General features: G+C 35.9%; 2 protein-coding genes across 5 annotated transcripts in view; both read right to left on the bottom strand.

Annotated features, from left to right (window-relative positions):
• Nucleotides 1-20,904: 20,904 nt before the first annotated feature.
• LOC113118204 (hepatocyte growth factor) lies at nt 20,905-47,119 on the bottom strand. 2 transcript variants are annotated; one of them, XM_026287193.1, is made up of 18 exons: nt 46,894-47,119; nt 44,255-44,411; nt 43,588-43,700; nt 41,959-42,073; nt 39,536-39,678; nt 38,176-38,296; nt 36,309-36,427; nt 34,188-34,353; nt 33,593-33,726; nt 31,287-31,380; nt 29,565-29,701; nt 28,135-28,167; nt 27,864-27,969; nt 26,677-26,751; nt 25,903-26,052; nt 25,691-25,797; nt 25,042-25,184; nt 20,905-24,726 (listed from the first exon to the last, which is right to left on the bottom strand). In XM_026287193.1, exons 1-18 carry the CDS (start codon nt 46,940-46,942, stop codon nt 24,544-24,546), a joined length of 2,145 nt encoding a protein of 714 aa, XP_026142978.1. In that variant the 5' UTR covers nt 46,943-47,119; the 3' UTR covers nt 20,905-24,543. The 2 variants fall into 2 exon arrangements, with proteins under 2 accessions (XP_026142978.1, XP_026142979.1); XM_026287194.1 differs by having other exon boundaries at nt 29,565-29,698.
• An 18,544-nt stretch (nt 47,120-65,663) lies between these two features.
• LOC113118203 (voltage-dependent calcium channel subunit alpha-2/delta-1) overlaps nt 65,664-72,089 on the bottom strand; it is a 90,525-nt gene continuing 84,099 nt past the window's right edge. For all 3 annotated transcript variants that reach the window (XM_026287190.1, XM_026287191.1, XM_026287192.1), the window contains 3 exons: nt 69,192-69,304; nt 68,243-68,325; nt 65,664-66,516 (listed from right to left, as the gene is read on the bottom strand). In XM_026287190.1, the coding sequence (XP_026142975.1) occupies nt 66,400-66,516; nt 68,243-68,325; nt 69,192-69,304 (313 nt within the window). In that variant the 3' untranslated portion in view covers nt 65,664-66,399. The remainder of the gene's footprint in view (nt 66,517-68,242; nt 68,326-69,191; nt 69,305-72,089) is intronic.

Raw genomic sequence — 72,089 nt, 5'->3', positions numbered from 1 at the left:
GGGACACTTCGAGATGAAAATTCAGAGGTAGGAAGGTAGTACAGGGTGGCCCAACATCCCACAGGCCCCGCTGATGCGCGTGGAATTCGACAGGGCCTGGAGTTTGCTTTTTTCTGTAGGGATAGGAAGAAAAAAGGAAGAGGAGGAAAAAATAATGGGGTGGGTACATCCCTCTGAGTGGTGCACATAAAATGGAGACAGATGCTGGAGGAGGAAGAATTCATATGCACAGCTTCAGACACGGGGCTCCACTGCAGGAGGGAGAAAAGAGAGGGAGGGAGGGGCTCCAAAAGCTCCAGATCCCATAGATAAATATTTACACAGTAAGAGACAAACCCCCCAGCCATGAAAGAAGTGAGAGAGAGAGAGAGAGAGAGAGAGAGAGAGAGAGGGAGAGGGAGAGAGATGCTCTAAAAAAAAGATAAAGGTGAAGAACATTTCCATTAAGATTACACAAAAGAAATAAAATACAAAGAGTAACATTTGAGAGTTTACAAAAGATCCTGGAAAATGGAATCTGTCAAGCCGCCTGGGAAAACATTCTGCTCTACTGCAGGGGTCAGGATGCTTAGTATGAAACATCTGTATTTTAAAGATATTATCAGTGCAGAAATAAAGGTAAGAGCAAAGGTGCCCATGAGCAACTTTTTGTGCCATCAGGCTCCGGTTGAATAAAACAAGTGGCAGTATTTCATTTGAATTCCTGCCTGCTTATATTCTATGTAAGAAAAACCTCTCCACTATAATTTCTACAAAAAAAAAAAAAAAAAAAAAAAAGTATTAATAATTTTATATGATGAAATATAATTACAGTATATATATAAAATAAAAAAGGGATATTTTTATTATTTAACATATTTAATTATTAATAATTTTTTTATTTTTATTTAAAAAAAATTTTATTATTTTTTTTGTGAGTGAGATTAATTAACGCATGTAAACATTTATTCTAGGACTAAAGTAACATCTTACTCCCGATTTCTCTCAACATAGGGACAGGACAGCTTTCAATCAATAAATGGAAGAAAAAAAAAGTAACTGGCATTACTTATTTGAAAAAGTAACTTCGATATTTTCTTGTCAATTAAAAAGTAATGTGTTACTTTACTAGTTACTAAAAAAGTAATCTTATTACGTAACTCACGTTACTTGTAATGAGTTACCCCCAACACTGCCCACAACCCTACAGAAGATAAGCAGAAAATACATTAAACACACATAAGCTACATACAAACACTTGTAAATATTTATCATAATCATTACTATTCTTATTAAAACACATACAATATCCATTTGGATTTACAAACTGTTTGGAAACAGACACTGTAGAGATTGGACCTCTTAGAGCTTTACTTGAATGCATCTGGTCGATACTGTCTCGTTTCATTAAGGCAAAAAGAACAAAACTATAACTAAAACAACAACAACAAATGTTTTATGGCTATGAGTTTCCAAGATAGGGAAGTTCGACAAGAAAAGGTCAGTAGATTGCTTCTCAAAGTACAGTATGAATGTTTGATAGTCTGAGGCATCGGAGCAGAAAGAGGACGGTGAGTTTTGACAGCGGATTAGAGACTAAAGAAGACGAGCGAGGTGATGATAGAGGGAGTGGTGCTCCAGTCTGACAGCGGGGAGAGCAGGACGACCATATGCGCCATCTCTCTGGGCCCTCAGGGAGACAGGAGACAAGGTGACGTACTGAACACGCACGTCCCTACGGGAGCACTGGAACCTGATCAACAGTCGCACGCAGTGAAACGGCAGGAAATGGGACAAGATGACGAACGCAGTCAAAAGTTACAGTGATGAAGTCAATGATCATGTAAGACCATTAGTCTTGGCTCATCGGTTTTTCCTTACAAGACGTCAATGTGCTTTATTTCACAAAGTCTACAGTGATGCTTTAATGAAGCCCCCTACAGATGAATGAATTCTCTCTCCATCTTCACAAGAACATGCTTTGCTTATTATGTTGGTATCATCAACTTTAGATAAATCTGTCCTTAAACAACACATAAAAACAAAAGAAATGTTGTTTGATTACGTTACATGCCCGTCAGAGCATGCATGTCATGTACAGTACAACCCTAATATTTCAGGAGCTGCAAAGATAAGGTGACTAGTCAACCTGTTGAATCTGTACTAAATAGTCATGGATGGTGATGTTTGTCTCTATTATTACTAACGTGATTTCTGTAGAGAAATATAGAAATATAAACCGGATGATATAAAAAGTTTGTGGAACTTCCGAAACTGCTGAGACCATTGATTCATTTCATACAAACAATGACTCACTGCCTAATCAAGTCATTTTCTGGGGAACTAGAACGTGTTAGTCATACATGCCCTAGAATATAATACAGAAAAACACTGTTCTCAAAGCATGAGGTGTTCTTTGTGAAACATCTCAAGAATCCATTAACTACTATACTTCATTAGACCATCTCTCCATGGTGCAACACATCCAGAACATGTCGTGCTTTGAGAATGCTGATCAAATCTTCATTGGCAGCATAGGCATTGCAGTCCCTCTAAAATCTGCAATAAGTCTGTCAGGCCCCCTAAAAATCGGTGCAAACTTTTTCTGTGCGAACGGCCCCTTATACTATCCTGCACTTGTCATTTTTAAACGACTGTACTTAAATGACTGTTCTGTAATTGTGAATGGCCCCATACTTGGCTCTGGAATACTTGATTCTAATCGTTGCGCCATTTCGACTTATCAGCTGTAGTGAAAATTACCTTACTATTGTAATAATGTTGTAGTGTTCGTCTGGTTGGTCTGGACTATTTTTAACAAATACCAGTTAAAATGAACTCAAATGAAATCAATATTTAATGTCTATGCGTTTATTTGTTGAGTAGCCATGTAATAAGTTCCATGTCGGTCTTGGTCGGTTCATCGTGCTGCATGACCATTAAATAGACTAACCGTTCCCTATCGCTGATTAACATTGAGGACACACTCATTATTAAAATCAAGTCTGGTCTGAGCGCTATTAATGGTGATAAAGTCCACTAGCTGTGTGTTTACTGTAACTGGAAGCGATATCAGGCCCTGTGCGGTGTCTAATCCCACACACTCTTCCCGTCTTTCCTCTGCATGAGGCTTAGATTAAATAATAAATGATCAATATCCACCCGGCAATCGCCACAGTGACTTAGTGCAGCCATCGATCTGGAGCCTGGAGGGACGTGATGAAAAAGAAGTACCGTGACAGGTCGCATCGTCAGGCTTCAGCTCCCCAGACTCGGGAAGATCTGCAGCTCTGGTAATCTAGAGCGTCATCTAAAGTCTGGGCACACCGCCGAGTGCAGGAGCCGCTGCGTTTGTCCTCGCTGTGTGTTTTTGGGTGAGGGAATGTGATTTGAGAAAGAGATGTGATTGAAAGAGTGATGGTTTGTAAGGGCTGTCAAGGTATTGGTGCATTACCGAGTGCATTTGGAGCTCGACAAAGGTCACAGGCAAGGGAAGATCATCTACACTTATTTTCCCTGTCTACCTGAGCCGTCTGATGTTGAATTCAGATTTATCAGCCCTAGCCAAAAAATCCCAAAAGAATGCAACAGAAACTGTAGAGTATTCCGATGTGAATATGTAGCATAATTATATATATATATATATATATACACACACACACACACACACACACACACACACAAACACACACATTTATATTTACTTAAAGAAATTAAGCCTATTCACATAGTCAATGAGAAACAAAAAATAAATTTAAAAGTCTAAACGCACAGATGTACTACAGTTGTGAAAATTTAGGGGTATGCTGTCTAACGACCAGAGGTGGGTAGTAACGAGTTACATTTACTTCGTTACATTTACTTGAGTAATTTTTCGGGGTAACTAATACTTTTCGGAGTATATTTAAAGATGGGTACTTTATACTCTTACTTGAGTACATTTTTTGGGAAAAATCTGTACTTTTACTTCGTTACTGTGGGCGACGCCCCTCTCGTTACTTTTTCTTAATGCAATAAATGCTTCAGTTTATTCCAAACGCGCCGTCTACTTTTCTCTGGACAATGAGCGATGCCCATTCGCGAATGATTCATTCTTTTGAGTCAACTCTGTTCAAAGGCTTGATCAAACCAATTGGCAAACGAGTGAATTGGTTCATGAATCAGTTTGATTGAGTCGTTCAGTTCCATGCTGCACGCGCTGAGCTCTGAAGCGGTTCACTCAGAGTTGTAACGTTTAACATCAGCAGCGTTGAAAACGGGGCTATGGAACTGCACTGAATTGAAAGCTAATCTGCAAAGGCTATTATTTGCTTGCGATGGAGATCCTTATTAGATGAACGCGTGTGCTGTCTACTGTTTAACAGGTAATAACTTGGGCTACATTCGATTACAGTACACGATACCACTGTGGCATTAGTTTGTTGTACGTGTGTGGCTTATAACAGGTTGAATGCAGCTTCCAAAAGACAAAGAATAGCCGATTAAGATTTTATTAATTTTAATACAATCACACCAGTGCGAGTACGTTCAGCAAGTCATATCATCAGCTGCTAAATTCAGATCTGTGATCACTTGCTGGCGCTGAGCCAGAGACAGACGCTTTTTTACAGCGCTGCGCATTAACCAATCACACACGGTTCTGTTCCGATGAGTCATCGCTGAAATGCCGTTGCTTCCTTCACTCGCTCACTTACTGAATACCTCTTTCTGCCGAATTCTCTCGTCAGAAACAACAAAGTGCAGATATGTGTACGAAACTATAATTAAGATATTGATTTCACAGTGTTAACAGTTTCAGTGATTTTAATGGTAGTTTCTGAGAGTGAATGAAATCTAGACTGTCAGTGAAAATTATGTTTAATAATGTAAATGTTATTTGCTCTCTTTCTGAACAATGAAAGATTAGTAGCAATATTTATATCACATTAACTTTCAATGTTAAATTCACATTTAAAATAAAGTCAGTCGTATTAAAAATAGTTTATGGCATGACACCTATATTTGTTACTTAAATAAACAGACAGGGTTTTATAATAAATTACATAAATTGGATTAAAGGCTGATGAAATATATACATTTATACACACACACATACATTACATAAAATTTTTGTCTATATATCTATATAAAAAAAGGCTCCGTATATATGACCCAAAGTAACTAGTAACTAACTACTTGAGTAGATTTTTTATCCGATACTCTTTTACTCTTACTCAAGTAACTATTCGAGACTAGTACTTTTACTTTTACTTGAGTAAATATTTCTAGAATTACTTTTACTTTTACTTGAGTAAAGTTTTTGGGTACTCTACCCACCTCTGCTAACGACATATACATGACTAAATTTAACAATTAAGAAAAAATATTTAATAATAATAGTAATAATAGTTCATTGAAAATAACTACTGGATAAAACAATAAATAATTTATAGATAAATAATATTATAATATAATAATACAAAGCCATTAATATAATAACATAAATCTAAAATATTATAATATTTTTTCATAATTATGTTGATCTTTTATTTAATTATTTTTAAATGTAACCTGAATATTTTGGACAGATTTTGTTAGATTTCACCTACAGTATATAATTCAAATAATAAAGAAATAAAATACAACACACAGTTCCAAAAAAACTGATGACTCCCAATCATTAGCATCAAGATACTATTATATATATATTATATATAGTATTTTTGTTTTGTGTTTGTCATTTTTTTAATAACAACTTACTAATTACCGTTTCCAAAAGGAAAGTGCCTCTTTAGAACAATATAAGCAACTAAAACTATATATTTTATGAAGCTCGAAACTGTCCCCTAGGAAGATGATATTCAAACAGTGTTCTGTTGAAGAATACACAATATCGATTACGATTTGAATCAAATAAGAATCCATTCGGACAATTCTTTAGGATTACGTGATTACAAAAACTTAACAAAGCCATGGCTACAATACTACAGCAAGATAGCAAGAAAGGTAACTTTAAAACTATGTTTCTTTCATTACAGATTACAAAATACATGCATTAACGATATTGCATGTTAGAAATATCAAAACAAGGAACTCATATAAACATAACTGACACTGTGACACTGTGAGAATATGGCACTGTGTGAGAAAATGTTCTCATGTGATGCATGCTATTATTCCCCAACCCTGACTACAGCACAAGCACACATATATCATGAGAAATGCACCAAAACGACAGTGAAACAGATAAGGTCCAATGAATCCAAACAACAGCATAATAATGGGATAAAACTGCTCGTTTGATGCTTTGATATTCTGGAAAAGGGTGATTCAAGACAGCCACTCACTGGAGGATTATCTCATCTGGTTTTTGAGGCCTTGATTAGTGTCTGATTTTAGTGATGTTGTTTTCGTGTGATTCAAGCTGAGAAGGATGCTGAGATACTTGACAGACTTGATTACACACATACACGCTTTGCATTCATTGGCTGAAAATGTGCTGCTCACGCTTCGCTGAGCAGAGGAACGGAAACCATCTTTAAGAGGCTGAAGATCAAAGAAAAATGCCTCATGTAAACATTCCTCTGTCAATCAAAGAGACTGGCACATAAACATCATTCATTTCGCTTCCATTTCTTCCATTAACATTCAAATTAAATTATTAGCAACCACATTTCTATTTACATCACATTTAAATCAACATCCATTATTTATGAGAAATGAAATAGAATGCACTGTGTATTATAAAGCATTAGGCAGAGTGTTAAGGGAGTTACACTGATATCTCATCAAACTATATACATTTAAATGTAGTTACAATACTGATTGTCTTATAAATGACCATTAACCACTGTGCTTTTTTAAAATAAATTAGGTTTGTTTGTTTTTTAATGGAGCTGATTTTAAAGAAATAGTTCACACCAAAATAAAAACTGATGTCATCTGAGATGCATATTAGTTTGTTTATTCATCAGGACCGGTTTGCAAAAACATAGCTTTAATTGCAATAATTGGGTGCCACCAGAATTAGAGTCCAAACAGCTGATAAAAAACATTACAATAATCTACAAATAATCCACACGAGTTCGTCAGTTAACATCTTAGATTTGACATCAAACATGTCAGTGGATTTTGATGTAAAGGGAGAACAGGGAATGGACTTTTTTCGCTGGAAGTTTTATGGATTATGGACTTCTTTGAAGTTAAAGTTAAAAGTTAAAACACCTTAATTGTGGAATTGTTTTTTACAAACACATGGATTTTCACTTCATATTAAACATTAATTGATAGATTGGAGTCATGTCGTGGATTATTGTGATGTTTTTACCAGCAGCTGTTTGGACTTTTAAATCTGACGGCACCCATTCACCGCAGATTCAATTGAATGCCAAATCTCCAAAATCTGTTCAGATGAAGGCAAACTCATCTACATCTTAGTTGGCCTGAGGGTGTGTACATTTCAGAAAATTGTTCCTTTAAGTTAGCAGGGTTCTTTGAGTTTCATCCCAATACTGATTATGCACTACTTTATAATGCATTATATATACTGCCTAACCATAAAGGTATATCAGATAATTTTGTGCATGTCCTCTTGTGGTATACAGTGACTGAAATGGACATCAGAAAAAGCATTCAAGAGTAAGAACACTGTTGTTTTAATATGATTTCAGTCCATACTTATCGCTGCTCTGCTCTTTTAAAAGCATTTTATCAGTTGCTCAGATATCTCTAAGAGCATTTCCAAGCAGCAGAGGTGTAGTTTTACTGCAGTAATACACTTGAGTGTTTGTGAGCACCCATTAGACTTATTCAATATCTTGTTCTCAAACTCAAAGAAGGTACAATGACCACAAAATGTCAAAACTAGCTTGAATGTCTCTCACACATCCGGCGATGAGTGAAGCTAGTGGCTCATTCACAGAACAAAGTACTGGGGAAAAGATGACAAATGTGATTAGCGTGAAAGGCAATATTATAAGTTGCTCCAGGTGTGCTTGAAACCTGACACAGTATTGGAAATGGCTGCGGTTGCTTTGGAGCTATTGTTTCTCAAATCACTAGGGGTGTATGACAGACGGGCAGAGGAATTAACAAAGGAGTAATTTAGGTTTGTTGGCTTCTCTCCTTCCTGGAGCTCTATAGAGACTTCATAAAACTCTAATTTCTGGCAGCTGTAGTTAAACCATCACAGCTCTGAGATACAGGAAACCTTCATGCTTTCTGAAACGGACTAAAGCTTATTTGGAGCCTATCGTTGAGATCCAGTGTGACCGTGAGGGAAAACATCACTATTATTATTGTTTAGATTTATTGAGGTATGCAGACATAACAATTAAACAGCAAGAAGCTGTATCCCTCACAGTCTAGTCAAAAAGTAAATATGGCACTACTGTAACTAACTAAATAAGCCTATCCAGTCATCCAAGAGCAGTTTCTGTCTGACTGAAATCTCCATATCTGTTCGTTAACATTATATAAAGATAAACATATTTCAAATCAGAAATAGAATCTGAAAACATTGGGATCACTAGTTATACCTGATATTTTCCAGGTTGTTCAAATTAATGCGCATGCGTGTTCAAGAGTAAACAGGTTACTGGCTGTTTTTTTGTTTGTTTGTTTTTTTGTTCTTATATTCTTTTACAGCCGTGGTGCACTCACTATTCTACAAAGCACTGTTTATATCAAAACTGTGATTGGTTACTTAAACTGTAAGGCAGTTATCTTATTCATAGCAAAAATGCTGTTGTTCAGTGCCACAGATAATTAAGCAAGCTGCTGGAAAAACAGCATGCGGCTGTGACACTAGTTCTATTAAAAGTGTTAAGTAACTTACATTGTCAAAATTACCAGTTGTGTTTCTCCACCAACGAAATTATCCAAACAAAGTCACAAAAGAACAGGCCGATGTGCATCTTCAACCGTTTCGTTCCTGATTGATTCAGTGTTCTGAACGAATCTGTTGAGTGAATGATTTGAATGGCTCACTCATTAGGCTTTGCTCTTATGAACCAACGTTTTTGAACAAATCGGTTGAATGAATCAAAGAAATGACATTTAAAAAGTCGTTTCTGTCACAGTGTCTGGGTTGTGTTCCCTGGATGTCCACTAGGTGTCCTCCGTTCCCACGGTGTCTGTCATCTTATCACTTCCTGTTCCCTTATTTGGTCACCTTCCTCCTTGTTTTAGTTAATTGATTGTTCCCCCACCTGTCTCCTGTTTCCCCATTATCCTTCTGTGTTTAAATACCCTGTCTGTCTGAGTCTCTGTCACATACGGTGATACAAGAAGCATGGGAGAGATCCAAAAACATAAAAACAAACGGGAAGAGCAGACTCTGGAAAGTATCATACATACGACAAGGACTCTGTGACAAAGACTCAGACAGACCGGGTATTTAAACACAGAAGGATAATGGGGAAACAGGAGACAGGTGGGGGAACAATCAATTAACTAAAACAAGGAGGAAGGTGACCAAATAAGGGAACAGGAAGTGATAAGATGACAGACACCGTGGGAACGGAGGACACCTAGTGGACACCCAGGGAACATAACCCAGACACTGTGACAGATACGTTTCTGTAAAAAAAAACAAAAAAAATAAAAGAAGAAAGAAAGAATTTGTTTAACGAATCAATCAAATGACTCACTCATGAACATAGTCACTTTTCACCCACTACTGACGTAACGATGTAACCTGCAGAGAGAGTCAATGAAAAGTGTCACCACTAATGCACAGGCCAGTAATGACAAACAACACATCTGCAATCACCTAAACAATAATCATAAAAACAGCATTACATTGTGTTAGCAAACTCTGAAAGGACCACTTTTTTAATGAAAAAAATGTAAATGTAAAATCCCAGTTGAAGTAAATCCGCTCCAAATTCAAATGAACTAATAATTTCTGCTCTTGAAGAATCAGTGCCATGTTTTGTATCCTTGAAGTATTGTAACAGCCTGGAATTACTTGCTAATATATAATGCAACAACCGCCACATAAAGAGCATCCCCATGCATCCAATTTCCGCTTAGACATGTGATTATACATGTTAAACGCACCATCACGTATGTTGCCATGCTGAAATCAAAGATGTTGTGGAAGAGGTGGGCTAATCTGGCTTTCCCTCCCTATAAGCGCATTACACATCTCTGAGCCAACTTCATCTGGAAAGCGAACGCCTCGTCCAGTGATTACAGGCGCTGCTGATGTCAGCTCCAGCAGTGATACAGCTACAGCAGATGTATGCTGGGTGATGCAACTGTCATTCAGACGAAACAGGTTGTGAGAGAGATAGTCATAATGGGCTATATGCTACAGCTCATGACTCAGCTCTTCATTTGAAAATGATAAATGCATGTGTTTGTAAACTTTGTTTGAAAAAAAAAAATCTACTTCATTAGTTGGATGTAATCAGATGATTTTACATAAAGTGCTCTTGAATGCAATGACTTTTCTTAAATGGGAGGCTCAGTGTATCTTTTTCTGGTTAGAAAACATTTCTTTGCACATACACCTTATGATTAAGAAATGCTGAAAGTCAGTATGATTGTATCTGAATGCATAACTTAACACAACATGCTTTTGTACCTATGTAGCTCGATCCTTGGGTCACAGGCTCATATAAAGATGCAGATAGCTTGCCGAAAGGCAGATTCATATCCTGAAAACAAGATTTTGTAGACAAATCATTAAAAAAGTTAGATTGATCTTGCTGGACTTAGTTTTATTGGACTGAAAATCCTTTGATGAATTTGAGTGTATAGACTAAGAAAAACGTCTGGCGACATCTACAATTTATTTTTATTTTTTTCATATGACTAAGACACTTGTCAGATGAAAGTCGCTTGTTTTGCTCCCGAATGAATCATCACATTTGAACAAATCAGTTGAATAAATGATTCAAATGACTCAATCATTCATATTCTCATAACAGTGCAACCTGAGTCATCCCAGAAATAACCCAAAACATTTAATAAATCTAGAAATCAGTATATTGGAATGATTTCTGAAGGATTGCCATCATAGGAATAAATTGCATTTTAATGTATATATATATATATATATATATATATATATATATATATATATATATATATATATATATATATATATATATATATATAAACAGCTCCATTAAACTGTAATCCTATTTCACAATATTACAGTTTTTACTGTATTTTGATCAAATAAATGCAACATTGGTAATCATAGGAAATCAAAACATTAATAGAATTACATTAGAACACAATATTTTAATATTCGAAATATCACCACATTAGATGAATCATGTTAACTACAAAATAGATCAATCATGATTAATTTTTAATCTACTAACAGCCTCAGCCTACATTCATTTATGGAATACAAAAGTGTTATACTTTTGTTGTAATTTCACGCGTCATTGCAAGCCTTCATTTGTGCAGAACACTGAAGGAGACCTTAGAGAGTCAATGAGCAGTTTACGATGCTCCTCCTGCCATCTCCATAGAGATAAAAATAAGCACCTCGTCTTTGCATGTCACCGTTAGCTTTGCATGACAACACCCAAAAAATATTCAGCATGAAATACATGTTAAAATAAAGCGAATATTGTCTGCTTTCCACACAGTATGTGAACTGCATTGCAGGCTTCAAAACAAACATCCAAAGATGTTTTCATTTGTTTCCCGGGGTTAGAGTTTACATCAATATATTAATATATATGGCTCTCAGACACCTGAACTGAATATATAAGGGTGAATATACCCTTAATATCTATTTATGAAGACAGAGCCAGTATCTCTCATGTCCTTCATGTCCCACAATGCCATGGCCCATCTAGCCGCATTAGCTCCTTGTCTGATGAATTGGTTACAGCCTGCTCATAAAGGAGATGGCCAAATTCACACACATGTACACACACTCATTTTATAGTGAGCAATCTCACGTTCATGAATAACTCTCCTGCACTTGTCCATGCATGCTGGTGACAGCGAGAGAGTGGATTTCTGCAGTGTACTCTCCCGTTCCCATAGTGTTCAGGTTGCATTAGGTGTGGCACCAGCTGACGGCCAGGCCTCAGAGATGACCTCTCCACTGTCAGAGCTAGTTAGCCTCTTCCCAGCGATCCAGGCAAGAATTCTGCATCTCCTCGCTGTTTCTGAACAATCTGACTTCGCTGTGCCCTGAGGCCTCTGCTGGAGAGCATTGAAGAGAGCAATGCTGTAGGACTCCTACCATAATTATAGCTGAGTAAGTGCTCCCTTCAGAGCAGGAGAGCAGGGTTGGTATTTGGACAGCCAGGTGCTGGCATTGGAGCTCTGGGATTAGAGGCTGTGGGTGATTAGAACTCACAGGCAGCAATGGGACAAATCAGTGCTGAGAGAATTGGTGCGGGCTAATAACGTCATATAAAAATGCTTAATGAGATGGGGCCCTTTCCGTGATACCAAAATATTCTCTTTGAGCTTAGAATCCTAATGAGCCAAGACATATTTTTCTGTCAGCTCCTCACGATTAGGCAACAATTCCAGCTGGCATAAATTAGGTTTTGTTTTGTAACTGCATACTGTAGAATACAAAGCTGCAAGCTAATTTAAAGCACTAAGAATTATTCGTTGAAAAAAAAAAAAGTTAACTATAAGCTTTAAAAAAAAAGCGATGTTGAAGCTTCATAAGAGGACGGTATATAAATTAAATATAATTTATATATGATGTAATTGATTAATTCATGGAAAAAAATTATATCACAGCTTGCTTTCAATAGGCCAATGTATTAATAAATAAACACCGCATTTTATAATTTCATCAGAGCTGTATTTTTATGCAGAGAGAATGAGGGTTTTGAATTAATTATAACACATACATTCATGATAAATAGAACTGTGAAAACTAGAATACATGGTAAATAGGTCTAAAACAGCTGTGAAAGCTGCACTTAGGCCTAAGATAAATATTCTGATATAATTAAGAGACAAAAAATGCAATAAAGGGACTTGGGATTACAGCATTGTTGTTTTGAATTTGTTCAATCATACAAACCATCTGACAAACAAACGGGTTTACTGGAATCAAATTAGACATTCCAATGCTAAATATGAGCGAGAGCTATTTAAAACAACAAACCGTTTCACCATAATGATTTCAACTTTGCAGTGCTATACTTAGAAGAGCTCATAGAAGAGTATTGTTTAAGAAGAATCTTGAACTTTCAAGCAGTGGCTCTGAGAAGAACTGATTTGATTTACTAAAATGATTTTGACTTTTCAGCACTACGTACATAACAAATTAAGATTTAAGAAGAACTTATTCACTAGAATGAGAAAAACTTTCAGGCACTTAGCCTACATCATATGAAATAGCCTACGCTAGAGGACCATTTGAGAAGAATCGAATCACTAGCATGAATTGGACTCTGTTTGCTTCAGGAGAGATGTTTTCGTCATTTAGATTTTGTTATTTAGGCAAAACATAACTAAGTAATGTTTAAGTCAAAAAAGTTTTTTTTTTTTTTTTTTTTTTTATGAAACACTTAGGCCTACACAAAAGATCTATAACTTACATTTTAGAAAACAGATAGGGAGTAATTTCATGAATCCTTCATATGTTGTCTGCCATCATACCTTTTTCCTAATGGATCTAATGAGGTGTATGTAAACCATATATTCAATGGGTAATTAAGCTTAGCTGAGCGCATCTCCAGGTCTGCTCTCCCCTCTCTGCAGGACATCTACCTCAAACACTGCAAAAGCAGAGCTGTTAAAATCATCAAGGACTCCATCCACCCCAGTAACCATCTTTTCACTTTGCTGCCATCTGGTAAGCGCTTCCGTAGCCTGATGGCAAAAACCGAGAGACTTAGGAGGAGTTTCTTCCCCCAGGACATCCAGGCTCCTAGACTCAAAACCAGCCTATTAACATCTACATGTCTCTCCTTAATATTCACTTTATCAGTAAGATATTCATCATTCACTTCCGCACATTGACATACTGAAAGTGTCAACCTGTTTGCACATTTGCGTCTTTTAAATTCCTGTGTATCTTAATATTTAAGAATAGAGTGTACTTTCATGCACATTATTTATATTTAATTCTACAGTTTACATCTGTTTTTATATTTTTTTATTCGTATATTTATAGTTTACTTTTATTTCATTCTTTCATAGATATATTTATGTATATTTTCATCTGTGTTGTATTCTTTAATAATTGCACTGTTCATGGAGCGGACCTGACTCACATTTCACTGCTGGTTATATAGGCTCTATTTAATTGTGAATGTGACAAATAAAAATCTTGAATCTTGAATCTGGTTTAGCTGGTCATGCTTCCACAGACTGCTGGCAGACACACATAAGCCTACATACAGTAGAACTCTGAAAAAACCTTGACCAGCACTGGTCTGAGAAATCAGAGAAAAAGGTTGAAGGACAGTTATGTTTAAATGTATTTAAGAGAGTGTTTTCTTTTCTACTTCATACCTAAAAAGAAATGCCATTACACATACATACTCTACATATATATATATGGTTTCTATGTTCATTTCTTAAAAGGACTAGACAGTATTATTTTAAAGACTGCTATGTAGCCTAATCTTCTTAATGTTTTGCATCCATAATTGCCCATCTGTCATTTTCACCTTCTGTATTGTCAGAAGATACTTTCTATTGCTGACAGCTGAGGCACAAGGACAGTTAATTTTATTTAAAGTGTCATTTACTGTTTCTTGTTGAGAAGACCTTCATTTGTGTTTTCCTGATAGCTGTATACAGGTGTTTAAAGACAACATAAAAAGATTAGATCGCAAGCTGTCTGCCATTGTCCTATACATTTAACATATTAATTTATCTGTCCTACCTGTCCTTGTTGATATCACCATTATTGTCCTCTTTATTCTGAATCTCATTTAAAAGCTTCTTAATAAGAGTATTATATTTAATTCTCCCCTTCAGAAAACTGGCAAAATTCTACATAATTTAGGGCTATTGAGTTCTTTGATTTGTCTAAAGATAGCCTGCATTGGTGTTTACAGTGAAGAAGAAAGTTCACAGTGCCAAAAAGGAAAGGGTCAAGGACTTGAAGATATTAAAACTAAAATACCTACCATCATAAGATTTAAGAGTCAAATACATTTGCTCACCATAAATAAATAAATAAACATTTTATTAATTCTAAGCTAGATGTGAATTTTTAATGGTCTGACCCTTGGGGGTGTTAGGTCACGTGATTATTCAGATGAATTATGGCAGGTATTTGTTCTTTGACTCATTTCCTTTTTACAGAACTGATAATAAATCAGCAGTTCTTAGAAATAACAAAATTAATTAGCACTGAATAGAGATGCACTGCATTCATCTTGGAATAAAATGTAGCTACATGAAGGTTAAACAGTTAGAGATTTCAATACATTTTTGCATGGAACATTTTACATTATATATATATATATATATATATATATATATATATATATATATATATATATATATATATATATATATATATAGACACAATGTTTCTTCTGTGTACATATTGGTGTACATTGTAGAATATTTTTTGAGGCTGTAAATAAAATGTAAATTATTGGAGTACATTTTACAAGAAAATACTACTTTTTTCTATAGGACTACAGTTTTTCTATAGTATTCAACATTTGAAGTGGATCAAAGATATTCATCAAAGTTGTTCTAAGACAAGAACGCATTTTGCCTTTGAAAGATTTTTATCCTCTTCAAATGTTGACCACTGTACTTCATAATGTACTTCCGTACCTTTTATTCATCGTGTTACTAGCTGCTTCTTTTTACTTGTTTGTGAAATTTACTACCAATTTCTGAGGAAAAATTATTTGCCCATTTTTCTTTCAGTGTAGTATTAGGGTGCATACAGTTATGTCTTTTATCATGATCAATTAAAGGTTGTAGTAATATGCCACTTACTGTAGTACTTACTTCGTATACTTAATAGAAGTATTTCAGATTTTATTCACCCATGATTCCAAATAGTGATAAACTTTAAAGATAAACGTTCATTTATACAATCTTGTGCCCATTTTAAAACCTTTTTCTACCTATAGGCTGCCATTTTGCGTTGTATGTCTTCACAGCAATACATTCTACTCAGCAGCACAGACTGACAGGTCATAAATTATGATTCAGGCCACAGGACATTCATAACAGCTGGCATTTCAACATGTCTGACAGATGAATTCCCTGCTATATTGGTGCCTTGGTGTACTCATAAAGCTGGACTACAGATTTGGTTAAAACATTCATTTCCACAGTTCACTGCTATTTTCCACATGTTGATGCAGACCTTTCTCTGCGCCAATAGAGTGATGATTTGGTCAGTCTCATTCACACATCATTAAGCCCTGATTGGCTGCGTGATGACCTCAGGACACCTGCCACCTGGCCCCTGAGTCTCCATGACGACCAACTGCTGACTGACATTCATCCTCCGCCTGGCGCCCACACCACCTTCAAACGCCAGCCCGGGGTCTCAGGTTGAGATAGTCGTGCTCGACACATATTGATTTTCCTCTGCTCGATATCAACGTGGATGTTTTCTACCTTAGACGGCACATATCTGTTATTATTTTACACCTCAGAGCATCAGACAGGCAGAAGCGGACAGAGACCGAGGAGTGTATTCTCGCCGACTTCAGCTGGAAGGCAGAGCCTGCACGTCGACTCCCAGTGTGGGATGATGGGAAATTGGAAGAAAGTGCACTAATGTCTTAAAGAAGGATGTGGGAAAGCATTGCATGAGGAAACGAAGAGCCAAGTGTGTTATATTTATGTCAAGCCAGACTGTAGAAAGAGCAGTCGGCATATCCAATTTGACATCAACGAACAAGGGATGAAAGTACAATCGTTCAATAAGTTGAGCGATTGTGTAGTCGTCTTGCGAGTCGATCATTCAGCCCCAGGGTGCAAGAATATTCTGAAAAGTGTGCACTTGGTAATATACACTAAAGAGACAAATTATATACTTTCAGCTTGGCATGAAAGCATACAAAACATAACTAACCAAACAGCAGGTAGATGGGCTGTAGCTATAGTAAGATTGCAATGCAAAGGGGCACCAGGGGATCTAAACTTATGTAGAACATGTAACATTATTGAAAATTAAACAATGAGATTCAAAATATTTTAAATATGGAAATAAATATTGAAAATATTGAAGAATTATACATCTAATATTTATAAGGGACAGAAAAATATGGCTACTAAATAAAGAATGTTTTTTAGAGAATATTTTAATTATTTGTTAAAACATAAAACCAATTATTTAATTTCGAAAATATATGGAAATTTGTTTTCACCACAGGTAAAAAAAATGGCAAATTAGATTTTTTTTTCCTTTTTTTTTTTTTTTTTTACAATTTGCATTTTTACATTTGTTTGTATTTGTTTATATTATTCCAAAATAATATACAGTAATATAATATCAACCTTGCTATTTTTACACACAGAATACATGGTTCCTATTTATTTATTTATTTATTAGGAAAAGGGTCCTTTGAAAGGAAATCATATTTGGGGTATTTAAAAAAAAAAAAAAGGTTTGAAAAGCGTAAATGTTGACAAACTTTCATCAAATCTCCAAAACTGGCCAAAAACATTGATGACTCATCCTGCGCTGCACTGATGTTTGTCCAATCAAATTCTCTCTAAACAGAGAAAGCTCCTCCCCCCCAAAAAAACACCTTCAACTGAGCAGACACACACACACACACACACACATATATATACTACTAGTCTACTACTTCTTTAAAACACCAATGTGGTATGTTGTAAAGAGAGGGCCTTTGTACAGAGGAGAAAAGAACATAAACCTAAAAAAAAAGATTTTGTATAACCGGACACTTAAAAATAAAGTTTCCAAAAGGGGGTTAGCCATGGAATAGCCATTTTGGGTACCCCAAAGAATCTTTCAGTGATCAGATCCTAAAAGAACCATTATTATTTTTTTAGTGTGAAGAACAGTTTAATAACCTAATTAACTTTATTATTATTTTTTTTTTAATTATTCAGCACCTTTTGTACAGTGAAAAGTTTCCATGGATGCTAAAAGTTCTTCATTGAATCAAAGATGCCAGTAGATGCCAGTTTGTTTGGAGTCTTCCATACTGGACTAATGATTTTATTTGATTTGCTGCACGATCACAGGGCCACACGCTGCGTCACATGAAGTGGGCCGCAATTTATGATCTTCTTGAGACAACAATGACACATTGTCTCAGACTAATCAGCTAATATATGACACTGTCTACAGCGAGTGTCCGGAGATTATTAAAGCACAAAAGAAAATATGAAACAACGAGACTGATTCATTATCTGAACTGGATCTCACTGCCAGCTGTCAGCCAATCAAGAACTAGAATCTCTGCCCTCTACTTTCCATTAGGACTGCAAGGACAATATATATATATACGGCAAAAGAGCACAATATGGTATCAGTGACAATGATGATAATGATGATTATGGCTTTAGTGACTATTATGATACATAATTGTATTATATGAGCAATGTTAATGGGCATGATGATGACAACTATGATGTCATTGATTTTGCCTAAAATTAGAAATTAAAATGCAGTTACAGTCAATGTAACATCAGAATGGACCATATTTTCTTTATTAAAGGTATTGTTCACCCAAACAATTAATACAGTTATTGCTGAGCAATGAATAATTAACTTACTGACTCTCCCATTTCACTCCAAATATGCCACATCATGGAAGTAAATCTGTTTTTATATTTTTACAAATATATATCAAATCGCCATATTAGAATGAGTTCTGAAGAATCACGTGACATTGAAGACGGGAGTAATGGCTGCTGACAATTCAGCTTTGCCATCACAGGAATACATTTCATTTATATATGCAAATAGAAAACACTTCTTTTAAATTGTAATCATATTTCACAAAAATAATGGCAACAATATCTGACTTATTGTCTGCTGTATATCCTGAGAGCAAAACACTGGTGCCAGATGCCACTAGATCTGCTCTATGAGCTGAGCTCCTCGTCCTTGTGTGAAGAGCTCTTGTCATATGTGATCCAGCTGAGCTGTGTAGCTTGTATTTAGCTCATCTGTCCACCTTCAATTTTAGCATTGCCACCCCTGCAGGGTACTGGCTGCTGTCCCTGAGCTCAGACCGATGATTAAAACCCAGCCAAGGCCAAAACGACTCACACTACAAAGCCTCAGCACACAGCGTCAACCGTCGCACGGAACGGAGAGAGAGATCAAAGTACATCACTCTTTTCCACTGCTGGCTGGCTGGAAACATAAATTGCTTGGGTTTAACAAAGAGAGAGAGAGAGAGAGAGAGAGAGAGAGAGAGAGAGAGAGAGAGAGAGAGAGAGAGAGAGAGAGAGAGAGAGAGAGAGGAACCAAGCTGTTCAAAACTAATCATTCAGATACCTTTATTACATTAGCGGATAAGTTAGAACCGTCTCATCATTGGTGTGGCATCATCGCCACCCAGCGGTCGCAGACTGACACTACACCATCTGACGGACACTACACCGGTTTGTCCAGCCGTTCCGTTAATTAGCTTAGCCGCTTTCCCTGCAGTGTCCGGCTCCGAAGGCCTGTAAAGCCCCAGGTTAATTCGGGAAAACGGGCTTGGATGTGCTAAACACACACCTCTCTAATCTATCGCAGCTTCCCTGTGGAGAAGATCTTCCCGAAAGCCACTTTCCACCTAAACCGACCCGTCCCTCTCCATAAAACCGGTGCTTAACACCCTCGCTTTATGAGCAAACAGGCTGAGGAAACAGGTCAGCGCTTTTAAAAGTGTTTTTATTCGACCCCCGGGTGCTGTTGGCGTTAACTCTTGAGGAAATGGTACATTCAGCACCTCAAAATAAAACCCTAAAATAAGCCCTTCCCTGTAATTGTGGTTCTGTGTTCTTCTTTGCCTGCAAGCAGAACGTCTGAAGTTTTAAAATTAACCGATAAACAACATTTATCACAATGCATCATATCACTAATTTGTTTGTTTGCACACACTTGCGTGGGTAGTAAAGGGAATATGAATGGATTCTGTTCATGTGTTTTACTGAAACAATCACATTTTGGCTTCAGACCAGGATGCTCAAGTGAAAGGAGGCATTTATCTTTATAGAAACGCAATCTGCTTTAGTATAAAAATAAAATATATAATATAAAATAAAAAGTGTCGTTGAATTCTTAAACTCCAAATGAAAAATGATAAGTATAAGTCCAAATGCCTAGCCTACCCAGGGTATCTGCTAGGCTGGTTTTAGCTGTAATTCTTCAGCAGGGGAAACTTTGAAACTCAAAATTAAACTCGATTTTTACATTTTCTTAAAGAAAAATAAATAAATAAGGAACTCACAACCATGATGCAATTGCCAGGGTATTGCTATATGGTTGCTTAATTATTCTAAATGGTTACTGTGTGTGTTTGGCTTTAGTTATCTACTTGTCCAAGTCAAAAAAAAAGTCTCTGTAATATTCTTGTTCTTGGGATTTCATTAACAAGTCACACTGTGAGGTATAATTCTGATTACGCATTATGAAGCACCACAGGAAACGTAACCAGATCACGCAGAGTTAAAGAACATTTTTAGAGTCCTTCTTATCTCACTGAAGATAACCCTCCAGAAGAGGGCAGCAGAATTACACATTGATGTGAAAGTAAATGGACAAAGAGAGAGGGTCAGCACAGCCTCTTAAAATACTTTTCTATGTGACAAAGGATTTGAATCTTTGCATTTGTGTAATGTAAAGGGGGATCCAAAAAACTCAAGGGTAAAACAAATCTCAATTCGGTGTGCTTTACCCCAGGCTGCTCTGGACCATCTGTGGATTCAGTATACTATAAAATGGTTTTGATGACGGGGATCTGCTAAATGATGAAAATCTCATATCTAAAGCACTTGGGAGACATACACAAACATTTCTGTCTATCAAGTCAGCAAGATCCTTCTACTTTCGGTGATGTGTGAGCAAACTTTATTATTATTATTCTTTTCTTGCGTTCTTCATGTTTTTATTGCTATTCAAAAGATTCTTGTCAGATATGCTGAAGGCGCACACACACACACACACACACATACACTCTCTCACACACACACACACACATATATATATTAATAAACACAAACACAGGCAAAGTTGATAAATACTGTAGTCGGTATGAGAGGTGAATAATACATTGAGTATGAATATTACTGTACATGAATAGGTGAGACATTAAACACACTGTACAAAGACAACATTTTACAACTTTACATTGTCCGTAGCAGCTCACTATACATTCACCTGCCGTCTTTCTCACATATAAACATCAGAGAGAGGAGCAATCTATCAAACACATATGAACTGGCAGACCACAGGCCTTTTCAGACATTAAGAGTAGAATTCAGAGTTGAAGTGCGCATGCCTTTTTTTTTTCTTTTTCTTTTTTTCGCATGTGCTGCCTAATGTAAAGCCCGTTTCTGTCACATAAAGTATAAAATGCTTTGGTGAATCATACTTATGATACAGTACATATATAGGACTTATGATATAAAAATAAAAAACAAATATTTATGAGATGAAAAGTCAAAGTTATGAGATAAAACTCAACATTATAACAAAAAGTTAATACGAAATAAAAGTTGTCAAAAACTAAAATTGACACAAAGATCATTCTTTTGACTCTATATCATAATTCTGACTTTTTTATGTCATAATTGTGACCATCATAATACATTTGTTTTTTATGTCCATTTCAACTTGATCTGAAATATGCGTGTCAGTTTCAACTTTTGGGCATAATTTATCTCAGATATATTTTTCCGTCAAGATTACACCTATCTCAGAACTCTGACTTTCTATTATGTCATAATTATGCCTGTCATCATTTTGACTGTCATAACTAACAGTCATAAAATTAATATTTTTTCACAGTTGACATTTCCTGTCATAATTTAGAGTATCTCAAATATGACTCAAATATGATCTCATAATTATGACCTCTGTGTTACAATTACATATTTTTCTTGTTAGTTATTTCAGTTATGACGTTTGACATAATTTTGACTTTTTATGTCAATTAATTTAATCTCAAAATAATGACTCACAATTATGATTTTATTTCATGAATGACTTGTTATTCACTTATTTGACCTCATTATTACACATTATGTCATTTGAATTACAATTGTATTATTTGAATTACAATTATGGCTTTGCTCTCACAATCATGATGTTGTTGTTTTTTTTGCCATATTTTTTTAATCTCATAAATAACATTTTATTTCATAATTATGATTTAACAAAGCATTTTTTTTTTTACAAGTTTTAGCTCATGATTCAAAAAGACATGTAAATGAAGTAACAGTGCAATCCATGTACTGCCATGTTCAATAGATAATGTACAGCTATTGAAAATGAAATGTCATTTAACTGCAGTACCGGGACATTAATTGCAGCAGGCAAATATCAGTGGGTTTTGTGAATAATACACACTCCATAATTAGCCTAATATGCATATCCATAAAGGAGGTATGTTTGCACTGAAAATATTGACAATGACTTTATCAGCTGGTTAAACTGGATTATGGTTATGGAATGCGATGCAGGTTTTCGCACCAAATACTGCGAGTGAATTTGTTCCTCAACGAGTCTTCCTCAAAAAGTTCAGAAGAAGCCGCTTCATCGTCCAGCAGCTTCTAGGTTTCCTAAAACACAGGTTTCGTATTGTTCTAAAGTAAAAAACAAAGACAAAACAAAAAAAACCTCTACTACACAAAAACATTTGTTTTGATAAATGTTAAAGCCAAATGAGGTAAGACTGAAGGGATCTTTTGCCTTGTCTTGTGCTTTAGTAACACTAATCTCAATGTGTTCAACAACATCCTTACATAGGACTTGTGCCTTAGGACTCTTACAAATTAAACTCATCCTTCATTTTAACCAACATAATTAGCATCGGGAGTGGTTGGAATACAAACACTTATGAGCCATCACTCAGAGAGCTATTTGTTTAAGCCGACATGATTTTTGGAGGTAATTTCCCAAGTTGATTGTTTTTGGAGGCAGGCCAGCGTGAGGGAACGAGATGCTCGCGGAATGAGCAATCCAAGACCACACAAGAAAGAAAATCACTCAGATTTATCTTACACCGGCTCTGATCTGAAAAACAGCTAAATTAATCGCTAAATTTCTTTATTCTGATGTCTACAAGAACAGAAGATGTGTGCTCGTTTTGCTCTCTGTCCTGCAGAGATGCACTTTTCGGCCTCAATGCATCTTTGCAGCATTACACACACTCGCATACACATGTGCATGAACATAAAATATCACACTCCTTCTTGAGTTTCACAACAGACAAAATGTGCATTTGAAATTAATACAGATGTATTTACAAATATATAAAACCACCCAATGAGGACACTGGAATGGAGGAGGCCAACCTCTTATAAAGGTCTATGAGACCTACGAAAGAACTGGGAGTGATTACCCCACTCCCATGACCACAGTATTTACAACACACATTTCCAAATCCTCCTCTGAATTCCGCTCTAAACCAAACAGAGTGTATGGGAACCTCAGATGCTGATATGTTATGACAACTACGATTTTTTTGCTGCATGTCACTACAAGCAGGTCATGTCATCTCCGTTCAGGCTTGCGGACAAAATATCAACACTGGAAATGGATGGAACACCTCTGACTACATAAACACCTACACTGACCAAACAGCAATCTGTAATGGCGACACGAGTAGGTGTTATTGAGGGACACAGTGACCTCTCTCATGTGTGTTTTCAAGTATAATCAGGAGCACAAACGCAAAAAACCTTCCATGTATACTTTTACCCATAAGATGTTCTACATTTAGCTAACAGCTAACAGCTAATACTTTATCGAGGGGCTTTTTGAATGACACTGTTAATGATCGTTTTATATCAACAAGCACTTGTAATCATAACAGCCCTCTTTCTCGATGAGGAGTGGCCGAAATGTGTACGTCGGTCAGCTTTGAACACTTCTAAAGGAGGGAACGGCAGATTCCTGTTGGGATCTGAGAATTTGTATCCATATATCAAGTCCTGGTCTGAATCCAGACTCAAACTTGGGTTAGGTCTCTGAATCCAATATCCCAACTGAAGTCCAGATTGTTAGTTTGATGGGTAATGTGTGGGTTGAATGTACATATGAAAACTTTGTAGCGCACTGCAGCAAGATTTCTCTTCGAGGACTTGAGGTTTTTGGTTGGTGGCCAGGAATTGCTATTGATTCTTGAAACAGATTCTGGCTGCTCGTCCGCACTTCGGTCCAGTAGTCTTTATATTTCCATATGGCTAGTTGCGAATTTAGCCTTTGAGACTCTGTCTCCTAACGCCTTTCTCTGCGGTTCTGGCATTATTAGGTGAACAAATTGCTTAAATTCATAGCAACAGTTCCAGCCGCAGTTCTAGCTCTTTGAGTAGTTTCTGAATGTATGTTTCTCGGCCAAGCTTTTTCAAAAAGAGCTGTTCAGGTGACCCTTAAATCAAGAAATAACCTGTGGGATTTATGGAGAGTCTAAAATTTTATTCTTAAATTGTATGCTCAGTCCTGCTTATTCTCCATCAGTTGTTTACTTCTGAGTTTGGATAATTTCTGAACACTTTATGAATCCATCCAGCATAGAAGGCCACGTTCACGAAAACGGCCGGCCGGTTGTTTAGGGCACATCCTCTGCCATTTATGCTCACGCCGACAATGACTTTACTGTTACTCTCTTGGCATACTAGAGGGCCGCCATAGTCTTTCTGTGAGCATGAAAAATACAAAAAACAAAAGGTAAAAGGTATGAATAAATGTTAAAGTGCAACCAAAACCCTTATAATGTGTTTCAGTTTGAAAATAAGATTGCATTTGTCTCAATAAGTCAGTGATTAAAATAAGCAGTCGTTCAATCATTCAAAAGTTTGAGGACGGAAGATTTTTAAAAGTAAGAAGTCTCACCAAAGCTGCAATTTTCTATTTTAATATATTTAAAAAAGTAATAGAAGAAATCTCTTACTGACCCAAACTTTTGAATGGTAGCTCGTCCTGCAGAGAGTAAATATAGTGAATAAACTCACCTCGCACACTCCTTCATCCATCCTGCCACCAGCACACAGTTTTGAACTGTTGATTGGGATTTTCCCTTTGTGAAGCTGATGGCATCGTCCATTGCTCACTATGGGCAGATGAACTCTTTTCAACGTTCCCTCATGTCCAGTGCCTGAGAAAGCCAGAAAACATTCTATTAGAGACTATATTTGGCACATTTACTTGAATATGAACTCAGATTTGTGTGCTTTCCCTCCTGCTTTCACACTGTTACGCTATGTAGTTCCGAAGCACAAAAACCTTCCAAAATGCTGTCATCATAAACATGAATTATTTTGGAAGCTGTTTGTTAATGTTGCCTCACAACAAAACTAGAACTTTTTTTTTACTTTCACATTCTAAATATTTGCAGCATTTTTGTGACTTTTTTTCCCCTCCCAAGCCCTGGTTAATTTCCTACCCTGCTCCCATTTTTACAATGTATTCAAATGCTGTTCCTTGGTGTGCACACAAGTTTGGGTAATGGATTCATGCTATCATAAGAACCAAACTTTATGGTCAGTTGAAGACACTGGGTGGTTGTTGTGTTAGGCTGGAAGCAAGACAGCAATGTTGTGTGCCTGTAAAGCTGTCAGGTGGTGGGGAGTCTCTGATGACTGGCTCTTAAATTGAACCCACCTTTGGTCTCACCCCAGCCGTACACAGAGCATATGGTGTCCTCCTGAATTCTGCAGTCTGCCACAGGCAGCTGAATAACTCTGACATGCTCTCTTGGGAGTGCAGGTCTGTGTGAAAGAGGAACAGAGAGGTCATTCCATCAACAACAAAGGAATAAGATCAGAGATTGAATATATTAATAATATACATATTGATTAATCGGCAGTCCTTACTGAGCCAGTCGGAGCAGGGCGAGACTAGAGCCTTCCGGACCACAGATGACGTGCGAGATTCTCCTCTCCTGTCTGTGGAAGTCATTCTCACCCGACTCGTTCAAATGGGATATACCAAGCCAAACTCTGTACTCTGATAGGTCAGGCACACTGGGGGGGAAAGCATATCATAAAAGAATGATTTCAAGTTTTGGGCATAAATAATTCAGAATTATTTATTTGTGTGCGTGCAATTTAGTAATTAATTAATTCAGTAATTTAGTTTGGTATGACCAATTTTTCTGATATTTTCCAACATTAAATGGGACATTTTTTAATGTCTTTTATGCCAACAGCTTTTTATAACAAGATGCATCAGATATATTAGAAAACTGCATGTGACAAGTCCAAAAAATGTTTTTTAGTCTTTTTGCAATTAAAAAGTTCAGAATAGATTATTTTTGCAGCTTTGATTTTGCAAATGATCTAAAAATCGTATTTTTTTAGACCAGGAATGATGTTACAGTATGTTTTTGTAGTAAAAGGAATCTTTTAATCTCAAAAGTTCAAGGTAAATTTGATTCCCTGTGATATGATCTCTGTATTCTTTTTGTGGATAAGTAGATATATGGTTGTTTCATGCTATAAGATGCATGTTCTATAAGATCCGCAGCTTTGATTTGTTGGGTTACATGTTCAAGGAAGCCCACTGATCATTGACCCTATGACCCTGAGAATCCAGAGGTCACGGGCAGGGCACGACGGTGACTGTGCAGCAAGGCTGGAGATAATTACCATGACGAGAAGCACTGTCTGTCTGTCAGCACCCACTCCTCCCTGACCAGAGAACCTCCGCACCAGTGAGTGCTCCTGAAGAGACCGAGAGACATCAGACACTGACGCATCTCCAACATGACTCTCTCACATTATAAAACATGACAGCGCAGGGCTTTACTTTGGAGAAGCTGTCTGTACACTGACTTCATGGACAACTGCACTTTATTTGGAGGGAATTTTACATTCAATCTCCCTGTGATTTGCTTTTTAGGACCTGCTGATATAAAGAAAGTGGATACAAAGATTTGGGAAACGCAAATATCCTGTAAAATTACTCTAACTTTACCTAACAGTATAACGCTAACAAGTAAGTATTTTGGTGGAGGATGAGGTGCATGCTAACTTGTTAGGTAAGGTTATGAATTCGTAACAAAAGTAACAGTAATATTGATGCTTATTAATGCGCTATATATATATATATATACAGGTGATATGATTAAATTTAAGGGCAATTTTTTTGTTATTAAACTCCATTAAACTCTTAAAAACAGCCAGTTATCACTAAAGTGACTAAACATATCTGCAATGTTTTTTATTGGTCATGCTGCTGCCTTTTCCCTTAATTTCCACTATTAATTATAGCCATTCAACATTACAGTATAATTGAATATATATATATATATATATATATATATATATATATATATATATATATATATATATATATATATATATTTGTAGTAAGTATTAAATTATAATTTTTACATTATATAAATATTTTTTCTTTAAACAATTAAAAATATAAAAAATATTATTTAAAAAATATAAATAGTATATAATGTATTATATTAATTAATTATATACAATTATATAAGCACCTTATGCTTAATATGTTTACTTAAAAATAGAAAATGTTAATGAATAAATTAATGAATGTTAATAAATAAATAATAACTAATAAAAGTAATAAAATAATTTTAAAAACTGACATTTCTGACAAAAGAAAGCTGTGGAATAAAACAATTTAAAGCAGGAAATTCCAAATAACTGCAATGAAGTCATACTATAATGTCAAACTGGTAATTCTTCACCTTTCAATAAATACACGAGTAGGTCTTGAGATACCAATTCTTAGTGTACCACAAATAATTTTTGTTAATGATATTATTTAACAATGTTATCTACATATTTTGCAAATGACTTACCCTCTCTGTATGCTGACTATCCAGCTGCCTTCTTTAATCCGGACAGGCCCACCACCGACGATTCTCACCTGCTTGTGAACAAAACATGAGGTCTTTGTACCCTCATCTGTAAAGAGAAGTGAAAAGACAAAATGAGGGCTGACATAGAAGTTTATCAGAATACAGAAAAACACACAAATTCTCAAAAGTGCTTTTGAAATAATCTTTCTAATGCCAAAGATTATCAGATGGAAATCTGCACAGCTTAACAACACTTGAAAGACATGATTACCTTTTTGTGGTAGATTGTTATGTGAGGGCTCACCTAAAAAGGAAGGAAAAGGAAATAAAGCTTATTTTTGTTCTAAGCAATGAATAGGCATGAGAAAAAAAAAAGATGTGGTCACCAGTGATGGCTGTTTAGAGTATAATTTGAGTGAAAGTGTGTGAGGTCTTTAGCATTGGACAAGTCTGGTCTAGCATGTGGGACCAGTTAGACCTGCGCAGCACTGAAGCTTAACTTATACATGTGAGTATGTGTGTGTGACAGAGACAGAGGGAGTGCTGACAGTCCGAGCCACCTGGACTTTACACTCTTTAATTAAACTGAAACCTCTGTGGAAAGTGTGCGCATGTGTGTGTGTGTGAGTGATTGATGTGCCGTATGTAGATTCGTAACACATGGCCTACATGCTCAACACATGTCTGCGGTTTTCAGTGATGAGAGTCAAAAAAAACATATGTGGGTACATAATGTTCCAAAATATGGTTATTGTCTGTAATGTATACAGAAATCGACTGCCATACATTAATATAAATAAAGATAGATAGACTCAAATTAAAGTTAGTGACATTACTTGTACTTAAGTAAAAACTTCCAACACAAGTGTGTGAGAGCTGTTAAATGCTACAAACAATTGAGTGGGCAAATTCTTAACCCCAGAAGCACTTCAAATGATTCAGTGAATGAGTGAACTATTACAATACTGTTAAAAAGTTTGTGTGTGTGTGTGTGTATGTGTGTGTGTGTGTGTGTGTGTGTGTGTTTTTTTAAGGGAACGAACACATTTATCAGCAAGAACAAATTAAAGTGATCAAAAGTAAAGACATTTATAATGTTAAAAATATTTTTATATCTTAATTTCTCGAAAATTGTGAGTTTATGTCCCGCAATTCTGACTTTACATCTAGCTATTCTGACTTCATAACACAATTGTGAGAATTGTCAGAATTGCAAGATATAAACTCGCAATTGCAAGAACAAAATTGTGAGATAAAAAGTGCCAATTACCTTTTTGTATTTTTATTTAGTGGCGGAAACAGGCTTTCACAGTTTTCAACATTAATAATGATAAGAAATGTTTCTTGAGCATCAAATCAACATATTAGATACATTTTTAAGAAATAACCTACATTACAATAATTTGCAGCTTTGCAATGGTTTGTAGTCTCAAATGAAATGGTCTAGGAAAAGTGTTTCTTTTTCATACTTTTATGTTCTGCTCTAACTATACACCTCTGACATAGCTCATTCTAAATGAATAGAATACATAATTTTAGTCTATTTTAGGAAATATCTTTTTAGCACTTTGCTTTCGGGGGTTCAGCTCCATATTCCTCAGCTTCTGTTAGACTCTTTATGTTTCAAGCAGCATTTTTAGTGAACCCAAAGGTCTAAAATCAGGTTGTAATGTTGGCACAGACTACATGCAGCTCACTCACAGGGTTTGAGAGAGCAGTAATCCCAGGGGATGGATGAGCTGTTGGTATAACACCACGGGCCATGTTTGTCCTTGTCCGGGTTTCTGCAGAAGTTCCCCGCCTGTTCAGCCATCAGCAAGTCTGCATCTCTTTCACTACTGAGAACGAAAACAAATTTCATCATTACAACAGAAGATGTGCAGCTTTAAAAACAGAGTAAAAAAAAAATCACGTTAATATAAACATTCAAATCAGGTGCATCATTCAGGCAAATCCAGGGTTGTTTAACACGAATCAAACAGTCTATCCAGTGTTTGTAACAAAACAATACATCTAAATCCATTTAGAAGAAGAGTCCAAAGAAACATCTTCTTCTCATAAGTTCATCTTAAGCCCCAGCTGTGTGGAGCTCCTCCCAGGAGGCAAGGTGAAGTATTTAGCCTGTGCATTACTCATGACATGCTTCCCCAAGCTTTTCCACATTATCACTCAGATTCAGGAAGATCCACAGATGCTACAATTCTCCAAATGTTCACCAGAGACCAAAAGTGCTACAATGAAGAGCACATGCATGACACCGGTGGTTTTCTTGCCGTGCTACTCTAGGGTTCATACAATGTAAACAATCTACGCCTAATGCGCGTCCAACAGTGACCTTTGCAACCCGGCCATGGCGGCTCACAGGCTGCGGGCCAAATAAAGGAGCTGATTGACTTTGATGTGTTCATTGAGAAGGGTTAGGGTGAGGAAAGGGGTCAGAGTGTGGCTCTAAAGAATCCAGTTCCAGCTGGGTTGGCCTGCCTACAATTTTTAGGGAATTGAGTCACTCCAACTGTTCTACATTTACCATCAATTAGAGCTCTTCAGAATGGGGGTCCTGCACTAAAATGTGTTTTTCTTCCTCAGAAAACCGTGAGGGTCTTATTTTCTCAACGAAGACAAACGCAACCTGACAATCCCTGAGCTTTGCATCAATGAGCTGGCAGGGTTCTGGAAAGGTCGACCTTTGACCTGGAACTTGTTCATAAAGCAGGAAGTTATTTAACGCCACACATCTCAGGGTGAGTGTGGATGGCAGAAACAACACAGGCCTTTTGCGGAAATAATTGCTCGACTCCTCTGAGACTTACACATGCACGCTCACTGATAATGTGCCAGTGCACATTAAACACAGGCAAAACCATAACTGCATTAGAGGAAACAGACCACACCTGGCAGCAACAAATTTAAACCCTTGCTATTTAACACTCAAGTATGGCTGTACGTAACTGTCAATGCATATTTGATAGCTCCATATGCTTACATATATTTTACAAACATGAGATATTTCACAAAGCATCTGTCCCATTTATTCACTCTCACCAGTTTAACGACAACTTGCTGTGATTTACCCTTGAACCTGATGATTAAATGGAGTTTGTTCCCCTTACAAAGTGGCACAAAGGCATCATGGGATTGTCCTTGAGATCCTGCATAGCAAGAGGTGGACCTAGTTTGGTTTCCATGGAAACTGAGTGAATGTCCATGACTGAATCTATGTGCTGCACTGATATAAATTGTGGTTCTGCTTAATATGGAAAATTCATATAGAAAACAAAATGTTTGTCCATACTGAAGGACTGTAAAAAATCTGTTTCTTTATTTTATTCCATTTAAAGCTTAATCAATGAAAAAAAGATATAATTATTACTCTGAAATTAAGATACACAGACATTTATTTTGCAGTGTATGGACAGCTCTTACCTTTTACTGTGGTCTTTCCATGGAGCACAAGGGAGGCCAGAGCGTGTTTTTGCCCGTTTTCCATTGTATGTGTCACCAATGCCCATATAACACTCTGAGACAGACAAAAAAACATTATATTTTCAAACTAAAGCAGATATTATAAAGATGCTGTGCAATAATAGTAAACAATAACATTTTCTGTGAGTGTGCTTGCCAGTGCAAAACTCACTATGATATTTAGTTACTTTTTAACTAACTTATGTAGATATGGATCTGGTTCCTCATTAAAATAAAATTTTACAAATTTTCAGTCAAACACTATACATAAAATTGCTTAAAAAGTAATATCACACTTTTCTCAACCAGTTGCCTGTGTTGGGTATTTTTTATATACAATTATGGTATTTATTAATATTTTGAATTAGCTTTTTTAAATCTTCAGTTTCCTTTTGAATTTAAGTCTTAGTATTTTTTTTTTATTCTATTATGTCATCTAGATTTAAATTACTGTTTGACGAATTTACATTTCAGTTTTTGTAATTTTAGTACTTTAGTACTGCCAAGGCATCATGTCTAATTTTAATTTAATTTAATACATTATTTAATTATTTTATTTTATTTTATTTTACATCAAAGTATATTCAATCAGTTGTTGAAAAAAAAGGTAAATACACAAAATATGATTTTGCCAAAGTTTAAATTCAAGTTCTCTGAACTCACTAAGCAATAACATAAATAAAAATAAATATATGCATAAAGTGATATATTTCATATACAGCATGATTAAATAGAGATATTTTATTGATCCCAGTGAGAACTTTGCTTTTAATCAATGCTGTTAACCTAAATGACCCAAAATTATTATCAAACTCTGCAAGTCAAAGTGCTTAAAGAAACACAGCAGGTTTGTGGAAACACTGCTTATGGAAACACAGCAGGGCTCCCAGCGCAACACAACAGTCGAACGATCATCCCAACGGCCTCAATTGGAACACAGGCTAAATCGATCTTAACATCAGCGCTTGTGCGAGTCCTTCTATGAAGTGTCTTCTGGGCCCTGCCAGTCACACGAAGCTGTCAGCAGTGATTAATGCTTGACTCATGCTGTCTCATTCCCACACTGTGGCTCCTGCTCCCTGCACATGTTTCAAACAGCCCCCATTAGTGGCCTTGCAGATCGGACTACAGGGACCACAGTATACCGATGCCAAGACAGCCAAGAAAGAGCAAATGAAAGAGAGTAAAAAGAAGGGGTAAAGAGCTACAACATTCTTGAGCATCATGAAAAGCAGTTATTTAGATATTATGTCTTGCTGGGGAGGATTAATAAGAACAAAGTCAAGGAAGTTTTTTGAGGGTCGTTTTGATATGCAAAGGAGGAACTACTTCAGAAGTTTTAGTCAGCCAGAGAAACAAAGTTGGAAGAACGCCAGCCATAACATCATGGAAAACAAGATCAAACCATTAGATTATAAACATGTTTCTGAAAAGCAAATAAGTGTAATAGGTTTTATGGTCGCTGTCTGTAAACTCGCCTAGTGTACTGGAATTTTTGTCCGCAGTACAGAAATACACATCTAGACAGAGAGGAGGCAACGCCAGGGTCAAACATGTCACAAAACTTCACAAGAGTTAAATATCTCCGGACAAGGGCATGGCTTAAAATACTCTATCAATAAGCTACAGCTGCCACAGTGCTTTTACCAAATAAATTATATTTGAAACAATTAGTTTCAGTTTCCACTGAAATGTTCAAATGCAAACAAAAGTATCAGTATGCCTTGGATTTCAATAAAACAGTACATTTCTCCCTGGATTTTCTCAAAATCAAGGATGCTGACATTTTACATAAAATTATCTCTATACTGTAGTAATATCCCTGAGCTCTGATTAGGCTGTAAGAGTTCATGGCCTGAATAAAAGTACAACACTGTGATCTTTGGACAGATAATTATTTGTTGAGAACACATGACACTCTTGAACATTAGCTAGCCAATAAGGCGATACCTTTCCATGGTAGCGTCACTGAATTCAAAACCCAGTAGCCTTTTGTAAGATAGTGTATTTCCCAATGCCTGTCAGACACTGATTTCATAAAGTGGTTTGTATATATTGTTTTACTGTTATTTAAAAACATATGCTGTAATAAATTTGAGTTGTTATGAAGAGCAATGAGGTCTAAATGGTTAAAACATTTTTGAATGTCTGTGTTCATGCACATCTGTTTGAATGAGAATGGAAAATGTAATGCTGGTAACATGCAACAGAAATGCCAAACTTTCGAATGGATACCAGAAAAAAAAAATAATGTGAATGACTCTTACCTTCAGGTTCAGATAGTTGTACGCCACAGCGAGGAATGTTGGTGCAGAATGCCATAGGTACATTGGGGTCAGTCGTGAAACACCATGGGAGATGACGACCATCAGGATTCCTACAGTAGTTCTCCCGGAGATCCCTGCAGTGCAGATGCGTACATTTAATCATATAAACAAAGTGAAAGTGAAAGTCGTGACATTTGCCAAGTATGGTAACCCATACTCAGAATTGGTGCTCTGCAGTTAACCCATCAGACACAGCAGTGAGAAGTGAACACACCATGAACACACCCAGAGCAGTGGGCAGCTATATATCCAGCGCCCGGGGAGCAACTTGGGGGTTCAGTACCTTGCTCAAGGGCACTTCAGCCATGGGTATTGAGGGTGGAAGAGAGCGCTGTCCATTCACTCCCTCCCACCTACAACTCCTGCCAGCACTGAGACTCAAACCAGCAGCCTTCTGGTAACTAGTCCAAGTCTCAAATTTGTCATCTGTTGTGATGCCTAAATGTACTAAATGTTTTAGTCTTACAATAAAAGGCAGGTCAATATTTAAACTACATCGATACTTAATGCATATGTTTTAGGAGCATTTTCTTACTTGCAACGGTAATTCTGTGGCGTATAAAAGTGTCGATGGGGAAACTGGGCATCCCATCTCTGACAGGTCACTCCCTCGTGGGTGATGCCAACCGTTCCACGATAACCCTCTCCACGCCCATGGAAACAAGTTGTTGTGTTTTCAATGTGACCGCCGTTGTCTGAATCTGAGTAAACAATGTAAAACATTAACAGAAAGACAAGGAGATTGAGAGAATGAAGCATAATATCACTCCTTAGGCATGATGAGCGCTGAATCATAGATTCACTATTAACTGTAAGACTGTGCTGTCTGAGGGAGGAATAACAACTGCTTTATCCTTCATAACAGAGAGAGATGCTTCCTGAATGAGTCAAAGCAGTCACTCAGTCTGTGACAAATGCTAAAACAGTAGCCTACAGAGCTTTTTTTAGGACAAAACGTAAGTGTTTTATGAGTCCACAACAGATATAGTATATATATTCTTTTTGCCTATGAATCTCATTGCAATAAATTACGCTCATTGGAAACAGTTATTATGTTTACCTCCAATAAACTGAAAGTTTTTCAGTCTGCTAATGAGGCTAGCAGCATAGGAATATAGTCCTAGTCATACTATTAAAACCCAAAATCAAACTCTTAAATGCATCCAGTACACTGAGAAATTGAAGAGATCTACAGTGGATCCCAGTGTATGCAGTGTTATCCCAGCTAACAAAAATGTTAACGTTAAATTAACGTTGTTTTTGAATGTTCTCAGAATGTTTTATATATGTTTTTTTAGGTTTATATGAAGGTCTGCAAAAACAAGAAGGAAGCATTCCATTTTATGATTTTACAAACATTATGGTAACGTGATTTTTTAATGTTGAACATTTGGGAACATTTTGAAAATATTTTGAAACTAGTAAAGTAGTAACGAAAAAGTAACATTTAAAAAATGTTAGACGAACATCCAACTAAACATTTCAGGAAAAAAAAAAAAATTTTTGTGAATGTATAATAATTTGAGCTAACGTTTTAACATTATTAAAGAACAGATAGGATTTGAACAAACATTCTATTAACACTAGTGGGACAATGTCTATTCAGACCTTTGAGAGAACCTTGCCAGAATGTTCTGAGAACATTCTCTGTCAGCTGGGATCATTTTTGTACAATGTTAGGTTAGCAATATTTGCAGTTAAGCAAATGGAAACAATGAGGCACTTTTTCTTACTATGTTTACTGCAGAGCAGTATTGTATCTTTTAAGAGCATGTTTAGCTTTATAGAGTATCAGATAGTCTTGTTTAATATAATGTTCCTTCTGCAATTAGACGATAGCCATATCTTGTAAAGGAGATGCACATGATGGTTTCCACAGGTGAAAAATGAGTGACATACATAGCTAAACTCTGTTTAGCTACTTATTGAGATGCTGAGGTGTATGAAAAGAAGCTGCGCTCTGCCAAACAGGAAAGAGTGTGGTGAAAAGTTCCTCCCAAGACGGTGATCTTTGAGAATCCATCACTGGATTTTGCTCAAGGTTACATGGACATGGATTAGCCAAATAGCTCTGAAATCCAAATGAAACTCCCGTGCCTCGGTCTAGAATGGTGAAGAGCACGAGAGTCGGACGCCTGAGTTTATGTTTCGCTTCCCACTTGAACCAACATGCCGTCGCCTCGCTAATGAAAATAAACAGAGGCAGTGCGAGGAGGAGGTAGGGGTGAGGGTGTCATTATAATAATAGGTTTTTGGGCACGAACTGGGGGTTTGAAACCCACACGCGTGTTTTGTCTTTAGCGTGGAAGGTTTACATAGCACTTGAAACTCAAGCACATTTCTCTCATGCAGATAAGGCAACGCTCTATTGCACTGATGAGGGAAAATAAACACAGAGGCACAGTACTGAAAAGACGGGGCAAGAGCTGAGGAAAGAGAAAGAGAGAAGAGAGCGTTTTATAGGTGGACCCTCCTCTCTCTCATTTACAAACAACATTCCTGTGAGGGTCCCAAACGAGAGGGGAGCAAGGTACAGGAAGAGGAAGTTGTAAATTTGGCAAACTCTGCCTCTTTTTATTCTCCTTCTCTCTGGCTTCTTTTTGTTCTTCTCTCTGTCTCTTCATCTTACACATAAGATGCGGACGCGCACACTCACCACACTGTTTGATGTTACAGTACTCCCATGGAGTGCTCGGATCAGTGGTGAAACACCAGGGTCTCTGGCGCCCGTCTGGGTTCCTGCAGTAGTTGTCCTTTAGACCTTTATCGGGGTATCTGTCATAGGAAGGGCGAAACGAATACACTTAACATGCCAAATATCAACTATCCTGGTTCTACAAATCTTTGACTTATAGGCAGAATAAAATTTGAATAACCTCCAGAAAATACACAACATGCTCTCTGCCACTGGTACAACAGGACCTCTTAGGTAAAGCACACAAGAAAGAAGCTCATCACTCTGCATACAAGTAAAGACTCATACTGCACAATTTTTAGTTTTGCATGCTCATACCCTATATTTGTTCCTATTAAATACATTTTTAGATAACTTAAAGTAAATCTTAACTATTTGATTGATTGAATTTATTTTAATTTTGAATTTACACTAACATTGTCTATAATTTTGTGGCAGATTTGTCGTGTAAAGGTCGAAGAGCATCTGTCTTGTAATATTAAATGGGTTTTTATGGTTGATAGAAGACATCATAGACACTTTGCCTCTTGGGTAGGTTCACACAAAGCAGTCATTTAATTTAGTGATTTATATCAAATGGGGGCATGACACAGTTCCCATGAGGTCAAGTGGGACAAAAACTTTATTGATTTTTCAAATATTTTTCAAAGTTGCTCACAAATGCCATTCCGGATTAGGCCAAATTCAAAATCATTTACCATGTATGCAATCTGACATATTAAGAAAATAGACTTTGTGTGTTTAGAAACCCTTAAGGGAGGTATTCAAAACAAACTGACATTTATTTCAAGATTAACAATATTGTTGTTTCCCAGAACTAAATATGTAACTGGGCCACTGGAATGGTTATGCAAAATGAAAATGCCATTGAATGGAAAGTGCATGTACATCAGGTAGCAATATGGTCAACTCCTTCAGTTGTTATTCTCCACAGAGTAGGTATGTAATTGAGTAAAGATGTCCAAGAAACTTATTTCTGTCCATTATGAACAAAACAGATGATGTTTTCCAAAAAACAAAATGTAATTGTTCATGACTGCTTTTGGCCATCACTGTAAGATGCTTGCACACATCGTGATTTCAGACAGATTAAAACATATCTGAATAATTTTCCACAATTAATGTTAAATGACATGAGCCCAATGATCCACTCATGACCCTAGCTTTCTTCAGCAAAACATTATCACTGATAAGTCACTGACTAGTTTTTTCAAATGATATCTGAAACTCTCTTTGAAGCTTAATCATCTGAAGACGTGTGATTGTTGTTTGCCATGCAAAACTCACGCAAGTGTTTTGAGTGGATTTTATGGTTTCCAGCATTGCTATGGGGTTGCTAACATTTTCTGATTGGTTGTTAGTTTGTCGCAAATCAGGCCACCTCCCTATAATATTTTAGATTAGTCTCAGGTTCCTCTTTAAAGGAATGTTTCATCAAAAATTACTCAAAATTTTACTCCAGACCTTTCTGAATTTCTTTTTTTCTGCTGAACACACAAAAAAATATATATTTTGAAGAGTGTGGACAAACAAAGTTTTCAGTCTCCATTGACATGCAAAGTACAATGAAAAATGCTATGAAAGTTAATGGACACCAGAAAGTGTTTGGTGACAAACATTCTTCAAAATCTTCTGTTGTGTTCAGCAGAATATAGAAACGTGTACATGTTTGGAACAACTTGGTGAGTAAATGATGACATAATTTTCATTTTCATTTAATGCAAGTCTATGGATTTTGTGTCTTCCATGTGCAAAATAATAAGTTTTATGAAAATCAGTCTAACAGAAGTTGTCCCTTACTGTATGTGTTTTCTGGTAGGTCTCATACCTTTTAGGGTGGAAAAGGTGTTTATGTGGTTCATCAAGGTCCCAGCGCTGGCATTCCCGGCCGCTCTCTGTGTGGTCCAATGGTCCACGGTAACTTTCTCCATTACACGTCATACATTCCACTATGAACATGGAACATGGCTGGTAAGAATTTTAACCAGGACAAGGCCCAAAAGAGTCCAGCTGAGCGATATTAGCATGCTTGTGAGGATGACTCAACAGAGTTCAACCTTGTTTGTCATGTTAAACGGTTAGAAGACTGCATCTGTGGCTGAATGCTGTTAGTAAATTAGTGCACATGTTTGTTACGCATAGACTAATCAGTAATGATTAATGATCACAGGGATTGTAATCGCATTTATCAAGAAGACAAGCAATTACGCAGCCACATGTGACCCCTCAGATTGTCTAAAAATAAATCATCTGACGTTTCAATTTACTAGGCCTTGCTTTTAACCCCTAATGTATGTTGCAGCTTCTAAAATATTTAGTTTGATAAAAGGTTAAAGCAACATGTAATTATTACAGTACTTAGTAAAGAGTTTAGTAACTGTAAGACTAAGCCAAATATCACAGCAGATGGCGGTCACCTCAGCTAGAGTCATCTCTCTAAATCCTGCTATTAGTTGTACAGTACACACGGTATAAGGAGCAGATCGCTGTAGCAGAAACATGTCAGCCACTCTCATGAAAGCATAATTTTCCTTCTGTTTGTGCGTGTATTTGATTATGGGAAACTAATTTATTCACAAACCCTCCCAGCCAAACTATGAAACCATTCAAATAGAAAAGAGGCTCTTTTTGTTGGCCTGATTTGTTGGCTTTTTCTGTAGAAAACCCCTTTTTATGCATATGCTACTCAATGTGTGCTCCTATTAACGGAAACCTCCAGTCACCCAAACAATCAAGCGCTTTCATTCTTCTTCAATAGATAAAGTCTTGAATCTAATAAATGAACAATTCACATAAAAAATTTGTTTTTAAAGGGCTGAAAATCAATGCAAACCAAGTGCTCATATTAAACAGCTTTAAAAAAGAGATATCATAAGTGAGATCCTTTCAACATCAAAACTGTTTCTCCAAAACGGTCAACTGAGAACAAATGAGAACAAATGAGGCTTTTGAAATCTCCAGATGAAAAAAAAAGCTCAGTTTTGCCAAGAAACTGTTTACAATTAAATGTCAGAGATTTAAATTAGAAATGTACAATGATTTTCTGTAATTCTTCTCTTAAAGGCCAAATTATCTTAATAATACTGACATTCATTTCATAGCTTTATCAAATATCTAAAAAAAATAAAAGCTATAAAAGATCATACTGTGATCTATCAAATACAAAAGGTTGATGGTCTTGGACTCACCTTCCGAGCATTGTGGGATGCTGCAGTCCTGGTCCCGTATTTTGGGGTCTGTGGTATAGCACCAAGGACCTGTTGTGGTGTTGTCTGGATTACGACATAAATTCTCCTGTAGATCTCTGTGCTTGTGCCTCAGGGGTAAGAAACTAACAGAGTGAGAAGAAAACATTAAACTGAAATGAAGTTTGTGAATCTTAAGCTGAATTGCTCCAAATTTCATGCTGTCACTCTTTTACACATTACTTGACATTTTTAGCTGCAGAGCGAGGTTTAATACTCTTTTATTGATGTAAGTAATCCTTTACACTTATTCGGTTTTTTGTCTTTTTATTACAATAACATCTGATACTACAACTGAACTAAGAATCACAAATTTAACTTGGATGTCACATGACACAGTTGTGACTTCCAGCCAAGTACAACAGAAGATCTCAATAACTTATATCTATATTAATAAGAATGGCATGACTAACAATATCTTTTACATCAGAACACATCTGCTACTCTACATTTCATTGTGATGCAAGATCTTAACATGCACGTGGCTCCGGGGGAATTGTTGCATCTTAATTTTTTTCTTATTACTTATGGAAAAAGCGCAAAGGTGGAATCTTAAAACAACAAATGCATGTAGTTAAATAATGATTTTGGCAAGCGAATGGTGTAGTGTAAAGTCTTTGGTCAGACAAGGTCAAAAACTGAACAGTGCTTGAGTGAGAGAACGCTCATTATGAGCATTGTTGTTTTAATAGCATTTTACTTTGGCTATTTGGATGCTGTAAAGCGCTTTGAGTGCCTAGAAAAGCGCCATACATTATAAATGTAAGGAATTAAGTATTATTATTATTATTATTATTATTATTATTATTTGAAAGTTATGAAAGTAGCATTACACAAAAACAAATGTTTTTGGCTACCAATGCCATTATAGAATTACACATTTATCTTTCATCTAATAATCCATTTATTCTGAAACCAAAATATTTTAAAATAAATGGGTTATGGCAATAACGTTAGGAGTTGGTATATGTGACATTGGTGACCACCATGATGGGATGACCCATCCTATATAGACCAATACAGGCCACAATTATGACTGGAATATTTATCAACTGTACATAATTTAAGACTTATTTTTCTAAAGTTACTATTTCTTTATGGGTACCACTGTATGGTAAAATTCTGAGATACAGATAATGCATAGAGTTTCAAAAAGTATTTTACCCTTGCCATGCAAATATTTGTAAACCATTAATAAATCATTCCCTAAAGCCAAATGGTAATTATCTTTTGTGTAATTGCCTTTGGCATGCACAACACAAATCAACCATCAAGTTCATGATGATTGATGAATACAGATAAAAATGCAATCTGTGACAAATTAGCTGACCTACAGGCCTGTGTGGTATTTCAGAACGTTCAGGTCCATTGGTTTTTTGAGCCGATAAAGCATGCCTGTGATGTTTCAGAGGCAAGCATATCAAAAGCTGGCTTTAAAACTGTACTGATGTCTATTAGAGAGATAAAAAGAGTTGAAGAAAAAAGAGGAGAACGAGAGAAGGAAATATCTAGAGCGGGAAAGTTGGTGGTAAGGGTTCAAGGTCTCTAAAAAGGTAATTACATTTTCAGGTTTTAAGAAAAGTGCTGTAAAGGCCAAAAAAATAGGGCAGATCTATCGTATCGACTTTCAGTACAGGAAGTAAATCGAAGCACCATGTGGTGTCCCTAATGAATTCCTGTAGCCGTAATGAACTCAAAGACGTGTTCTGCATTAGGTATCTTATCTTAGCTTTGTGCTGCTTTCTGTCAAACTCCCACTTATGCACAAATCCTCTAAACATGACATCTGTTCCAGGCTGCATATGGCTTCTTGTTGTTTATTTTTAGATGTAAGTGTATACAAAAATGTATATTTGGGGGTAAACTTGTCCTGAAGTATTTATGCATATAGGCATAATTGTAAACAAACATCTATTTTTGGTCATGAAAGAATGGAAGCAATTGTTTGAAAATGTGCTGGCCGCTCATTGGCGTTCCTGTCATTGACCTAATTGTCTCTGTTGGCCCTCCACTTCTGAGAATCATCGACTGTCACACTTAGACTCAGTGAGAACCCTCTAACGAACCAAAGCCAGTGAGACAACATGCATAAAACTGCACATTCATCATCATTAGAGACTAATGGGGATTTTTTACGACTCACAGAGTCTGTTTTGCCATTAGCTTTCTAATAGCGTAATATGTGCATAAATAAATAAACTGAAACTTACCAAGGAGATGTTAACAACTATCTACACTCCACAAGACTTTTGATTTTGAAGCCAAAAAAAAATGCACATGGTGGATAATTGGGTTTAATTGCCCACAGAGAGAGACAGACAGACCAAATCACGCATGGGAGGTAAAGAGGATGAGTAAGCACTTACTTGTGTTCATGCGGCTTTTGGGTATTCCAGAGTTGGCACTGGACTCCACTCTTTGTCACCGATCTCTTTCCTTTGTAGTTGAATCCATTACCGATGATGCATTCTCTCATGAAGTCTAAAGCACAACAAACATTCAGACAAACCTTGGGTTACATAATATTTATGTGCAAAAGTCTAACTAAAAATATATTTATATTATATATCTATATATTTTTGTGATAAAATAGATCACAAATCAGACTGACATCACAAATTGATTGCCAATCAAACTGACATCAAAGACTTGACTTCACTATGTGAAATTAATTACCTATTTTCACCCAATTACCACTGCCATCCAAACTGAATTTAAAAAGATGCTACATCATTTTGTTCAAGCCTTGGCTAATATTTGGCATCAAATTGAAATCCGTGTCTGCTGGGAAGATTATTTAATGTTGTTCAAAGAAGTCTCTAATGTTCACCAAGGTTGAAAATACATAAAAAATAGTAATAATATTGTGAAATATTATTGCATTTAAAAATAACTGTTTTCTGTTTTAACATATTTTATTTTATTTATTTATACATCTGTGATGATAAAGCTTTTTTATTTTTATTTTTTTATTTTACTCTAGTATTCAGTGTTAAACAATCATTCAAAAACCTTTCTAATGATGTATGCTGAATTTGTGTTTTTGTAATGTTTTAAATGCCTTTACTGTCACTTTTGATCAACTTGATGTGCACTGGCTGAATAAAAGCAAAATAATATAATTTACTGAACACAAAGTTTTCAACCAAGGTTGCTTAAAGTCTCTAAATGTCACTGTTGCACTTTGCTGTCAGCAGTAATACATACAGACAAGCAAAGTCAACAGCAATTCCTGCCTGATCTTTGTGTTTCTGGGTCTGCATAAACATTTGATAAATGCCAAGTCTTAAGAACTTCAATAGTTTTACACTTCAGAAAATCTGCAGTACTTTTAGAAATAGTAGGGGGCAAACAGTGGGATATTTACTTTACGTGAAAGTCATTTTGCTGTATCATCCTTATCCTGGTGGTGGATAGATATAACGTGTGTGTGTGTGTGTGTGTGTGTGTGTGTGTGTGTGTGTGTGTGTGTGTGTGTCATCATCACATGGACACTGATCTCACAATTATTCACACTGAAACAGTGGCAGATTATGTCAGCATAGTCTTAATTCTAGATGTCTTTGAGATTTAAAAGAGTTTAAAAACAAACTATGCCCCAGTATAGACATTTAGGTGCAATAACAGTAATAAGCATAAAAAAATATCCTGATATGATGGATTATATCAGAAATCTATAGTGTTTCGGAATTTCAACTAAAGCCAAATCTATAATTTTACGTTCTACAACAACAAAAAAAGTACACACAGGATTAAGGTATTACACAGTAATAAGATTGCTAATGGTTTTATATTTTTTAAACCCGGTGTAAAAAATAGTACTCTTTGAATTGAAAATAATATATATATACTCGTAAAATGGGATTAATTAGATAATTGTAAACACTGATATTGGTAGATGTTGATTTGGTCAATGATATCTCATGAATCCCAATTATACATGCTCTCTGGCCTAAATAAAAAAAAAGTCTGTGGAAATAAAGCAAGTTTTTTACCTTTCTTCTCATATAGATCAAAGTTGAAGTCATTCTCCATACGGACACTGACAGTGAGGCTGTCATAGGAGAGTAAATGACACTTTGCATTTTTCTGATCAAAGTTGAATGCTCTGCAAAGATATATAGCACATGTTAATCATATTAAATAACGTTAAGCATACAAAAAAAAAACAAAAAAACAACGAGGATGGTGACAAGATTTAATGTCATCAATTAATGTATTTAGTAGATACTCTTATCATTTAAAGCAAAGCATAAAATAGCTATTGTAGTCACATTTTTAAATTTTGAAGTCAGATGATGCCTCAAAAAAAGAAAAGCAGTGCAAGAGCTAAAGGTCAAATGTCATGCAACCTCATGGCATTTTTATCTACTAAGAGCTGCATTTTCTTTTTTATGCAGAAGTACCCAGAGGTCATCGACCTGACACATCAAAATAGGAAATACTTGGACTGCTGATGTTTGATTTCCACTGGTTAAACAGATTCCAGCTGCTTCCTCTCACACTGTGTTGTAAACAATTAGCTAACCCAATTATATTTCAAATCAGCCAGTTTCCAAGAGCAAACTGGTAGTGTGCTCCTTTTCTAGACACACTTCAGCTGTTTATGATTACATATGAAATTTAGTGTCTTTGTGATTTAATCTTTGTAGACATCTGTACCTGCAGATGAACTGAAGCTTCCTGTTGCGGCTACAGCGACGTGCACACTTTACCAAACTCATCTTGCGGCCCTTGGACATGTAGGACACATCAGGTGCCGTGACCAGGCGCACAGCATCAGTCTTCTGATAATCTTGCAGGGCATGCCTCTTCGTTTCTGCCACACAGATTACACATGTTAGAACGTGATGGGAGAGGCTATAAACAATAATTATATTATTATTATACGCATATTTTATACTATTTTTTTCCCAAATATCCTCTTTTGAGTTCAATAGAAGAAAGAACGTCATAGATATTTGGAAAGACATGAGGGTGAGTAAATGATGATGCAGTCTTCATTTTTTTGGTGAACTATCCCTTTATGGAATCCCTCTGTCCTGGTCAGATTTAATTGTTTGTCAGTTTTGCCAGGCTGACTGTTAACATGCCAAAAGTATCCCTTTAAATGAAACACAGCTAGAAGTATTACTCTCACAATGATCATAGTTGTGCAAGAACTTACTAATGCTAAGGTCATGAATCGACTACTCAGTTATGCGGTGGGTAGAATATTTACTGGGTCATATCCTTATTGAGTCGTAACAGTAAGGGAAAAAATAATTTGCTATTAAAGTCAGTGAAGCAATAAATTAGCTTTACGTGTACAGCAGGATGCAAAGGCATCAATCACTGTCTGCTTTGGTGAGGTGGTGGAGAGGATTCTGAAGGCCAGAGAAAAAGGTTTGGTGCTGCACACAAGGATCAGCACCAAACCTTTCATAATGCGTATACGCGTTAATCACCAAACCTTCTCAAATCACCACCAGAGCCCATCCATGCCAGCTGCAGTCAAAAGAATTGAGTTATCTGCCAAGCACATGGTTAGAAAGCACCAATTTCACAGCCACAAACCACATTGTGAGATCAGGCTTGTTATGTGTGCGTGGAACAAGCCATACATTTTGATAGTAGACCAACCAAGGAACATTACACCCAGTCTAAGCTCTAAAACTGACCCAAAGCCAACAATCATGCTCTCTGAAGAGACTCCAACTCTTGACTAACTCTGGATATTATTAGAATGTAAGTCTGAACAGAACAACAAGCACCATGGTTAGATAAGTTGGAAAGGTTTTCTAAACATCTCCTTGGGCTCAATATGTCTGAACAAAGGTTTTTGCACAATATTACACAGAATTTATTATTATTAAATCAATAAAAACGAAGCTGTTCTAAACTCTGGGCAACTTACACCGACCCTTCAATGTCACAGAAGTACAGAAGATTAAAAACACAGAATAATAAATAGGCTCTGTGCAATAAAGCGGTTTTGATTTCAAAAGAAGGGTTTCACAGTGCCACACTCCAACAATATATCTCTCCCTTCGGCTCCATGCACCCTGTCGGTGACTCATTTATCCAGATGTTTTGCGAAGAAACAGCCCACTCACCATGAATGTCAACATCTGTGAAGTTTTCCGTAGTGAAACTTCATACGATGTTTGGGAACTGTGACGCTTTTGATACACATGTAATTTGAGTCATGAACTGAAATTTGTTGCATGCCCAATGTATTTCAATAGCTGAAAAATTAAACAACTGAAATTTAAGTGAATAATAAAGAAGTTCTGCAGAGTTCCAGGTCAGAGTATGTGATTTGGCTTCTTTTGGGACTACTGTACTTTTATTGGGGGGGGGGGGCTATACAAAATAAGTAACATTAAGGAACTTTAAAGTCTGTGTTAACTGGATGTTGTAACTGATTTTTATTTATTTATTTATTTATTTATTTATTTATTTATTTAATCTTGAGATGAACTTCACAGTAAAAAAAAAAAAAAAAAATACTGAATAATAAAAAATAAGGCGAGACCTGATTTTAGCAAACCTACTCACTATCTGTAGCTTGCAAGAGACTAAAGATTGGAGGAGGGAAGTTGTTTAGGATGTTCAGTCCAAGTCGTCAAACTGACATCATCGGAGAAGGTATCCCATTTCAAGCCAATTTCAGATTAAAAGATTACAAATAATTTTTATTTTTGTAGATTTAGCTGCACATGTGTGCTAACAATGTAAAAAGAGTTCATTTTGATTTCATGCAGACTTTAAATATCCTATACATATGCTCAACTATAATGCAGTACAAATTTACATATTTACATAATGTTATTCACAGTTATTAGATATATGCATATTGTAAATCATCTTTATAAGTAAACAGTGTTTTTGAGGAAATAAACACATAAAATAACACATTTTAATGATATGTGTTATAAATGTTTTATCAAGCAATAGATAGTAAAACAAAGTTTACATCAAAAGTCTATTATGCTGTTGTTTATTTGTCCATAGCAGTGTGGACATTTGTGTCAGCAGACTCAGCACTGATTTGTTAAAAAAAAAAAAAAAATTATAAAAAAAAAATTATATGAGTAGATATAAGTCAGTAAGCATAATCTGTATGACTTTAAAAAACCTGAATGTGTTACTTTCATGAAAAAAGATGCTACAAAAAATAACCATGGTAACCTCAGTTTTCGTCCTAAAACCATGTATTACACGTATGTATATTGCTGTAAAACATAATACAGTTATTACCTTAAAATATAATGCACGAGACCCTGTAAGACGCTTTCTCTGACTGAAGGAAAACTTACCTGAGTAAACCAACACGGCCACACAGAGCAAAATTTTGTAAATCCACATGTCGCTTTGGATAGTTGTATGTGACCCCCTTCAAAAGACACAAGAGATGTCAGAAGTCTTGTCGTTTTCCTTCTCTGAATAAGGCAATTTTTTAGAGAAAGTCTCTAAGTGGTTGCTGCTGACTCTCGCGGACAGTGAGCGAGCGCGTAGTGAACTGACTGAAGATGAGCGCGAGCTGAGAGACTCTACCTCACGCTCTCCCTCCCCTTTCCCCAGCCCCATTTAAAGTCGCCTCGCCACTGTCCATTCCTCCACATAATATTATCGCATATTATCACATTTCCTGATACACACCGAGGCTGTTGAACCGATACGGGAAGTAAAATAAATACAAATTGTTTATATGTGTTGCCTGTCTAATTTATTGGAGCGGGTGGAAAGTGTTGAGGAGATGTCAACACAGCTGTGAGATGCTGACTAACCTCCCTGAGGGTGTTCGCATGGAAAGTTGTGAATTGATAAACTCTGGGCAACTCAAGTTGTTTTTGTTTGTAAGACGCGATATGGCTTATTTTACATTTGGTTATCGGCAGCCCTTTTAGTCAAGAATTCATTGCAATAAATTATTAATCACGATTACGTTATCATTCCCAAACATGCTGTCATTTTCTGCGTTACGAAAAATCTACCATGCCAATCTTAGTTCATGCCAAAATATTATAGATAATACAGTTTCCACAGTTTAATTTACAGATAAAATAGATAAGGCTATTGATATTAGACACGTGAAATAAATAAATATTGCCGCGCTTTTCTACTTATTGTAGAACACAATGTACAGAAAAAAATGAATGAATAAATGAATAAGCAATTAAAAATAAATAACTGATTAGACAAAATGACAGTTTTGTTATTCATAAATGATATATAGTCAAAGAAATATAAGTCAGATAGACAAACAAACATACAGACCGACAGACACACACACACACACACACATTTGTTTTTGTGAAAAGGGGGGTCATCCCATAGGTTTTTATACTGTACAAACTGTATATTCTATCGCCTTACACCAACACCATATATACACCATATATACCCACACACACCTATTTAAGTGCCTTTTAAGAAAGAAAGAAAGAAAGAAAGAAAGAAAGAAAGAAACCCAACTAAATAAATACAGGTACTGCAGCAGAAATTGTTTATCATGCTATGAAGTAATTATAATCTATAATGTATTTATGTGATCCTTTCAGCTGTTATTCTTGTTATTTGTTTTATGGATTCTTACCAGCAGGCAGCACATTAAAGTCCTACATCTGTGAAAATTCTCAGAACTACACAACATATGAAGTTTTAAATTAGCAACTTTCTGCAGAGAAATGGAGCTCATCTACTCATTGTAATCAGAAACTTACAATACTGATGTCACGATGAACATAACTCATCTTTCAAATGGAAGAGAGGGATGGGAGCAGGTTGGAAGCTCGACTTGTTTATTATACAGCACTACACTCAAGATGCTCTCCTCTTCTCTTGGAACAGAAAGAGCTCTTCTATTGTGCTCCGTTATGGAAACACTCTCCTGTTTATTTGTGGTGCGTTCATTTTCAAACAGGTATTCCAGGCTGCTTTGCTTTTGGATGGATTTGAGCTTTTTTGTTTGGATATAAATTTTTCACTCAGTTTGGCATGTTTGTGCATGGCTGGTTGTTTAAGCGCGCTGTGTTTGTATTAGTTTAGTTAATAGGAGAAGTGTTTATGTGAATGTCCTCCGTGACTCTGTGATCGTATTGCTTCTCCTTCCTCTGATGATGGAGGTACAAACTACAAATGCCAAACGACATGCCTGACGGCCTCATGGGAGCAATCAGTCACTGCGGGCGTGTATCTAACACCGTTTCCAGCAGTGTCATTCCACATCCTGTCCTCACATCTCTCCACACCTCTGGGTGAATCTCACAACATATCCAGATAACATTTCACCCATAGAATTAACAGAAAAGACAATTAAACACATTTCACCAAAAAAACTTTAACAAAGATGCACTGAATTGATCAAAAGTGAAAATAAAACCTTTATATTTTCTCTCTCACACACATGCATATACACAAACAAACAAATAAAATAAATAATATAAATAAATAAAATAAATAAATAAATATTGTAAATAAATGCTGTACTTTTAAACTTTATATTTAATCTGCAGAACTGTTTTCAGTGATTATAAAAAAAAATAGGAAGGGGACATATTTCTTGGACTGAAATGTGTTACATTTGTAAATAGAATAGAAAACAGATGTTATTTATATATATAATTTGTAATATACTAATATATTTTGCAGCGTATATATGTATATGTATATACTGTATATATATATATATATATATATATATATATATATATATATATATATATATGATGCAAATATATATTATAATATAATATAAATTTCAGATGGCACTGAAGTTAGGCTTCTAAGTATATATATATGGTCTGTACAATATATATATATTGTACAGACCAAAAGTTTGGACACACCTTCTCATTCAAAGAGTTTTCTTTATTTTCATGACTATGAAAATTGTAGATTCACACTGAAGGCATCAAAACTATGAATTAACACATGTGGAATTATATATGGAATTATATACATAACAAAAAATTGTGAAACAACTGAAAATATGTCATATTCTAGGTTCTTCAAAGTAGCCACCTTTTGCTTTGATTACTGCTTTGCACACTCTTGGCATTCTCTTGATGAGCTTCAAGAGGTAGTCTCCTGAAATGGTCTTCCAACAGTCTTGAAGGAGTTCCCCGAGAGATGCTTAGCACTTGTTGGCCCTTTTGTCTTCTGTCTGCGCTCCAGCTCACCACTAAACCATCTGGATTGGGTTCAGGTCCGGTGACTGTGGAGGCCAGCTCATCTGGCGCAGCACCCCATCAATCTCCTTCTTGGTCAAATAGCCCTTGATGCCTTCAGTGTGACTCTACAATTTTCATAGTCATGAAAATAAAATAAAAAATCTTTGAATGAGGTGTGTCCAAACTTTTGGTCTGTACTGTATATATATATATATATATATATATATATATATATATATATATATATCAGTATACGTATATATCATTTGAGCTCCACTGACTTCTCCCATACTAGTATTTGCTGCTCTAAGTTACTTATTTGCTCAAGTTAACATCCTCAACTATTGCATCATGCCAAGATGAATGACTTCTATATGCTTCTCTGCTGGAAATCAATGTCAGTGGTGAATGTTCCTAACGTGTTTTCTATCTCCTTCTCTGCCAACTTCTGAGTGACTCTCTACTACACTAAAACAATGTAGCAACATGGATCATCGTGTCAGGAGCCCTTGGTCTGCGTAAGAGGCTTAAACCACCAAAACTAAGAGCAGATGGATGTAGATTGCACAAGCGGACATCAGAAGAACCCCACTGTTCATGTCAGAATTACGAGATCTGTGGTCAACCAGGCCACTTACTTGCGTCTAAGTTTGCAAAAAATTGTGTGCAACACATATGTGGAGATTGGCAATAAATTAAGAAACATTCATTAAATGACATTTATAGGATGAGAAAAGACATTGATCAGATTGGGAATTTAACAAGGAATTTGCTTCACAGCCACATCAGTGAACAAGTGCAGTGAATTTGATGTGTTCAGGGTGGTCAGAACAACACATCTAAAGGTCACTTTCAGTCTTCAAGGAAGAAGTTTTGAAAATGATCCTTAATTAAAGGGAATGTTTACAAATTATCCATGTGGAATCTGTTACTTCGTTATGGCTGCACAAAGGTGCAGCTGTGATTCCCACATAACATGGTACTTTGTGAAAGTAAATCGCATGAATCATATTAATAATCTGCTGAAGTTTCAACAGGCTTGATATCTGTGGTTTGGTCTATTTGTTTTGCCCTTGTTCCCACAAATAAACAAAGCAACATACTAATTCACTCTAGTGTGTGTCTGGTGTCTAATGAAGACCATGTGCAGTGAACACAAACATATAATGAGTCATTCAGTGTGGTACTGATGTGGTAAAGATGTAAAGAGGCAGACTAATTTACCTTTCAGTCAACACAGGGATGCGTTACTGCTGCTGTGCACATAAACACAAACATACACATTTACAAGCACACTTAATCTATTTATCTATCTATCTATCTATCTATCTATCTATCTATCTATCTATCTATCTATCTATCTATCTATCTATCTATCTATCTATCCATCCATCCATCCATCCATCCATCCAACCAACCAACCAACCAACCAACCAACCATCCATCTATCATCTATCCATTCATCATGTCATTCTATCTACGCATCTATCCATCCATACATTTATCATCTATCATTCTAAAAGTCGTGGCAAGTCGTGGCCTAGTGGTTAGAGAGTATGACTCCTAACCCTAGGGTTGTGATTTCGAGTCTCGTGTCGGCAATCCCACGACTTAGGTGCCTTTGAGCAAGGCACCAAACCCCAAACTGCTCCCCGGGTATAAATGGCTGCCCACTGCAGCAAGTATGGGTCACCAAACTTGGCTGAATTTCACGTCACTTTCACTTTATCATTCTATCCATCCATCCATCCATCCATCCATCCATCCATCCACCCATCTATCAAACCATACGTCATTAATCCATTTATATATTTATCATCTTTAATTCTATCCATACATCCATTTGTCTGTCATCTATCCATCTATTCATTAATTAATTAATTAATTCATTCATCCATCCATTTACCATCTATCATTCTATCAAACCATCCATTTTTCATCCATCCATCAATCCATCTGTCCATCTTTTATACATTCGCTGTTAACTTAGAGTTTTCTATTAGTTATAAACTCCTAATTACTGCTTATTGATAGTAAGTTAAAGCTAAAGGTGGTAACTTTTGTAAAAATATATTTTTTACATATTTATTAAACCTGTCATTATGTCCTGACAGTAGAATATGAGACAGATAATCTGTGAAAAAAATCAAGCTCCTCTGGCTCCTCCCAGTGGTCCTATTGCCATTTGCAGAAATACCATCGCTCCCGTTAAGAAACAACAAATCAGAGCTGCGGTCCGTAACTTTGTTTGTGTTCAAAATGTAGAAAAATGTATATAATAAGCGAGTACACCATGAATCCATTTTCCAAACCGTGTTTTTAGCTTGTCCTGAATCACTAGGTTGCACCTATAATAATTGTTTATATTCGGACTATTTTATATTGCTTCGGGGGTACCGCGGCGGAGTAACCCAGTACCTTTGTGATTCTTCATAGACATAAACAGAGAGAAGTAGTTCCGGCTATGATGTTCTTCCGCAAGATGCAAGCAGTTCTGTTTATTAATAGCTAGAGCGTCAAAAGTTACCTACCGAAGCTTTAAGTTGTTTGCATTAGTTGTGTTTAGGTATGGAATAAAGATCTAGAATATGGTCATCCATAAGGCATTATGTGCTTTATAAGTACTAATAAACAGCTAATATGCAAGTAATATGCATGCTAAGCAACTATTAAAAGTGAAAAGCGTTCCCTAATTTAAAATGTTACCCTGAAGCCTGTTTGCCACTTCAGTTGAAATTTAATTGAGAAATTGAGAGGCATTTTCAATTCAATTTCAATTCAACCTGCTAAATATATGTATTATTGGCTGACATAAACCTTGCAAGCGTTCAAATCCAGTTTAGCAGTTTAGTAATTAGAAACTGATCAGAAGACTGATAAAAACCACCGCTGTGGATTCTGGAAATTGCATAATGTTAGCCAATAAGATCAAACTTTGCATTCTGAGGATGTATATTATGTGTGTAACAGTTATCAGATTGTATGCGAACAGTCCGAAAGAGCGCAATCTGAAGTGCTACACACAAACACCGCTGATGTAATAAGGAGTAGTTGAAAACAAGGCAGACAGTCTTTGCAGACAAAATGATGATGGTATTAAGAGCAAAGTGCCCCATGTGGAAAACTAAGATGGGGAAGATGGAAATTATGACACATGGAGAGAGACAGACAGAGCAATTTTCAAGCAGGAAAAAAGCATAGGAGGTTACTTCCTGAGGGTGCTAATAGATTTCCTGCAACTTTGTAGAGATTTGTCATTCAGATCTGCTGCACTTTTTAGCTTCAGCTGCAGCAAATTACCTGAACCCGTTTCTGACCTCCAAGAACTCACTATATCCTGGTAACCCCTCTTAAAATACATACAGACACACTTGAGTTTTGCCTCCCCCCACATACTCAAAATGTTGAGCAGGTATTCGGAACCCAAAATGATACAATAATATGCAGTCACTTACAAACAAAGCATACAGCTGCATTTGAGCATCCTGTGGTGAAGCTTCCAGGCACAGTAAACAGAAGAATCTTCTCCAAATAAACGCACACTTCCTGAGTGTGACTCTCACTCTGGATTAGAGATAGCTGAGAGTTGACACTCTTCCCAGTGAAGCACTTCCCTGTGAAAAAAAGACAGAAAATAACTTGATAAATTAGTAGAAATCTGTAAACTGACTTATCATGATCGACAACAAAACCAAATGTAAACAAAGTACTTTTTAAAAACACATGGAATGTGTTTATTTCACATAAAAACCACGTCTCTTTCATTTTTTTTTTTTTTATCCAAATCATTTTTAAATGGATATAGGAACCAGTCTATTAGAGGAAATTTAATTATAATCAACATTTATAAACATTATGAAAAGTGAAAAGTGAGTTTGTTTCAGTTACAATGAATTTGGTCATTCTGAAGTAGTTTCACCAAAGCAAAGTTAAGGATGTTTTTTGTTTTCCTTTATAAACAGTATTGTGCTTTCCTTTGGACAAGAAGTCTCCAGAACTTTCTCAAAGTCACGTACATTTACTTCACATGGCAAAAATTTGTACGTCATGTCAAATATTTATGGGTGTTACCACACGAAAGCCATAATACATTGTATGTAGAGTCGACAGAACAGTCCCATGACAAAGCCATTGTGTTTGTGTCATGTAGTGTTTGGAAGTGGCATCCTTTACAATAGACTTTTCACGTCACATGACCTAACAAACATCCCAAGTACTTTAATACACCAATATAAACAAAAAAGATCAAACTAAATCAAAGATGTAATACAATTTACCTTTGTTGCTTCTAAAATGACTAGAAAACTTAAAGAAGAAACACGAGGAAATAACCTTCATAACCATACATTAAAAAATTGCCATGGGAAAACAATTTCCAACAAAATACAGTATCATATAACTAAGGTTATTTGTTTCTCAGATCAGTAAAAAAACAATTTTTTTTTTTTATGACTTCTGTGTGGTATAGCCAAAAAAGACCATGTAAAATGTCTGAAGTCTCACAGAATAAAATAAAATAAAATAATAAAAGATTCAGGAAACCTGATCTAAAACTCACTAAAATTGTTTTAAAGTGTGAGAACATTTTAAAGTTGTTTCTTAGTTCACAAAAAAATGTCAACGTTTTATTGTTACTGATTTATTACACAGCCACATTGAATAACATACATGTAAGAGTACAAAATAATATTGACTTAGAATGAGAAACTATGCGAGAAGGACAAAGTGAGCTTGCTCATGTATGTGCAGTGCACAAACATGTTGTTCTTTCTTTACTGTGTCTATAATAGACCTATTAGAGTAAAGTGTTTCAATCACTTATGGGCGATCCAGAAGAGCCTGGGTGAATGCAAACACTAATGAGGCGGTCGTAAAACTTGTATCTTTCACATGGTGACTGCAAATGTTTGAATGCATCCCATTTGGGGATAGTCTGGGGTACATTTGAAATGACAAAAAAATGCCATGTTTTAGATCTTTAAAGAAACAAAGCCCCAGCCACCTCAACTTGCTGCCAAACACACAATAAACACACATCAGTCTCTCTCTATACCCTAAGCACCTGTCAATATGCATCCCCCTAATTATTCCATTGATAGTAGCCAGATTTGGAAGGTCCATTACAGGCAGCTGCACACAAGTCAGAAGGTCCTGGTCGACATGAATCAAGGAGCCAGCCTGAGGGGAACACCGGTGAACTTCTGCACTGGGACCTGTGCACACAGCTGGGCTCTGACAGACCAAAGAGATGGAGAATGCCACCTCACACCACTGACTAGCCTCAAACGGAATGTGAAGAATTTTCTTTCTTTTTTACTGCACAGATTTTGGGGGAAAACCTGTGGAACAGCTAAAGCATATGTATGTATATACAGTAAATCTTGTAAGCAAGAAAAAAAACTGAAAATAAATAATTACTTCTTTAAAATTGTAATTTGATTACATTACTAATTATTGCATTTAAAAAAGTAATCCGATTACTAATTACTTTACTTTCATGCTACTTTCAAGTTTACTTTACTTTTCAAGTTATCAAACCTAAAAAATACACTACAAACTGAAACTCATAATGAATTGAGCTTTTAATAGTTAATTTAATATAAGTAAGTAGTAAGAAGTAAGTCGGAAAACATGCTATTCTCTGATAAAATAATACATATGAACCCGTACAGTGTGATCATGTCCATGCAGATTGTAAGCAATGAGATAATCATCCACGCGAAACCAGGCTTGAGATGTGGGAATATGTGAATGCTCATGTTTTTGGTATACCTGGACAATTGAATTGATTAATTCAATTAATTAATTTACAAATAGCAGAACTGTGACCACTGTAGTCGTTTTGATATCTGAATGCATAATGAAATTAACAACCATTAAATTATATATATTTTTTGTATATTCATTAATATTCTCCTTTTTGGACTTAATAAGTCCAAGAATAAAGAAAGAAAGAATGAAAGAAAGAAATACATTTAATTATAGTGCATGTATGCATTTATTATTAATTTGTGTGTTCATTATACAAAATATATTTATGATTTAATCATTACGTAGTTTTCTTAAATATATAAATGCATGTGTTTGTTTTTACATATACATAATAAATAAACAGTACATTATATACATATATACACATATTATTTGAACAAAAACCTTTAATTTGGATGAGATTAATTGTGATTGATAATTTGACAGCACTAATATATATATATATATATATATATATATATATATATATATATATATATATATATATATATATATATATATATATATATATATATATATATATATATGTTGAATTTTATAGCGTATCTTTAATAAACAAACATGCAAGGGAATATAGTTGCTGAGTACTTTGTTTAGTGGATTTCCGGCTCATATTCAGTGTGGTCCTGCTTCTGACACCTACGCACACAAACACACACCGCGAGGCACATTCAGTGTACAGTCACAAATCTGTAGGCATAAATACACACACCACTCTTGGGCTTTTGGGAAGCATATCTACAGCGGCCCCATGTTTGCGTGATTAGCTCTTGATGAGGCAGTACTAACGCCATCTGTAAATGTTTTAGCTTACGCACACACACACACACACACACACACACACACACACACTCTTTCTCTCCTTTCAGCCCGATTAGGTCTGAAATAAGCACGATAGAGTTGCTTAAAACAAACGTCAGGGAGGTTTGTGTGCTCATGGCACTACTAGCCTGCTATAATAATTACTGTTGATGCTAAATGACCAACAGATGAGCCATTTGCACATGTGTGTTATTCTGTCTTCCATGTTTTCTTATGTGTATGACTTTGAATCTATGTCTGGGTGTGTTGAATGTGGGTGGGAGGTTTTGGTTAATGTTCTGTAATATAGTCATGGTTTGGTACCAGGAAACCAGTGGAACTAGTAGTTGCTGACAGAACATCATCTATCAAGTGGTCATATTGAAGGCAGCGCTCGAGGTCTGGTAGTGTTTCTGATGGGCATAATAAATTAGCCAGCAGTATTGTTTTGCTCCTTGTGGTTGATGCTGGGCCATTTTTTCTTCTCTTAGGCTGTTTTAACATTGAAAAATACTGACAGAATTAAGACTTTGTTCCCACTGACAGCTCACATGTGATTTTTAAGCAAATGTATCCAAAACATGTAGGCCGATAGGTGATTTATATATATATATATATATATATATATATATATATATATATATATATATATATATATATATATATATTATTTATTATTTATTGTTATTTTTATTTTCTAAGAATTAGATTTGGAGTCATATTAAAAAAATTAGAATAATAAATAAAAATCGTCCCATTATTCTGAATGTCATTCGCCTAAGGAACACACAGACACACAAAACAAATACTGTATATATAAATATACAGATCTTGACTAGGAGAACTTCGGGATTTGTAATGTAGATGTAATGGCTACAAATCCTTCCTATGGCTTATATGGGTCTTGGCAATTTAATGAGTCAAAGAGAATAAAACGTAACAGTCAACGAGGTAAGAGTAGATGATTACGCGATCAAGTTTCAGCCTCTGTTCTCCGATCGATTTTACACATGAGCACATGCCCTGCGCAACTGCCAGTTGAAGTTATGCTTATTGCACATCTACTAGATCTAGAAAACAGGGGCTCCTTTTTATTGTTTATTTGACTGGTTCTACATTGTTGTCTTACTTGCTCTACCATTAAAAAAGCTCCAGAGGATCGTTACAGGCCCTTTGCATATTAATGACTAATTACCATACAGCTCAGTAATGAGAATAACATGTTGCTCCTAATGATCTGAAAGGTCTGGCAGTCATGAACACTGGCTCTTGTTTTAACACAGTACATAGCATACAATATTTACTCATCAATATTTCATTACAGCTAAATTAGAACTAATTCTCTTCTCTCAGTCCAACAAGGCTGTTCAATATGAGTGGTTGCACAGATCTTTACAATTAGCCACTGAGGCATTGAAATTACCTAAGGACAAAGACTGGGCCCTGTTGTACTGTTTAATAAAGCACCACATCGATATTTGCCAGAGTTAAAGCTGCGCTATTAAGACGCTGAAGACTTGCAGCTAGTTTCATGCGCTCTTGCATTTATTGCTTGCAGGTGAGTCTGGCAGTGGTCACTGTTCAAGTGCTTGACTGGCATTATTCACGTATTCAAGTTGTTAAACGTGCATCAGAATGGTTTAATATTTTTTTTTCCAGTACCTATAGGCCAATAATTATTTCACGTTTCAGATGATAACTGATCATTCGACCATAACTTGTAAATAAGTAAAGAAATACAATAAAAAATCTACGCTATCTCACGACCAATTCGTATGTATTTTACGAGGTGGCTTATTCGTACGAATTTGTACGACCTCACTCATTCGATTTTATATGACCCCAGTGACGGTTAGGTTTAGGGGCGGGGTTAGGTGTAGGTCATTCGTACAAATTCATACGAATTGTGCAACTCGTAAAATACGTACGATTTGGCAACAATCGTATGAAATTGTACAAGTGTGGTCGTACGAATTCGTACGAATAAGCCACCTTGTGAAAAATGTACGAATTGCCATGAGATTGGGTTGTAAAAAACACACACTCAAAATCAAATATGTGAAACACTACAAGTAAATGTGGCATAATATAATTTTTTTTAATTTTATTTATTATCTTAAATAATTATCAAAACATGCTGGGAACTGGACAACCGGTTTCAGCTATTGCTTTGTTAGCACCAGCGAAAATGGCAAGGATGTAGACTTATATTTTACATAAATCACCTACATAAAGGTGAACTCAAAATTCCTTGTGTCCTCGGTCGAACTTGTTACTCTCTCAAAGCACAATCTGTGCTTTATTAAGAGACAGGAACTAATATGTGACCCTCACACTCCTTACAGAAACAAACAGCACCCTTACAAATCTCAAACCAGCACTGACCAATTAAGTTTCAGTCCACAGAGGTCAGAGGTGAATCCAGATAGTTAGTCTGGCGCTGTGTGAGAGTCTGGGTGGTTGTCTTACCTTCTTTACTGGCAGCTACTACACCTCCTGCAACAAATATGAATAAAAACGTCATTAAAACAAGAGGCCAGCTGTAAACAAGTCGTGTTAAATATATGTAGAAAATCTGGTAGCTGTACTGCATTACAATTAAATGCATTGTGACAATTTCCCTGTGAGCTATTTAAAAAACTGTGTGCAGTTGGACACTAGATGGGTCAAATGTTTGGGGTCAGTAGTTTTTCATGTTTTAAAAGTCTCTTATGCTCATCAAGGTGACATTTAACTGGTCAAAAATGCAGTTAAAGCAGTAATATTGGGAAATATTATTACAATTTAAAATAATGGTTTTATATATTTTTTTATTTTTTTTTAAATATGATTTATTCCTGTGATGCAAAACCATTCATTCTCATTAGAAATCATTCTAATGTGCTGATTTTCTATATAATATTTCTTATAATAGCAATGTTACAACCAGTTAAACCAATTCATAAAAAAACAAACAAACAACAACAACAACAAAAAAACATAAATGTATTTACTGTCACATTTGATTAATTAAATACATCCTTGGTGAATAAAAGCATTTGTGGCTTAAAAAAAGTATCTGTAAAAGCTGTTTAAACTAATAATTTCATTTACTAGCACTATTTCTGAAAATATCTGCAAGTTTTTCCACAAATATTACCAAAAAAAAAAAAAAAAAAAAATTCTGGACAACATATGTGACCACTGGAAAACCTGCCACGAGTCCGATAATTGGTTGCTGAGACTAGCTGGGGCCCCAGAGGCCTCTGTGGCCCCACACAAGACCTCAGTACTGGCTCACATTAAAGGGCCTAATGTTAATCTGATCCCTCAAATGCCTTTGCAATATAATTCTAACGCATTGTTTGTCAGCCAGTTCGATCACTTAGAAAAATAATAGCATACCTCAAATCACACGACTGATGATTCTATTACAAAAAAATAAAAAAAAATCAAATAAACATTCACACGTCAAACAATTGTGTAATGACTGAAACGCAGTGCTTAGACTAAACCTAAATATATGTATGTGTATTTTCATAGATAGACACAAAGGACAGGGTTTTTTCTAAATCCCAATGGATAACCTAAACATTACATGTATTTGTGTTCATCCCTCTGTCAGTTTCCACAACCTCCCAATATCCTTGAAGTGTAACGAATACTGTTATTATTTAGACTTTGATTATCTCTGCTCAGGTTTTGCAGAGAATAGAGTCGTGAGATCTACCGGGTAGCAAAGCAATGGTGTGTCTCTCATATCACGTCGTGTTTGTTATTGGTCCATGGCTTGCTTGTTTTGAGATGGTAACTGCACCCCGGGTCACAAGCTGTGCATCGACGACAAGGCATATCTGATTACGGTGACCCCACGCCCCAGATAACCATCTCAAACCCATCCGCCGGCCCTAAAAGCATCCTGCACATCAAGTAACCCGCTCTCCAAACACCACTGAAGAAATTAAATGATAGTCTCTTAAAAGACGGAGCGTGGCACACACACACAGATACACATGCATCTGGACCTCTTCTGCTCAATGGGATGGAAATAACAGACAGGGACTGTCGTCATGGATAGCCTGTTAAAAGCCATCAAAAAGCTAGGAAAGAGCTCCAGAAGATTCGGTCTCCCAAAATCTGGACTAAGGTCCACGCTCCGTCACCCTCAATCAAACGTCATTTCATCAGCCGGCGGGGATGTCCTCTTAGTGGTCGGGTGGGTGCATTTTCTGACTTTGTCTGTTCGTAAGATGGGCCAAATCAGCAGGAAATTACTGTTTCAGGGTTGTAGTAATTTTTAAGAGGTCACATTTCCTGGGTGGGCATTCCTTGAGTGAATAACAAAAATGTAGAAAACATATTATGTGAAAACTAGCATAACAAAATGTAAAAACAGTATATTTGCTTAAAAACATGCTTAATAAATTCATGTTAACAACATGCTGATGTTAGCTGCCTACTGCCGAGTTGTGCAATGGCAAGCAGCAATGCACCACTCACATTTTCTTCAAAAAATATACATATATAGCTCTATCTATCATTCTATACCTTCTGTATATAAACAAAGTAATCGATAATGTTATTTAAGTATGTGTTGAATTGATCAAATGTGGTGGTAAGACACTTGCATTGCTATACAGAAATGATGTTATATTTAAAATAAAAGCATTCTTTTAAAATTTCTGTTTATCAAACAATCCTAAATAATAATAATAATAATAATCATTTAACCAAATAAATATTGCGAACCACATCTGTTTTCAGCATACTAACAATAATACAACTGGAGTAATGGCTGCTTGAAAAAAAAAAATAAAAAAAAAAAAAGCATTGGTATATAATTTCTTCATATATATATATAGTCCTGTTAGATCTCCAATTTCATTCGGGAGGTCTTTACCTTTTTCAGTAAAATCCATTTAACAACATGCTAACAACATGCTAACATGTTAAAATGAAGTTAATATGATTAGCATGATGCTAATGTTTTTAACATGTCATTGGTATTTAAGCAAGATGCTAATAAGGTTACCATAATGTTAACACTGTTAACATGACATTAACTTGATGCTTACATGTTTTATGATGTTTTGACATGTTCTTAGCATGTTTGCAGTGTCAGCAGGATGTAATATGTTGTAGGATTTTAATGTAATAGCTGGGGGTTTTATCATGTTTTAGCACTTAGCTAAGTCACTATTAGCATGTAGCTATTCACTGCTTGCACGTGTAGCATATTGGAAGTTCTGTTTTCTAGTACGACTCAAAAGAGCGTACATATATACAATTTGATGTAGATGTTTCTAAATGGTTGCTTGCCAGTATGAATGATATAAACCACATTCGGATTTAAAGATATGCCTGGGCTTGGATTGCTAGGGTGCTCACTACTTACAATAGATATAACACTACATAGATGATAAAATAGATAGATAGATAGATAGATAGATAGATAGATAGATAGATAGATAGATAGATAGATAGATAGATAGATAGATAGATAGATAGATAGATGAACAAACAAATTACAATATTAAACCCAGAGGTAGTAATGATAGATTTTATTGTGAATATATTGTATTTGCACAAGAATTACACATTTGTAAACTTTACAAACTTTTTTGTTTTATTTTCTTGAACAACATTATTGTACAAATGTATACAAAATTTCAGGCGTGTCAAGTTCCACAAAAGATATATATAGTGAGGTGGGCGGGGCTTTGAGGAACATACCACACCCCTTACACCCCTCCCCACCAGTGAACACACACGAATCAAAGAGTGACTTCGATACACACTCAGGAAAAGAAGCGCAACCTCAGTGAAAACTTTCTGGCACACCGAGCACCAACACCAGTAAGTACAGACACATGGCAGCCCTATGAGGCTGAGAGCAGCATTCAGAAAACATACAATAAATACACACAACCAATTCCTCTTTACATGAGGGAGGGGGGCATGTCTGTACACGTCTAACCTTTCATGCGAGGGTCGAAATGTCAAAGAGCATCGCGGGAGCACCATGCAAACCTGAACACACTTACAAATGTCTGTCCCCTCTTATGTAAAGTGGAATGCTTTTTATGAAACAGATTTTATTCATTTTAACCTTTTGGATTCATGATTTAGACTTTTGAGTGTCTTTTTTTTCACTGCTTCTTAATCAGTTGCTATACGATATACTTTTTAAAATACAGGCTCTGTGTCGGTCTTTAACCTGTTCTTTAAGCTTTAACATCCATGAGACCTTTCCATTCCATAAAAGGTTCTTTATAGAGGAAAAAGATTCTTTAGATGATTAAAATATTCATCATACTAAGGTTATTTTGAAGGAATAGGGCATCCTATATATATATATATAATAATTACTGCCACTAATTATTACTGCCACTAATAACTGCCACTAATAATTACTGCCACTATTTAAGAGTTTGTTTCATCCTCTGAACAATTTGTCAAAATTATGCATTACATCACTTATAATTGAATCCTTTGCAGTGAATAGGTTCCATCAGAATGAGAGTCCAAACAGCTGATAAAAACATCACAATTTTTACCACAAAAGAATGGATTACCACAAGTTATGACTCCAGTCCATCATATATCATCTTGTGAATGAAAAGCTGTGTTTGTAACGGGGTTCTTTATCCATAACATTGCTTTCTCCAGTGAAAAAGTCTGTTTAAAACAGTCTGAAACAAACATGTTTAATTTTAATATGAGTGGACAACAGCCAGTCTTTTTCACTGGAAGAATCATTATCATGGATTATGGACTCATTTGTTTCTTAAAAACAGTTTTCTATTTCAAAAGATGTTAATTGATGGTCTGGATTTGTGTGGATTATCGTGATATTGTTGTCAGCTGTTTGTACTCTCATTCTGATGGCACCCATTCACTTCATCTGTTGGATAAAAACTCATTTTTATTTTATTTTTTTGGGGGGTGGGGGGGCTCTTATGCCTTTTTTTATTTAGACAGTACAGTAGAGTGACAACAGGAAAGCATTGAGTGGAGCAAGGGGAGCAGGATTGGCAAAGGGGAATCAAACTCGGGTCGCCATGAGTACAGCTGCTCTGAGGTTTTATTTTTGGGTGAACAATTCCTTTGAGAACTTTTCATTGAAAAGCTGTCTGAAGAACCAAAAATGCTTTATGGTTTTGTTCTACTTTTTTAAACCTTTATTTTTAAGAGTGCGTCATAAAATTATTTTTGTGTGTGTGATGTGTAATAATAAAAGTTGAAAAATAAAAAAATGATCTTGTATTCCACCATGATGGACAACATATGAAAACACTTTGTTTTGAAGCAAGCCAATAAAACCCCAGATGAATGCTACTTTTAGGTAATTTGCTGTTCTTGACTAACCATGTATAGGCACTGCCAGATTTCAAGTTTTTAGTTTTAGAATAATCATGTCATTAACCTGTTTCACGTTTTGCGGACGTTCTTTGTCGGACATGGCATGAGATCAATTTGCGTTCAAACGGTGAAGCGGTCTCTGTGGGGTTTGTATACATTTCGCTGGCATTTAAAACCCAGTATAGTTTGTAAAGAGGGGAGTTAGTTCAGCTCTCTTGGATCAAATCACATCTCACGTCTTCGTTTAGTGAGGTATTTAAATATTACATCCTACAGCCTCCACCCCAGGCCTGAGATGAGAAATCCAGACCCCCAAAGCCTCAGAGGAGTCCAAAAACGTCTGTAATAATTCATAAATGCGCTGCATATTTAGGCCTATAACTCAATGCTACATCAGTGAAGACAGAAAGAAAAATTCATCTCATTCCGAAGGATAAAGCCTGACGTGGACGCACAGGTGCGAGCAATATTTTGCGGATTTCCAGTTAACTAAACACACGCTTTACTTTAAATCTACCTCGTGCATTTCTTTACATTTCATACTCATTTGGCAATCACTATGAAATTAAACCTTCCGCCTTTAATTTCAGTTGCACTTAATATCATCACTGTAATTACATCACTTTTACAGGCTCCTCATCAAAAAGGCTTTAACAACAAAAAAAAAAACTGTAAAGCTCCATTCAGTCTAATTAAGCCATCATCATTTATTTTTTGCATGAATATCAAGCCATAGACTCATGCAAACACTGACTGTTAAAATAGAGAAAGCTTTTAAGCCATCAAATGTTAAAACTTCTCTCAAACGGAGAGAGAAGCATTTCACTTTATTCCTGGATACTTGGCCTTTGGATTGTGATGGATAAATATTTCATTTTTCATAGCTCTAGGCATTGCCATTGGTATTTGTTCCTCTTCCAGAACATTCAAAGGAACATGGAAATGTTCCCCCATTGGCAATAGCTTTGATTGATATCGTCTAATCTCATGCACGGACCTTCGATCAAATAAATAAATAAAACAAACATACATAAACCATCATAAATGCACAGTTCTCCAGGGTTGAGCATTTTCATAACCTGTCATGTGCTGTGTTTTCGCATAGTGGTTCAACATGTGGATGTAATATCTGACACGCTTGTGATATCATGTCTGTCGTGCTGGAACAAAATCTGACAGATGAAATATCTGGACGACGTACAGTAAAACACGCAATCGTCTGATAGCAGGGGCCCTGCAGACGGGATAGGGAGGGTACAAAGCACATTCAACATGCTTTGGACATTTGGACACAAGCGTGTGACTTCTGACACGACAAAAAAGGCTTCGCTATACTAATCGGAGGCTGTTCAGTCTTTAGAGTCGTCTGCATTTCACATCAGATGATGCATTCATATGTGGTTTGATCGCATATGAAATTTTCCTTGAATCATGACATTCAACATGGCACTTTTTTCGAACGTTTATATCATATGCTTACAGTTACCTCAGATGATCGAGTTATCAGGGGATCTCTGAGATGTTTATGATTAGCAACAAAAGTACGCTAAGCCCAAAGAGCAAAAATTTGATAAAATCACATGGGTTAATCTCAAATGAACTGGAAAGAAATGTCCAGGTCATATGTCACCTCAATAAATAAATAAATTACACAAACACTTTTTTTCACATATAAAGAAAGTCTATACTGACTTTATTTTCATGCCAATGATCTTCTCCCAAATTTTTGCTATTTATTCTAATGTGAAAAGCAAAAAATATTTGAAATATAATAAATAATAATATTTTATTTAAATTGTAAAGGACCATTTTTTTAAAGCATACACACAACACAATTTAAAAACTTTGGGGACAGTAAGATTTTTTTTTTTTATCTTATATATATTCATAACAGTAAATACTTTTACAATGTCAAAAAACAAAAAAAAAATGTTTTTAACATTTTTACATTGAAATTAAATTACATTTAAAAACATTACAATACAAACAGTTATTTTTTTTAGTTGTAATAATATTTTGCTGTATTCTTAATAAATACCTTGGTGAACATAAAAGACCTCTTTCAAAAGCATTACAAAAATTCTTACCAACCCCCAACTTTTCAATGGTACTGTAAATATATTCATATCTTTTAATGTAGAGGTGAAATATGACTTACAGATTTCTTCATGAGATTTCCCCTACTGCACATACCAGAGAAATCAAAGAACATAAAACAAGTAAAACAGCTCTTGATGGGCCTAAAGGGCTTGGGTGTGACATCACTGACCTACTACTGCAGCAAATCTCACTTCCAGCAGAATTCATAATGAGCTCCAGAGCTGAACAGCCTTTCCTGTCCCATTAAACCCTGCTTCAGATCTAGGCTGGTGCTGCAAGCCATCTTTGACCACTTTGTTGACACATTATATTTGCCTGTTTGTGGCACTAAACATTTAGCATGAACCATTTTCAATTCTGTGGTCATAATGTGGTTTTGTGTTCCAAAGTCATAAACATAAGTGTATATATGTCTCTCGTGTCTGACTGTGTTGCTTTTTCTGGTTGGTCTGAGAGGGCAGTATTTGGCAGTGAGTTGATGAGTCATGTCAATTTTACAGTAAAGTTTGAATCTGCATTAGTCGTATTGTTTTGGGTCGACTAACAAACAATCGTAGGTCATATAGTCAAAGTGTGGTTATGTTGTGGTCTGTATAATAAGCACTTCAGTCAGTCTAGTCTGTAGATGTGCTCTGGTCAGGACAAACAGGTTCTGGTTCCAGTAAGCAGCCAGAGTAGAAGAAGCTGAAGGGCCAACATCGGCCAGAGAGATGGACTCAAACTGCAGCCACCACCACAGTCAGACGCGTCCTCCTGCGGTCAATACAGAGACGTAAGTGATTTCAACCTCACATAAACACGTAATACAGTAAGGCCAGACAGTTCAGTTCAGACAAAGCAGCTTAAAAATCCTTGCACACAGAGTGCGAAATTAACATATGCATTTTTTCTTCTTTCTTTTATTTGCCATCTTTTCTTATCAAAGTACTTGCTATGGATGCGAAAACACAGAATATAGAACCTGATCAGATTTTTAATTTTTTTTTTTTTTTTTTATGACAGACATACTGTATGTTTAGGAGTCAGTGCGTTAACACAACGTGAGGCTATATATTTTTTTAATGTGTGAAAATTTCTAACGAGTGTGTTTTTTTTTTTTTTTAAACATTGCATTTGGTTTGTTTCTGGTTTAAGGTAATATATATGCTTTTACCAGGGTTATATTGTTAACTAAAACTAAAATTAAATTCAGATTGAAATAAAATTAAATATAAACAACAGAAGAAAAACTTTTTAAAAATGTAAAAAATAAATAAAAAATATGTTGCTTTGGCTCAAAATTTATGAACTAAAAATACTAAAATGAAAACAGACAGAAAATTAAATTAAAATAATCTTACAATAATAATAATAATACACAATAAAAAAATAAACAAAAAAAATATTAAAGTAACTAAATTTAAATGTAAGCTGAAAATATACAAATAAATAGTGCAATGGAATGCAATTAACACATGCTAACATCATTACTATTTTTAACATATTTTAGTTGTTTTTATTTTATTTAAAGTTATTAATTTTGTTGCCCTTTTGTTTAAATATATATATATATATATATACATATATATATATATATATATATATATATATATATATATATATATATATATATATATATATATATATATATATGCATACACACACACACAAGTTGTTGTTGTTTTTCAGCAGGAAGAAGATCCACAAAGAATGCAGCTCAATTACATGACAGTATGATATATGTGAAATGAAAAATATATTGTGAATATCAAAACATGTTTTGGCTAAAGTCAAAAAGAATTAATAAAATCAATGACATGCATGCATGCAAATACTCTTTCTGTAGAAATAATGCACGACTGATGGTCTAGGTGAAACAAGACTTGCTTGCTACAGTATGTGTGTGAAGGGTTTGCCAATGAAAGTCCTGGGATGCCCCAGGTTTGAGAGGCATAGAGGCGCATCATCAACGTTAAGATGGAAACACATCTGGAGTTTCCTATGTTTATACCACAGAAAATCTCTCAGGGAACTAGCTGAAAATGCACTTCCTACTTTCACAGCAGGAGGAAAGCAGTGGCGTCCTGCCTCTAGATCCATACTGAGGCAATGAATAAATAATATTTTAACCTACATCTAGACCCTTATATGACATGACCACCAGATAAAGTCTAGCATGCTACAATTAATTCAATAAAGAGTTAAGAACGATTCAAAGAAATAGTTCAAAATATAAATGGCAGCACACAACAAGATGAAACTGACCATCAAACACAAAGCAGAAACAGCAGCAAAATGATGGATGGGTAAAAGGTCAATGAAGAAGAGCCACTGATTGGACACAAAGGCTCATCCTAGCAGTGACGGGCATGATGAGCAACCAATGAGCATTCAACGTGCAAACAGAAAGGAAATGTATGTTAGTTAAAAAAGAAGAAAAGCAAGCAGTGAATGATGAAGACACATTTGTGGAGAATGACCCATTTTGGTTATAACTTACATCTATGTTGTTGTCAAAGCAGACGTCCGGTCCTTTCCTGTACCGAGGGGTCTGGGCCAGCACACATGGATCAGGACCAGTCGCTGAAAGAGATCAATAAGGACAATAGCCAAAACTGAAAAAAAAAAAAGTTGGCCAGGCTTATATACTTGAGGACTAATCCAATACATTTCCCCCCCTATGTTTGGGACCCATTTCTTGGGTGGGAACTTAGTCTTAGTAACCACTAAGTCGACCTCTAATAACATTTATGTAATGTAGTGGTCTGGGAGTTATTTATTGTTGTGATTTTTATTTATTTATATCATATTTGAGCCAGCTAAATAAGAACACAAACAACTAAATAAATACTTTGCCCAAAATGAAAATTACCCCATTTTTTGAAGTCCAAAAAAAGTACATTCGGGACAGTGGACTCAAAACTCAATTCCTGCTCTGCAGTTTAGCTCCAAATCAAACCTTTCTAGTATTCCTGAAGAGCTTGATTATCTGGATCAGGTGCGTTTGATTAGGGTTGGAGCTAACTGTGCAGAGCTGTGGCCCCCCAGGAATTGAGTTTGAGACCAATGTTTAAAAAATGCCTTCTGAAACAAAGAGATGCGTTTGTGCAAGAAAAAATATCCATATTTAATACTTGACAAACAATTATCTCAAGCTTCTGCTAGCTGTAGTTAGTGGTGTTGCAGCAGATGGTGTAGGATGTAGGTGTTGGGTTAGCCTTTATTGACCCCCAGAGCTGTGTGGAGTACTTCTATGATCTATCTCGAACCCGATTCAATGCTATTATAAAGCTTGTAAGAGCCAGCACATTTTTTGATATAACTCCGCTTGGATTTGTCTGAAAGTCATATGCACTGCGCACTATTCCTTTAAGAATCAAACCCACGACTCTGTTGTTTCAGGCACCATGCTCTTCTGAATGAACACGAGTGAATCATTTGAAGGATACAGGGCTGTTCGGCTTGTCTCAGTGGTTTGGGATCGCAGGACAGACAGGAACTCTTGGCGTCAGAGATCAGAAAAACCAAATTTGTGTTTGGGAGCTTCTCAGCCCGGTACATTCTTGGAAAAAAAGGTGGGAAAACAGCAAAGTCATTAAAACAAACCGTTCTTACAGTTCTCAACAGCTTATATCATAAGAGAGGGTTGATACATCTCTAAACTATGCAGATTTAAGCCTCATCGAGACCACCGATTTTACAGAAGGAGCAGTAAACATAAGCAAGCATAAACGGCTGCCGACTTGAAACATTATGCATAAGCTCTTTATCAGGAATCAATTATACACATCTTAAATATCCAAAACCGTCCCAACATGTGTGCATGTCTTTAGTAAGTGTAACAGGAGATGAGTATATTATATTGGAAATCTGCTGCGCTTGGCAGCTTGTTACGTAGTGTCATCGCCGAACGAGTTTTTAGCCATGAGTTTTCTTTATAGCGTTCTCTTTTATAGCTCTCCTCCCTCTCTTTAAAACAGAGTGACACTGGTTTTTGCAGCGGCCTGTGTGCATGTAAATGTATAAATGGGGATGTGTGCGTGAAAGTTCTTTGTTACACATCACCTGCTCTCTTGGTAATCACAGGCTGTTTACCGCTACCCAGCATGCTCGGTGGTGCATAACGAGCCTCAGATCATAGTGGCCACGGGGTCACACTCACACAAACACATATGCACACACACACGGAGGGCTTGATGATCACAGAGAAGCATGAAGTCCTAAAGTTCAGTGGCTCACATCTGTCTGCCCTCTGAGGAATGCTTTATTCATGAGCGCAGGAGAGGTTATTAGAGCACAAAAGGGTGCTTCAGGTGGGTTTATGTGGTCTCCATGAAAAACATCCTGTGAGAAATTATAGTGATGTTCCAAAACCTAGTGAGTTGCATACTCAGACATCATTTTAAAAGGTTAGTTCAAACAACAATTAGCATTTTAAAATCACTTACTCAAAGTCATGTCACTGTAACACTGGAACTCACTCATTTTTATTGTATGAAAAAAAAAACGCCTTGTTCAAAATAGTGTTTCACAAAATAATGGAAATAATAGCAGCTTTGTGACTAAAATGTAAAAGTTGGAATGAGTTTTTGCATGGATTTTCTAAATATGTTTAACACATTTTCATTGAACTTCATATAACAATTGTTTGATTGTATAACTTATCCACAAAACAAATCCAGAATGTACACTACCATTCAAAAGTTTGGGGTAAGTTTTTTTTTTTTTTTTTTTTTAAGAAATTAATATTTTATACAGCAAGGGGTACACTTAATTGATCAAAGTAGACATTTATAATATTACAGAAGATGTATGTTTTAAATACATGCTGTTCTTTTGATCTTTGTTAATCAAAGAATCATGAGGACAAAATCCTTAAATAAATGCATCAAAGTTCCCACAGAAATATTTAGCATAAAATATTAAACTTTTTTCAACATTGACGTTTAGAAATGTTTTATATATCAGCTTGATTTATAAGACACCAAAGACTGGAGTAAAGGCTGTTTATTACAGAAATAAAAAGATTTAGTTATTTTAAACTAAAAATATTTTTTTTTGCCATTTTAAACATATTAAAATATTAAATTGTAATAATACTTTCAAAATATGTATGTCTTTACTGTGCTCTTTATAGAATACATGCAGCCTTGTTAAGTATAATTTGAAAGAGGTTTGAAAAATGTATTAGTTTCAAACAGTAGTTGTGTAGTTTTAACAAAAGTCTCATACTCTTTATTTGGTGGAATTTAATTAATATTGAAGTGCAACAGCATTAAATATTGCAAAAATAATATAAATGTTCGGAAATATTATTTTACCCCAGTATACAACACTGAAAACATTACATTTGCAGCTGGATATAATTGCATTTTTCATTTATACTTTTTGATTAAAAAACAGCATTCTGTAGGAAAAACTGAAATACACATACAGTATTCTAATTGTCAACTCAACACTTATTTTCATTCGTTAAAAAGAAATCATGAAACATTAACATTCAATTATTGATTTTATTGGCACTTCTTGCAGTTCATCAGTTGGCTGAGAATGTTTATTTGTTGCCTAAAGTCTTAATTCGGTATTGATACCATGGGACCAGAGGATGGTAATGCACTGAGGCCAAAATTTCAGTATTGATTCAACCCTAGTGTCTCTGTAGGCAGTAGACAGCAAGGCAGCTCACTAAGTTTCAAAACAGAGGCATTATATAACCTCAGAGGGGAGTGTGTTGTCCAAAAAGCTCTATATCTGGAGGGCTGAAAGAAGACTAGCAGACCTTAGATAACCAATGCAAAAGTCTAAAGAAATAAGAGGTTTAATTTGCCGTAGCCTCCTTGATGTTCTGCTTAAACCATCCTTTCGCTGGCAATTCCTGCAGTCCTCTCATCAGTACATGCGTTCCTTTTGCCTGAGCTGGTGTTGATGTCTATGCGAGCGAGATTGAATTACATACGCCGGAGCTCAGGTCTCGAGCTCCTGAGATCTCACAAATGGATTCCTCTTGTTAAACTTTACATGTCTAAAGTAGTTAACATGGAAGAAAAGCTATCGTACGCAGAGTCACACGTGGGGCTCGTAAAAAAGGCGTAGAGTTTCTGTCAGGCCGGGCGCCCCCACCCACCCCAACACGTTTCGCTTTAGCGGTGTTACATTAAACAGCACGGCCGGAGGGATTTACGGCCGGCTGGACGTCGGACGGATCCGGGGAACGAGGGAGCAGAGGGGACGGAAAGAAAAAGAGAAGGAAAGCTGAGCTGCTCGCTCCTTGGAGAGATTACTTACCGGGATGAGCAGTTATCCAGGAAGAGACAGAAAGACAGCGCTGACATCATCTGCACATGCTC

The sequence above is a fragment of the Carassius auratus genome, chromosome 18 (assembly GCF_003368295.1).
Source record: "Carassius auratus strain Wakin chromosome 18, ASM336829v1, whole genome shotgun sequence".
NCBI classification, from domain to species: Eukaryota; Metazoa; Chordata; class Actinopteri; order Cypriniformes; family Cyprinidae; genus Carassius; species Carassius auratus.
Note: the sequence above shows the minus strand (reverse complement) of the source record. Positions and strands in the feature narration are given on the sequence as shown.

Excerpts from the sequence above, each read along its gene's own strand:
- LOC113118204 (XM_026287193.1), bottom strand. The coding sequence starts at position 46,942 with ATGTGGATTTACAAAATTTTGCTCTGTGTGGCCGTGTTGGTTTACTCA. Across the intron at positions 26,053-26,676 it reads AGACAGTGCTTCTCGTCATG|TGTGCCTGACCTATCAGAGT; the intron begins GTAATTATCTCC and ends TTTCCCCCCCAG. Across the intron at positions 25,185-25,690 it reads CGGCTGGGGTGAGACCAAAG|GCACTGGACATGAGGGAACG; the intron begins GTGGGTTCAATT and ends TGGCTTTCTCAG.